This window comes from Sus scrofa, chromosome 13 (assembly GCF_000003025.6).
Source record: "Sus scrofa isolate TJ Tabasco breed Duroc chromosome 13, Sscrofa11.1, whole genome shotgun sequence".
NCBI lineage: Eukaryota > Metazoa > Chordata > Mammalia > Artiodactyla > Suidae > Sus > Sus scrofa.
The window spans coordinates 89,466,582-89,538,670 of record NC_010455.5 but is presented as its reverse complement, the minus strand read 5'-3'; the positions used below and the strand labels follow the sequence as shown (position 1 = coordinate 89,538,670).

The 72,089-nt window shown below is 39.8% G+C and overlaps 2 protein-coding genes across 2 annotated transcripts in view; both read left to right on the top strand.

Annotated features, from left to right (window-relative positions):
- TM4SF18 (transmembrane 4 L six family member 18) overlaps positions 1-10,836 on the top strand; it is a 21,681-nt gene extending 10,845 nt beyond the window's left edge. The window contains exons 4-6 of the mRNA XM_003132479.4: positions 5,142-5,284; positions 9,223-9,403; positions 10,437-10,836. Of these exons, the coding sequence (XP_003132527.1) occupies positions 5,142-5,284; positions 9,223-9,403; positions 10,437-10,451 (339 nt within the window). The 3' untranslated portion in view covers positions 10,452-10,836. The remainder of the gene's footprint in view (positions 1-5,141; positions 5,285-9,222; positions 9,404-10,436) is intronic.
- LOC100158001 (ceruloplasmin (ferroxidase)-like) lies at positions 25,320-58,411 on the top strand. The gene is given in 19 exon segments (NM_001244603.1): positions 25,320-25,483; positions 26,630-26,880; positions 28,450-28,662; positions 29,172-29,342; positions 30,297-30,539; positions 34,256-34,421; positions 36,393-36,523; positions 37,042-37,182; positions 37,464-37,675; positions 39,328-39,478; positions 40,083-40,295; positions 41,761-41,968; positions 42,855-42,994; positions 44,636-44,764; positions 47,179-47,285; positions 49,084-49,285; positions 51,203-51,342; positions 55,995-56,157; positions 58,252-58,411. Coding segments are annotated over 18 exon segments (3,132 nt in total). The 5' UTR covers positions 25,320-25,328; the 3' UTR covers positions 56,154-56,157; positions 58,252-58,411.

The following is a 72,089-nucleotide window of genomic DNA, read 5'->3' as shown; positions in this document are numbered from 1 at the left end:
AGTGGGTACCCCCAGACCAAATTTTAATAAGAGTCACAATCCAAGAACTAATACTCACAAATGTTTTTCTCCTGCCAATCTGAATCTGACAAGGAAAGGACCTTACCACCTTTGCCCAACTGGTCTCCCCGAGCAGAGATCTAAGAAACTAACTGGGCAAGAATGCTTTTGGCAACTTTAGTCAGAGGTCTAGGATCTCTGACTGCAGTTTCTGGATTGAACAAAAGTGATGGTGCCCCACGATGGGTGCCAGAAACTGTAGGGGAGAAAAATTTCCTCAACTTTTTAGGATCCCTGTCTGAAAATGAAACTGACAGAGACAGATTAACAAGAGAAAAGCATACAAATTTTATTGAATTTTTCCATGTACCTGAGAGCCTTCACAAAAGAACAAAGTCCCAAAGTTGTGATCAGAGCAGATCTATACCTTTCAGACAAAGAAACAACAATACATTTATAAAAAATCATCAGGTAAGAGGGGTTTGGGCTTCAAGTACTAAATGGTGAAGAAGTAACCAGGAAGGTAAAGTTTAGCTTAACAAGGTTTGTTTACATAGATTTCTTGGCCCCAAATTCCCAGTCTCTGGTGACTAGAGTGTCTTCCTTCCTCTTGATACAGGGACAGCACCTTTCACATGGAAATTTTATGATCCCTGCTTCAGGGTAGAAGGATGAGGGGGTGGGGGAAATCAGAATGGCTTTCCTACTTCTGTCGTTTCCTCAAACTCTTTCAGCCTAAGACATTAATATGCCAAGGTGCCATATTTTGGAACAGCATGACCTAAACCCCGTGAGTTTCTTGGTTGCTGTCCATTCCTCAGTGGAGTCTCATCTTTTACCAATGTCTTATGGGTTGCTATCCCTGGAATACAAACATTGGCCAAAAAAGGGCACTTGAAATAATGGAGGGTTTTGGTTTTTTTTTGGTTTTTTTTTTTTTGTCTTTTTGCCATTTCTTGGGCCGCTCTCGCGGCATATGGAGATTCCCAGGCTGGGGGTCTAATCAGAGCTGTAGCTGCCGGCCTTCGCCAGAGCCATAGCAACACAGCATCCGAGCTGCGTCTGCGATCTATACCACAGCTCATGGCAACACCGAATCCTTAACCCACTGAGCAAGGCCAGGGATCAAACCCGCAACCTCATGGTTCCCAGTCAGATTCGTTTCCATTGCGCCACGATGGGAACTCCTGAAAAAATGGAGATTTTGATTATACTTTCCACTTTGCAAATAATTTATAAATCCATTGTGCCCTTTAATTTTTGAAACAGCCCTATTTTGTAGGTGCTGTCACCATCTGCAGCATCAACATTTTATAGAAATTGAAACTGTGACTCACAGAGATTCTTATTCCCATTTAATTTTGAGGCATACCTTGATTGTGCAATTGTATCTACTCTTTATGTTGTAATTTGTTTGTGTGAACGTACATACATACATAGTATGCCATGGTTGGCAACTTCCCCAAATGAAGACTTTCTTCACTAATCTTCTCAGCAAACTGCTTTGGAGTACATTTGGTAAACAAGGGACTCAATCTTTTGAAAACATCCTTCTTCCTTTTCTAAAGATGACATTGGTGAATAGGTAAATATTTCTTACAAAGTATAACAAACAAATTTATAGTAAAAAAATAGCTCTGGTTATTATATGATGAGGCAAAACTCTATTACAAGCACTATGAGAAATATAATTTGAAAGAACTTTTAATCATATGTGAAGTTGCCAATGAGGTCACCAATATCAAATAGGAAAAGGCACAAGTGTTCTTTCCTTCTTTGTGTTTTTAAAACACTTTTTTTCTGATTTTCTATAAAGATGACATATTAATATTACATTCATAAAGTGATTCTAAACAAAGAACTATAATACAATGTTTGTTCCAAAAATCACAGGTGTTTTGTCCTCACTTTTTCTGGTCTCAGCTTTTGAATTTATCATCATCTGGCTATTGCATGTTTCTCTTTGGCCATCCCACTCTCACTTGCAATTAACATTTCTTTTTTTTTTTTCTTCTTCTTTCAATCTCTTTTTATTATTATTATTATTTTTAATAGTTATTTCCCAAACACAATTTTTTATACTGTACAGCACAGTGACCCAGTTACTCATACATGTACACATTCTATTTTCTCACAATATCATGCTCCATCATAAATGACTAGACATAGTTCCCAGTGCTACGCAGTAGAATCTCATTGCTAATCCATTCCAGAAACTAACATTTCTAAAACTAAATTAAATTGTCTCTGAAGCCAGACTGCCTTTTTTGGCATCTCTATTTGTATCTGTTTTTTATTCAAATTACAAACTCTGGATTTTTTTTTAGTCCATCTCCAGCTACTCATTTCCTCCTCGATGTCTTTTCATCCAATACATGTCTTTGTTGTCATAACTTGCATTTTTTCCATATTCTTTTTTAAAATGTATTTTTATTAAAGTATAGCTGATTTTAAATGTGTCAACTTCTGCTTTACAGCATAGTGACCCTATATATTTTTTTTCTCATACTATCTTCCATCATGTTCTATCCCAAGATATAGTTCCCTGTGCTATACAGTAGGACCTCATTGCTTACCCATTCTAAATGTAATAGTTTACATCTACTAACCCTAAACTCCCAGTCCACTCCACTCCCTTCTCCTCCCTGTAGGCAACCACAATTCTGTTCTCTATGTCTGTGAGTCTGTTTCTGTTTTGTAGAAGGTTCATCGATGCCATATTTTAGAGTCAACATATAAGTGATATCATATAGTATTTGTCTTTCTCTTTGTTTTTTGTTTGTTTGTTTGTTTTTTGTCTTTTTAGGGCCGCACCTGTGGCATATGGAGGTTCCCAGGCTAGGGGTCAAATCAGAGCTACAGCTGCCAGCCTATGACAGAGCCACAGCAACGCCAGATCCGAGCCACATCTGTGACCTACACCACAGCTCATGGCAATGCCAGATCCTTAACCCACTGAGCAAGGCCAGGGATCCAACCCCCAACCTCATGGTTCCTAGTCGGATTCGTTTCCGCTGCGCCACAACGATGGGAACTCCCTGTCTTTCTCTTTCTGACTTACTTCGCTTAGTATGAGAATCTCTAGTTGCATCTATGTTGCTGCAATTATTTCGTTCTTTGTTTAACGGCTGAGTAGTATTCCATTTGGAATTCTTATTTTGGGGCTAATTTCTGGTTGATGTGCCACTGCTGCCAGAGCAGTTTTCCAAAATCATGTCACTTCCTTGCTCAAAAACTAATTACATGGCTTGTTGGAAAAAGAGCTAATCCAGGTCTAGGGCAGCATAAATGTAAACTGAGCTTAGGACATCTTTTGCTAGGAAGCAAGGAAGTGTTCAAAGAATGATAAGGCTGTATCAGAGGGCACAGGAATTAACTTGAAGAATATTCCCACTGGCCACAGCTGGACCATTTGAGCATCTAAAAGAAGAATAACCATAATGAGTTGTAGCACATTGAATTAGAAAATCCCTGAGTCCACTATGATACAGAAAAAGAGAGGCAGAGGAGAGAAACAGGAAATAGAAGTTCTACGCAGGGAAGTGATAACTTACAAGTTGCAGGAGAAATGATAGAATTAGAAAAGCTGCACATTACAACCACTCACAGTGATAACTGGTGGTTATAAATATGAGGTTCAATAGATGCTAAATCCATCAGTTGAGATGTCTTTAGGGAACAAGATATGACAGTCTCAAAGTATTACCTCACAAGTTATTTTCTAATTGCAATATGGAAAATTTACATTTATAGAGCTGAAGGGCACCACCATAACCAAGAGAGCAAATTTAGCATCATCAGTAGCCAGGAGAGACCCATAATGTGCCCAACGCCAATCATGTATTCTTGCCAAAATGTTTTACCCAAGTCCAATTTTAAGGAAACAATCAGAAAAGCTCTGAATATAGGACATTTATAGGACAACTGGCTGGGATTCTTCAAAAACAATGTAATATTCTGAAAAAAAAAATAAGCAGCAAGACTAGTATAGTAAAAGTAACTAAAGAGATATAACCTTGTGCATAAACCTTCATTGAATCCCGTAGAAAAAAGTAAAAATTGCAGAATAATAGAATATCTTTCTTCTTGGGAGATACGTATTGGTGTGTTAACAGGTTGAGATATCACAATGTCTGCAACCTATTTCAAACAGTTAAGCAACAAAAATGTAAATAAAAATACATGTGTGTTGATGTATATAAACATACAGAAAGAGGGGGAGAGAGAGAGCAAGCAAATATGGTAAAACAGCCACAAAAGTGAGGCTGAGTTTAAGATTACTACACTTTCAAATTTTGTAGATTTGAAAAAATTTTAATAAAAGGTTGTGGCGGCTCGGGGGGCACTTGCCCTGAAGGATGAAGTCCAGCCTCCTTGTTCTAAGGCCATCTCTTGCCCAGATCTTTCAAGCTACACTCACTTTATATGTGATTTAAGGTTTGGATTGTGTTCTGTTCACCCTGTCTTCCCAGTATTAGCACCATGCCAATCTGGCTGTCGTCAGTTTCTCCCCTTTACTCCTCTGTAGGACACCCCTCTTAGATCAAAATAATCTACCTTCTCTCACTACTCAATTTGTGCCAATCTGTCTGTGAATGTTGCTCATTCTCTCTACTCAAATGAAAACACCCTCCCCTCATCAATCCCATCCTCACTAGAGTATAAATATGACCATCTGAACAAACACCTGATATTTTCAAGCATAGTCCTGTATGTGAAGATATTCATATATCATTTCATAAAAGAAAGGCAAGGACCATAGCTTATGATTCTTAGAAAACTTACCTTACCCAAAAAATAGTATCTCTTTAATAAATAAGTATAGATTATTGACCACATCCCGTCATTGCATTTATATGAGTTAGTCAGTTTTTTGATATCAAAACTGCAGAAAAAAAGGGGAAGAAATTTTGTAAATTCACTAATTTCCTCTATGGAATGTCAAAGGAAAAAAATCATTTAAAAACTGATTTTTAAAATCAGATGAGTTGGGATTAAATGCTTCCATGTTGATGTGGACATGATATTACATAGACTGCAGCAGGCTTGGATGAATTGGTGAAGGTACCTATCTGATCATTTATCCACAGTATCCCCTTGTCTCATTCTACAGCCCTAACTTCCTTCTATGTTTAATTTAGATACTGATGTCGATGATCTTTTCGGCCCTTGGAATTGCTTTCTCTGGATACTGCCTGGTCATATCTGCTTTGGGCCTTCTTCAGGGCCCATACTGCCGTACCCTCGATGGTTGGGAGTACGCCTTTGAAGGCACAGCAGGACGGTAAGGAATAATTCCCTGATTTGGGAGGAGGGCAGATATCAGAAACTGGCTGAGTATGAGCTGGCTTCAGGCTCATACTCATTTTCCATAATCATTTTGGGGTTCTATGTGGCTACCTTACTGCCAGATTTTTCTAACAGTTGACTAATATCCAGACCAGTTTTTTCCCACACAGACTTTTGTTTAGATGCTTTTTCTCCAGTCTTTTAATGCCACACGCATTCACTATTTTGAGGCTGTCACGGAGATATCCAAATGAGAGCATGTTTCTCCTGTACTGCAGGGCAGGGCTTCCTGGTTATTGTGGTCAGGCAATGGCCAGCTCTCGGGGCTCAAGTAGTTCCAGGAAGTCATGTTGAGCAAATAAGCTGAGCTATTCATATTTACAGTTAGTCAGAAAATAGTTTTTAAGCACCTACTAAGTTCAGGCCGTGGCCTAAGTGCTAGAGAATCAAAGGTAAATTACACAGGTCCACTTCCCTCTGGGAACTCACCCAGACCTGACAGAACATTCTGCTAAGATGGAAGCCTTAGAATGAGCATGGCCCTCAGAGCACAGGGCTTCAATGCTTAAAAATCTGGTTTCAAGGAGTTCCTGTTGTGGTTGAGCAGGTTAAGTACCTGACTAGTCCCAACAAGGATGAGGATTCCATCCCTGGCCTCTTTCAGTTAAAGATCTGGCTTTGCCACAAGCCGTAGGGTAGGCTGCAGATGTGACTCGAATCTGGTGTTGCTATGGCTGTGGTGTAGGCCAGCAGCTGCAGCTCCTATTTGACCCCTGGCCTGAGAACTTCCATATGCTGCAGGTACTGCCATAAAATAAAAATTCTAGGTTCAAGTTTCCCATCTCCTGCTTACAAACTCTATGGCCTTAGACGAATATCTGGATATCTCTGAGTCTCTGTAAACTGGAAATAAACATCACTTCTACCTCACAGAACTGAATGTTAAACAGAAATAAAGCACAAATTAGACTTAATGGATTCCTGACATGCCAAATTTTCTTATTAACATTATTACCTTGTATGACTTTCTATAGCACATGATGTCTTCCATCTGCCAGTGGTCAGTAAGTCCAGTCGTTGGCATAGTGACCAGTGAGGATCCAGTGAGTTTCCTTCAACAAGCATTTGCTGATCTTTGCAATGTGCCAGGCACTGCCTTGGGCCTTAGATGTGGCCCTTCAGAAAAGGATAAGTCACAGTAGTAGTGCCCTCAGAGAACGCAGCTGAGTGAGGAAATAGATGCATAGCTATGGCTATGCTTAGAATTATAACGCAATGAAGAAAATGCTGTGATAGAACTTGCACAGAGTTGCAGAGAAAATGAATATCAGGGTAAACATCTCTGTTCTTTCCAGACTCTGCTAGTGTACTTGTGATTCATTCTATTTATATAAGAAGAATAAATAATACCATAGCCTGGGAGAAAAATAGAAATCCTGCAAGTCATCTTGCTTTAAATTGTTGGATGATCTGTGCAAAGCATATTCTGGGAACAGTCTAGGCTATGAATCTGGAAGGGATTAGTTTCCTTGGAGGCTACGACTGAGTTAAGAGTGAGAGGGGGTCTGGGGTGGGTCCAGGGAAATGATAGCAAGAAATTACATCTGCATCGTGTCTTATAGGTTCCAAAGCATTTTTATATGCCTCCCGTTGAATATTCATGATGACCCTAGGATTAGATATTTTAAGCCATCATTCAGATAAGACTCTAGAAATTAGAGAGGTAAAATCCCTTACAGATCCAGGGGTTCTGTCTCCATATTCAGCCCTCATTACCACTTGAGATATTAGCAATATCAAGAAATCCTAAGTGTCTCTGAATGTCCCAGAGCATAGAGAGTAGGAAATTTAAAAAGAGAGGAAAGAGATTTAAAGTAAGAGAAGAGGAGAGAAATAGAGGGAGGAGAAAGAAATAAAAGAGAAGAAAGCAGTCATGGTGGTGGTGGTGGTGGTGGTGGTGATGGTCACCAAAATGCAGAGTTCACCCCTTTGCGCTACAAGCACCAATGCCCAGGGCCACTCGGCCAGTATCAAATTTGCCTAATTGTTGTTTTGAGAAAAAGCATCTGGCTAATGACAAGATATATATATATATATATATATATATATATATATATATATATACTTTTTTTTTTTTTTTGGTCTTTTCTAGGGCCACACCCATGGCATATGGCAGTTCCCAGGCTAGGGATCTAATCGGAGCTATAGCTGCTGGCCTACGCCACAGCCACTGCAACTCGGGACCCAAGCCGAATCTGCGACCTATACCACAACTCATGGCAATGCCGGATCCTTGACTCACTGAGCAAGACCAAGAATTGAACCCGAAACCTCATGGTTCCTAGTTGGATTCGTTAACCTCTGAGCCACCACAGGAACTCCCATGACAAGATATTTATAAACAACTTTATCTTGTAAATAGGTTTGATTGTTTTTGTTTGGGTTTCTTTTTTTCATTAGAGTTGATGTACATTATTTTATTGTGTACAATAGAATGATTCACAATTTTAAAGGTTATACTCCATTTACAGTTATTATAAAATATTGTCTGTATTCCCAGTGTTGTACAATATATCCTTGTATCTTATTTTATACATTAATAGCTTGTACCTCTTAATCCCCTAATCATATGTTGCCCCCTCCTCTGCCGGTAACCACTAGTTTGTTCTCTATGTCTGTGAGTCTGCTTCTTTTTTGTTATAGTCACTTGTTTGTTATATTTTTTAGATTCCACATATAAATTATGTCATAGTACTTGTCTTTCTCTGTCAGACTTATTTCACTTAGCATAATACCTTCCCAGTCCATCCATGGTGTTGCAGATGGCAAGAATGCATGTTCATTCTTTTTTATGCCTAAGTAGTATTCCTCTGTGTGTGTGTGTGTGTGTGTGTGTGTGTGTGTGTGTGTGTGTGTACATATATACCACATCTTCTTTATTCATTCATCTGTTGATGGACACTTAGATTGATTCCATATCTTGGCAATTGTAAATAATGCTGTGTTGAGGAGACTAGATTTTCATTTTAACTTAGTTGAACAGAGAATATCACCCTTAGGGAAATGCTAATGGCCATGCAGATCCAGAAGTGAGTGAAAGTCATTAGGTTGATTCAGTGTGGTTTTATGTTGTAAGCCACATGGGAAGTCCAATGCAGTGTGGTTTTAAAATTATCTTGGAAGTGGTTTAATTCTCACAATCCTGTAATAAACTAAACTAATCAAAACTTTTGGCCTTTTGTGTTTCTAGCTCTTAATCTAAATCTTAAGAGCTGTAGAACAGCAGTTGTCTAAAGCAGTACTCCTCACACTGTGGACTCTGGACCATCAGCATCACGTGGGAACTTAAAAATGCAAAGTCTCCAGCTCCATCCAAACATTCTAAATCTGAAACCCCGGGTTGGGGCCCAGCACTTTGCATTTTCACAAGCCTTCTGGAAAATCTTGATGTATGCTCAAATTTGAGAACTTTTCTAAAGGGCTTCGGGGCAGAACCTGAGAATAACTAACATCATTTCTCTTTGTTAATTTACCACCTGTGTGATTTTATATACAAAGCTAGCTTAGCCTTGTTCCTGACAACCCAGACTAACCTCTGGACTCTTAGGAAATAGGCAGCCTCTGCCTCTACGGATATTGACATGTGCTGCCTTGCCTATTAAACTCTTCAATATGCATCTTGCTTCCTAAGTGAATTAGAATCATTTGAGGCAGCCACTGTGTTCATAATAAGCTTAGCCCAGTGCTATTACATACCCTATGTTCAGTATATGCATCTGAATAATTTCATGTGTTCATGTTTAATAATATCATGTATTTTAACCATATATATATTAATTTCCCAAATGTATGAAGACTTGTATGTAGCCTTCTTCCTTGGATTGAGTCTGCAGGCTTGGCGATGCATCATGTTGACCATTTCTTCCCTTTCAGTTTCCTTACAGATTCCAGCACATGGAGTCAGTGCCTAGAACCTGCACATGTAGTAGAGTGGAACATCATTTTATTTTCCATTCTCATAGCTCTCAGTGGGCTTCAGGTGATTGTCTGCCTCATCAGAGTAGTCATTCAGTTATTCAAGATACTGTGTGGGACCTATTCAGTCATCATCCAGGTAAACAGACTCCCACTAGCACCTGTACCTCCTCCATTTTACCCCCACTATCCAGGATTCAGTGAGTCTCCTTGGAAGATCCTTAGAGTTCCATCATTTACTTTCCATTCTTAGTGTCCTTATCTTTACTTAGCCTTGAATATCTCAATTTTCCTAATATCCAATGTGTCTATTGGCTTGTCTCTATGGGTTGAATCAATGGAATAACTGTAAAATCACATTCCATGTTGTATGATGAAAATGTAAGTGTTTTGGGCGTTCCCATGTTGGCGCAGCAGAAACGAATCTGACTAGGAACCATGAGGTTGCAGGTTTGATCCCTGGCCTCACTCAGTGGGTTAAGGATCTGGCGTTGCCGTGAGCTGTGGTGTGGGTTGCAGACATGGCTCGAATCCCGCATTGCTGTGGCTGTGGCGTAGGCCAGCAGCTATAGCTCTGATTAGATCCCTAGCCTGGGAAACTCTATATGCTGCGAGTGAGGCCCTAAAAAGACAAAAAAAAAAAAAAAGAAAGAAAAAAGAAAACATAAGTGTTTTGAATAAGCAATATTTCAACATTTCTCTACAGAAATAATGCAAAGCTCAAAGAAGTCTTACTATTTATTGAAAACTTCCCTGTTCATAAATTAGTTGAAGGCTCACAACCCAATCCCACTGAAACAATTTCTATTTTGAATGTTGCTACATTCAATTAATAATCTTCTTTATACTGAGTGGTTTTGAAGAAGAGAAATATGTCTCCATCCTATTGAAACTACCTCTGCTTCATTTATTAAAATATTAATGTTAATTTAATTATGGTTGAAACTGCTAACCTTATCCAGCAAGTCCAGATGAAGAGAAATCATGAATGAGACATTTTGTGTCCTGCTTGGCAACATATAGTGTATAATACCTTTCCTAGCAGCTTCAAATAGATATTTTCCTATTCTACCATGTTTTGAAGATGAACTATAAGTCTGAGTTGCTACCTAGATTATGGGTCATTGATCATGTCAAGTTTACTCACTTTGAGTTTTGTTTTTTTTTTATAGCCTGGAATCATTTGAATAAGGACAAGACTGTTTTTCTTTATCAAGATATGGCCATCTACCTACATCTACTTGAGAGCAATAAACTTGAGGGCAATATTCAAATGACAGTATTTTCTCCAGTTGGTGTTTATTGTCCTCACTGGAAGTGCCAATTATGCTGTCCTTCCATTTAGAATTTTTCCTAAGATATATATTTCAAGGTCTTCAGAAATGTTAATTCCCTTTGATCAAATAAATTCAATTTTAGTAATCTATGGTATGAAAATAAATAAGAACGCAAGGTCAAACTTTATGCAAACATATACTTGAACATTATTTAATATTCCAGAAAATTAGAAGTACCCCCGAAGCCTAACTGTTTATGGGAAGGATTCAATAAAGAGTGGTACATTAGTTGTAATATTATGTAAAATGATATTTTAAAGATTATGAGTAGTACTATGTAAAAAAGCAGATTACAAATTTATGTTTATAGTATAAGAAAAACTAAAACAAAAGTTAATAAATTAAAATATAGGATAATATCTAAATCTTGATGGATTTACACAAAAATGTTTGCTGTGGTTGATTTGGATGATAAATTACCCTTCCTACTTTTGTATATATATATATATATATATATATTTTTTTTTTTTTGTCTTTTTGTTGTTGTTGTTGTTGTTGTTGTTGTTGTTGTTGTTGCTATTTCTTGGGCCGCTCCCTCAGCATATGGAGGTTCCCAGGCTAGGGGTTGAATCGGAGCTGTAGCCACCGGCCTACGCCAGAGCCACAGCAACACGGGATCCGAGCCGCGTCTGCAACCTACACCACAGCTCACAGCAACGCCGGATCGTTAACCCACTGAGCAAGGGCAGGGACCGAACCCGCAACCTCATGGTTCCTAGTCAGATTCGTTAACCACTGCGCCATGACGGGAACTCCCTTGTATATTTTCTTTATTATGTTTTACTATTAAAATACTTTTTAAAAAAGAACACATATTTTTACTATTAAAAATTATCCTGTTTTTGCAATCTTAAAAGGCACATGATTTTTCCAAATGTTTCCCAACCTTGACTATCTATATACATTACACAATAACGCTTCAACCAATGTTCAATGAGGAAAATAGTGAGATAGATAAGCCAAAAAGTTCTATATAAACTTATATAATTTAACAAGTTCTTGACATTATTTTCTCACTGCAGTGGGCTACAAGAGGTAAACTTGAAATAAATGAGCTGTGGAGGGCATGACCATTAAACAGTTGATACTTGTGTCATGGGAAGTTACCACCACCTTATTTATTAAAAAAAACAAGTAAAACATTTATAAACTTTCTACCTATTCTTAGCATGACCCCCTGGAGTAGAGCATCCTTGTCTTATATTTTCCCATCATCCATAGGGCCTAGCACAAAGTGGGCATGGGAGATCTTCAATGTTGGACATTAGTGCCAGGCCCTTCTACTCTCCGTGGCTACTTGCCAAGCACCTGTCTCCATCATGGGCCCACTGGGCCCTAACACTTCTGCCACTTCCCATTGCCCTCCTCCATGGACACTGTCAACAATGCTCTACCTACCAATGCCTGTGCTGTGCCAAAGCTGGGAAGTGGTAGCCAGTAGTCTGGAGAATGCCTCTCTCCTTGATGCCTGGTCAACCTATAGCCTCCTTTAAGGGACGCTGCCCAATACACAGCCTTTGCTGAATCTAGCATCTTGAAAGGAAGCCATGTTGGGTACCACATGACCCCTGTGCCTGGTACCCAGCTGACAGAACTTTAGCTGACAAGCCTAAAGGGAAACACTGTCCAAATGAGATTGGTGGCCTTTCTTACTTGAAAATTTGAATTATAAAGCCAAAAATAAAGCAATTCAGACATTGCTGTCAGGAAAATAATTATGAGGAAGGATGCTAATATAAAAAGAGTATCTGGGAGTCCCCATCGTGGCTCAACAGAAAACTAATCTGATTAGTATCCATGAGGACACAGGTTTGATCCCTGGCCTTGCTCAGTGTGTGAAGGATCAGTGTTGCCGTGGACTGTGGTGTAGGTTGCAGATATGGCTCAGATCTGGCATTGCTGTGGCTATAATGCAGGCCCGCAGCTGCAACTCCAATTCTACCCCTGGCCTGGGAACCTCCATATGCCATGGGTGCAGCCCTAAAAAGACAAAAAAGAGTATCAGATTACTCTAGCAAGCCCAAAAGCTGGCTATATCCAGCATCCTCTTTTCTTCAGTTCTCCCAAAGACTCCACAGTCCTCTTGTAAATGAACTTACAGTCCAGTCCCATCCATTTGTCATTAAGACTGCCTCAATCATCTGAGATTCAATATTTTTTTAATTTTATTTTTAATTTTTTATTAAAGTATAGTTGATTTAAAATGTTGTGCCAACTTCTGCTGTACAGCAAAGTGATTCAGTCATGAATAGACATACATTCTTTTTCTCATACTATTTTGCCATCACGTTCTATCCCAAGAGACGATATAGTTCTTTGTTCTGTACAGTAGGACTTCACTGCTTATCCATTCTAAATTCAGTATAGTTTTGTACATTGAGTGGACCATGAATAGATGTCAGCTGAATGACTGCACTATAGAAACATTGTCTGACAACAGGGGCACAGTCAAATTCAGTACAATATCTATCAGTAAATCAAATATTAACACTGCCACACAAATATTTGTATTTAAAGAGTATATGCTGATGAGGCAATTTTAAGTAAAATAGCTGTATACAAATCTTTGTGTGCACTTTGAACCCAAGTTTTTAAAATAACATATAATTACATGTAGATGAGTACGAACGTTTAGATACATAGAAAAAAGCCTGGAAAATAGCTAAATGTTAATAGTTAATAATTACCATCTAATGATGAATACTTGAGTTACATCTCTTTTCTTTACATTGTTCTATATTTCCAAATTTTCTTTTGAAAATGTATTACTTGAAGAATTAGAAAAAATAAGTATCATTTAAAAAGCAAGTATCCTCCCACACTTTCTATAAAATCCATATAAGGAGCTTAAAATAGGAAAGAACTAGACATGAAACTATGTGTGTGAAAACCCCTTTTCTCACCCTTTTTAGGAGGTACTCTTCCCATTTTTTAATTCTCAGAGAAATTGAGAATTAAATTTGCCAACTAATCCAGTTGCGGATTTCTATTTTTTCATTCATGCTCTTATATTCATTATTACTCTCTTATTTTCCTTGCTTCTTTCTCAATGTACCTTTCCCGACTTCTTAAATTGAATACTTAGCTTATTAATTTTCAACTTTTCTTCTTTTCTTAAAATAAGCATTTAAATATAGTGGTCCCCTTTTGTCTGCAGGAGATAGACTGCATCCAAGACTCCCACTGGATGCTTGAAACCATGGTTGTACTGAACCCTATACATGCTATGTTTTTTTTCCAAACACATAAACCTATGATAAAGCTTAATTTATAAATTAGGCACACTAAGAGATTAACAACAATACCTAATAATAAAATAGAACAATTACAACAATATATTGTAATAAAAGCTATGTCAATGTGATCTTTCTCTCAAAGTATCTTATGGCTGCTTATTCTGCTGCTTGTGATAATATGAAATAATAAAATGTCCACATCATGCCAGGAGGTGAATAATGAAGGAATTGTGACAAAGAGTTAGACTAATATTGACTTTCTTATCATAAATCAGAAGTAGGATCATCTACTTCCAGTTATCTTGACTCTTTGAGCCATGACAATATCCATGATGACTGTATGTCAAGAGCGGATGATGTCAGTGGTTGGGGATCTTGGGCAGGATGGTGTATATTTCATCACAGTGCTCAGAAGGTGTTCAATTTAAAATTTATGTAATTGATACCATATGATCTAGCAATCGCACTCCTGGGCATATATACGGACAAAACTTTCACTGAAAAAGATACATCACCCCTATGTTCATTGCAGCACTATTCACAATAGCCAAGACATGGAAACCTCTTAAATGTCCAACAAAAGATGAATGGATTAAGAAGATGTGGTACATATACACAATGGAATACTGCTTAGCCATAAAAAAAGAACAAAATAATGCCATTTTCAGCAACATGGATAGAACTAGAGAGTCTCATACTAAATGAAGTCAGAAAGAGAAAGACAACTACCATATGATATCACTGATATCTGGGATGTAATATATGGCACAAAATGAACCTATCTGCAGAAAAGAGAAAGAACTCATGGGCATGGAGAACAGACTTATGATTGACAAATATTGGGTGTAGGATTCTATATGTGTCCATTAGGTCAAACTGTTAATTTTGTTGTTCAGATCTTTAATATCTTTCCTTCTTGGTTGCTTGCTTGATCTAGAGTTTTCATGAGGATTAAATGATTGTATATCTGTACACTAACTTATATCTGTCTATTATAAATGCAAGTTTGTGTTATAGATTATATATTTATATATAAATTTATATTATATATATAAAACACTGCTTGGCACATGGATGAGATTTAAAAGTGACCCAAACATGGTTTAAATATGTACTCTAGAGTCAGATGGTTCAGATACAAATCTGAACTCTGCCCTATTAGCTGAGTAACCCTGGTCAAGTTTACTTAATCTATCTGTGTCTTAGTTTCTCTCTCTCTTTCTTTCTTTTTTCTTTTTTGGCCGCATCCATGGCACTTGGAACTCCCTGGGCCAGGGCTGGAACCAGCACCGCAGCAGTGACCAGAGATGCTGCAGTGACAATGCCAGATTCTTAACCTGCTGAGCCACAAAAGAACCCTTATGCCTCAGTTTCTGAATCTGTAAAACAGGAATAACAGAGTTATTGTGGAAATTGAGTTACTACATTTAAAGCTCTTAGAACAATGGCAACTTAAATATAAATCCAGGTGCAATAAAAGCATATTTGAAATGGCTGGACTTGGAAAGTGCCACAAATACAGCAGAAGAGGATATGGATGGGAGAAAGTCACAGAGTCACAGGGACAGCTGGGGTCAGGAATCTGGGGAGAGAACACAGGCAAAGGAAAGAGGTAGACATTGCTGGGATAGAGTACAGGAGAGGCCAGCACCTCCTTTCATCGCATGCTAGGAGACTGAGCATTTCAGTCATTATACTCAGATTCTAAAACCTCAGCCTCTGGCCGAAACACTTCCACCCCATGAAAACTACAAGGAATAAGGGCAATTCAAGGTTACTATTATGAAAAACACTGCTTATTTAAAAAAAAAAGAATCCTGCCAGTTCCGCTTCCTGCTTTGTGAGATGAGCTGGGAATTAGGGACAAGATTCCAATCCTGGAACCAGAGCAATGAGTGAAGCTTCTAAGTGAGGATGTGTAATTGGACAAGTGGGGTGGTTATGCAAGCCATAACCAGGTCAGAGCCAATCCATGCCTGACCCAAGTAACATAAGCAATTCAAATTAAATGGTTTTTCTGGATTAATATGAAAACATACACATGCATACAAGTGCACACATATCTAATTTCCACACCTGCCTAAAATCACATTAAATTTTCAATAAAGTGTTTTTGAAAGGGCATAAACCAACAAATAATAGGAAATTAGAGGAGGAGACAATAGCAATAAAATTTTGGAAGCTACAAAGCATACTGATGAGAGGTAACTGACAAAAACAACCCAAGAAACATGAAAATCCCAAGCTGTCACTGGGGGAAGAGAGAAAACCAGATTTACCCTTCAGAATCCTCAAAATACTCCCAAGTAGATAGCACCAGATACCTCACAAACTGGGGGTAAAGGAAGCGGTCTAAGACAAGAAGGATTGGTTATGTCCCTATATCCCTTCTCCTCTCCATACCACTGGGAAGAGCCAGACATCTGATAGTTTAATCTCTGGAAAGGGTAAAAGAGAGAGTCTCTGAAATGGAAAGAACCAGGTTTACCAAAGATAAGGCTCCTGCACCAAAACCTGAGAGATTAAATGACCAATACATCCTGAATGATGAACGCCAAGGTATGCCCACTCCCAAGCCCTCCTAACCTACTCAGATCTCAGAATGCTGGCAGCCAGAATCTTACTTTCCAAGCTGAAGCCTCTTTCTAGGGAGTATGGCCAGTTCTAGAGGAAAAACATAGACACTTACTATGGTAAGCTGAATAATAACCCCCCCTCCAATGCTCATGTCCGAATCCCTGATACCCCCATGTTACCCCGAAATAGACTTTGCAGGTGTGATTAAATTAAGGGTTTTGTTTTTTTTTTTTTTTGGGTCATTTTGCCATTTCTTGGGCTGCTCCCACGGCATATGGAGGTTCCCAGGCTAGGGGTCGAATCGGAGCTATCGCCACCGGCCTACACCAGAGCCACAGCAACTCCAGATCTGGGCCGAGTCTGCAACCTACACCACAGCTCACAGCAATGCCGAATCCTTAACCCACTGAGCAAGGCCAGGGATCACACCTGCAACTGCATGGTTCCTAGTCGGATTCGTTAACCACTGAGCCACAACGGGAACTCCTAAATTAAGGATCTTAAAATGGGGAGATTATCCTGGCTATGCAGGAGAGTCCAATGTCATTACAAGGGAGGCAAGGGTATCAGATTCAGAAGGACGATGTAAGAATAGAAATGGGAATCAGAAAGGAGAGAAGCAGGTACAGTGCTGGCCTTGAGGATGGAGGAAAGGGATCAATCAAGGATGCAGGCAGCCTATAGAAGCTGGAGAAGTCAAGGAAATGGATTCTTGCCCAGAGCTTCCAGAAAGAACCCAGGCCTGTCAAAATCTTGATTTTAGTCCAGTGAAACTGATTTCACGACTTTCGCTCTCCAGAACTAACTGTAAGATAATAAATGTGTGCTTTATGTCACTAAGTTTGTATTTATTTATCATAGTAGCAATAGGAAACTATTACTGTGATATTTCAAGTTCCTCAATAAATGGCTCACTGTTCACTGTTCACCCAGCAGTGAAGTTCAGAGCCAATAAGCCCTGCACGTGTGTGTGTGCGCGTACACACACACACACTCAGTTCTAATTCTGATCAGCTCTTTCTTCCATTTGCAATCAGCAGGTAAACAAAGATCCCCAGACATCTGACGAAAGCCTCCTCTGTGAAATATAGAGACCAAGACAAATTTTTTTTTTCTTCTTTTTTGCCATTTCTTGGGCTGCTTCTGAGGCAAATGGAGGTTCCCAGGCTAGGGGTTGAATCGGAGCTGTAGCCACCAGCCTACACCAGAGCCACAGCAATGCAGGATCCGAGCCACATCTGCAACCTACGTCACAGCTCACGGCAATGCCGGATCCTTAACCCACTGAGCAAGGCCAGGGATCGAACCCAAAACCTCATGATTCCTAGTCGGATTCGTTAACCACTGAGCCATGACGGGAACTCCAAGACAAATTTAAATAAAGACCAATTTAGAGGACAACAACTTGGAGAAAGTATACCTTAAAAAAATCGTTCGTATCTAAATCACTCATTTTTAGAAATATAAAAGAATGATGTATGTTCATGAAAAAAGACGAGAATGCTATTATTTTTTAAAAAAGGAACATTCATAGAACAAAAAAAGAACTCTTGGGAATTAAAAATAAGATTGCATAAACAATAAATTCAGTAGAAGATTTGGAAAATGAAGTCAAGCTATCAATCAGACACTATGCCGCTACTGGATGAACATTCCTGGGAGAAGATTACCTGAAAGTGTTTGGCTCCCATGGCCCAGTTCTCAGGAGCAAAGTGAGTGCCAGAAACAGATCCAAACAGTGGAGAATAGAGGGATAGCAGAAAGGAAATCAGCACCCAGTTAAGCCAGACCAAATACAGATAAAAATCTCCACCAGGCTTGCTATCCTGACCTTAAGAGGATAGTACATTGGCAGCAGAGTTCCTGATGATCACCCTCAGGTCACCCTGTTGGCTGCTCTGCACCTGGCAAACAGGTGTTACTCTGGAACAGTGTCCCTTCTTTCTGGGGGTTCCCCAACCTCTCTCCTGTGTTCTATCTCCTGTTTGCTGAATCCTAGTTCTTCCTCTTCTTGGAGGAAGAATTCTTGAGTTTTGCTGGAGTGCATTCTCCAGCAGCTTCTTGAAAGAGGGATTTTTTTTAGAACTGACTCACAGGACAGTCTTCTATATCGTGGAAATAATTTCTTTCAAAATTTAAAAGGCGTTGCTCCACAGTTTTTGTCCATTTTAGCTGTTCAGAAGCTTAAAGCCAGTATGATTCCTTATATTTTCTGTGTGACCTATTCTTTTTTATTTCCAGAAGCATATAAAATATCCTTTTTCAGTAGGGGGTTTTAAATTTTCATTTGGTATATTCTTTCTGTCTGGCTATTCACGCTCTTCAGTTTCAAGAAATTTTCTTGAACTGTAAAGATTTCTGCCTTCCATTTTCTCTGTTCTCTTTTCTAGAAATTCCTATTACTTAGTATTAGACTTCTCAGACTGACTGGTTCTCTATTTTCTTTTCTTTTCTTTTTTTTTTTTTTTTTTTTTTTTGTCTTTTTGCCTTTTCTAGGGCCGCTCCCACGGCATATGGAGGTTCCCAGGCTAGGGGTCTGATCAGAGCTGTAGCTGCCAGCCTACACCACAGCCACAGCAATGCAGGATCTGAGCCACGTCTGTGACCTACACCACAGCTCATGGCAACACCGGATCCTCAGCCCACTGAGCAAGGTCAGGGATCGAACTTGCAACCTCATGGTTCCTAGTTGGATTCGTTAACCACTGAGCCACGACGAGAACTCCTGGTTCTCGATTTTTTTTAGTTTTTGTTCCATTAAAAAATATATCTTATTCTAGGTATACAACATTTTTGTTTGTTTGTTTAGTTGGTTATTTTCACTCTTTTTTTCTCTTAGCATTTCAGTTTTGGAAGTTCCTACTGACTAATCTTTAAGCTTATTCTGTCCTTGGCTGTGTCCAGTCTAATGCAGCATCAAAAGCATTCTTCATTTCTGCTACAATATTTTTGATTTCTAGCATTTTCTTTTGATTTTTAGATTTTTTATTTTATTTATTTATTTATTTATTTATTTTTGCCGCATGTGGAGTTCCCAGGCCAGGGATCAGATCCTAGCTGCAGTTGTAACCTGCCTGCAGCAATCCTGGACTCTTTACCCACTGTGCAGGGCTGGGTGGGATCAAACCTGCATCCCAGCACTCCAGAGATGCTGCCAATCCATTATGCCACAGCTGGAACTCTTTTCTTAGAATTTTTCTCTCTTTACTTTACTAATCTGCTTTTGCATGTTGTCTTTTTCATTATAGCCTTGACACATTAATCATCGTTATCTTAAATTCCCTAACAATTCCAACACTTGTGTCATTTTCTAGCCTGCTCTATATCTTCAGACTCTTTTTCCTTGTTTTTTGGCATGCCTTGCCATTTTTTGTTTAAAGAGGGTGGTATTGAGATAAATAAGCCTTCTGTATAAAGATTTATGATAATCCAGTTAGGTGTTGGGCTTTATTTAATGTTTGCTATAGTTCTAGGGGCCAGAGGCTTTTGAACTTTCCTAGTGTCCTCCTTTTTTTTCTTTTTCTTTTTCTCTTTTTTTTTTTTTTTTGTCTGCCCTCTTGACTTTGAGCTGCCTTAAGTATACCTTCTGGGGAGCAGGCTATGTCTTGTAGTTCTTTCAGTTGTAATCCTTTTTTTTTTTTTTTTTTAAGGGCGGCACCGGAGGCATATGGGGGTTTCCACGCAAGGGGTTGAATCAGAGCTGCAGCTGCCGGGCTACACCACAGCCACAGCAACACAGGAGCCACTTCTGTGACCTGCACTGCAGCTCATGGCAACACAAGATGCCTGACCCAGGGATCAAGGCAAGGGATTGAACTGCATCCTCATAGACACAAGTTGGATTCATTTCCACTGCACCATAACAAGAACTCCATTTATTTTTAATACTGGAGCCCTGTTAGTACAGTGATAAAGTGTGGAAGAGGAAGAACATTCTATAATCTCCCAATAAATCTCAGTCTTTTAATCAGCCTCTGTTTTTGGCCTCTGACCTTCACAAGTATTTCTTCTGTGATAGCAGTCCTCATCCCTTAGATGAATAGGAATGCTATAGGGTCTAGAATGAGGGCCAAACCCTTCTCTTACACCTCTGGAACAAGCCTCTGATCAAGTTTTCTTTCTGGAGAACAAGCCTTTGTTATAGAGAAGTATCTGGGCCTATTTCACAGGGTTTATTTTTCTCTTTCCCCTGTCAAAGCCATGTAGGGATCTTTCTGAGATTTTCACCTTGAGAACCTGGTGGGGTTCCTGGAGATAAAGCCCATGAAAGGGTGGCAGGCTCCCCACTGAGGCTGTGGCCTCCTGGAGTTTCCCACTCTCATACTAGTCTGTACTCAGCCTCCATCAAGTCTTTAAAATTTACCTTTCAAGGGCTAACCATTTATACAGGAACTTCCCCTCCAGGTAAGCAGGCATCTTCTAGAATCAGATGACTCTACAAAATCCATTCTCCAAGAGGTTCAGAATAAGTTGTTAATTTCCAATTTGTCTAGCATTTCTTGTTATAAGTATGGCAGTGATGACCTCTAAACTCTTCATAAGCTGGAGTTAAAACTAAAATTCTTAGCAGTTCTTCTTTGGGTGTGTTGAGTTTGAGGGATCTGTTAGATTCTTGCTACTTCAGGCATGGTTCATGAACCTGAAGAATTGTCATTATCAAGAGCCACTGCAGAGATGCAGAATTTCAGTCTCCACCCCAGAATTTGCAAAGTCAGAATCTGATTTTTGAAATATCTGCAGATCTTTCAGAGAACTCACCCGCACATAAATATTTGAGAAGCACTGTGTTAAACAGTGAAGTGGAGACGTTGAGTAGATCACCATATACACTGGAGTCTCAAGTTAGGCAGAGGGGTCCAGGATAGAGACCATACAGTTTTGAATTTTTGTCATTTTATTAGTATTTTAAGCCATACAATAGGTTTCCTGAGCCATGGTGGGACTTTTTCTAGGGAAAATAACTGTCAGCACACCTGTCATTGAATAAATTGTGTTTATTGCTTGTTGCAATGTGAGAGAACCCATATCGAGGAGAATCATGGATATCTAAGAAGAAAAGGTGCTAGAAAGGATTTGTTATAGGGCCAGGGCTTACTTAAAGTGATTTAAGGGCATGTGTAAGGAAGGAGCACTTTGCTTTGGATGGAATTCAGAGAGGAAGTAGGGATAACTCTATGATTGGGTGTCATCAAAAATCTTGTCTATGATGCAGGAAGGTTAAAGCTAAAGGTTTAATTGGTAAAGAAGCAGAAGTCAGTTATGACCAGGAGAAGGGAATGTTTGGTTATTTTAAAGGTTTAGACAATGTCCATGTTCCTCATGCATGTTCAGACATTAGTATGAAGCGGTCCTGTTTTTGTCTTGATCCATCCTGGTCACAGTTGTGTTGTCTGATGTTGGTGTTCTTGACATCGTTTATGTCCAACAGGCCAGCTCTGGATGTCAGGGCTTGCTTTTCTCTTTCTTATCAGTCCCCACTATCTTCCCTCCTTGCCTTCCTATGCCTTATTTTGTGGTTCTTCAATGAAGTCTACCCATATTGTGAAGAATTGCAACTGACATAGTCTTAACCTGAAAGGGACACAGGGCTTTATGCCAAGTGTATCCCTCTGTCCCAGCCACTAGCTGCTCTATTTATTTAAACTCTTCTAACCTGGTTGATAGTTTTCCACAGAGTAACCTAGATTATAAGGCAGAGCGTTTAGTAGAAAGAGTATCCACCAGCCCTTAAGGTATGCATTTAAATTCTAGCAATGATGCCTCCTTGCTGTGGTGAGTTGTTTAAAGCCCCCGTGTTCCAGTTTCCTCATCTAGAAAAAAGAGCTTACTAAACTTCCCTTTCAGGATCTGCTGACATCATTAGAGCTAATGTGTAGAAAGTGGCTAAGGAAGACTGACTTTCAATGAATGGCAGTTACTGGTAGAAGTAATAGAAAGAGTAGAAATGGGTGTGAAAGTTGCTGATATATTCCCTCCTCTTTAATACCCCTTCTTGCCCCCATATCATTTATATCCCATTGGACTGCCTTATTGGAAGACTCAGTCAGAATTACTCATCAATAGTCATAAAATATAACATTACTTTAGAAAAAGTAGAAGCCAAATAGAAACCCATCTTAGTCGTTTGTTGAGAAGAAAACAAATGAACAATGAATATTTACTAACACTGTTTTTGTTGTCTGAGGGGTAGGATGCTAACCTTCTTTGAATGCCTACACTGTGCCAGGCTGGAAGTGGTCCTCACAGAAGCTCTGAGGTTTAGTTACTATTACCTTCATGTTACAGACAGGAAGGGACTGGAATTCAATGTGATTATGCCACTCACCCCAAATAACAGCTAATAAATGGTGGAGTGGGCACGGGAGATAGATCTCTCTGATGTGAGTACATTAGACTTTGAATGTATTACGGTACTTACTGAGGGGAAAAAAATGCCCGTTGAATGGCTCTTCTATTATCTACATTCCAGGGTAAAATGAATGTTCCTAACAGGAGGATGAAGGAAGTCACAGAATTTGGGGATAAAGAGACATTTGAAAAGCCCATTTAAGACACCCCTCCCCCTGCTATTCCCCCCACAAGCCTCCATTCTTCCCCTCCATCTCTTATTTGGATCTTTCTACAGCAGCTGGTCTAAGCCAGTGACAGGGAAGTTTATAAAGTTCTTGCATACACGGAGTGAACTCTGTGAGCCTGTAGCATTCAACTGGCTCCAATCCAACTGGCAGTCCTCCCTGAAGCCAAAGAGCCCATCCCTAACTGCTCTATCAAGAGACCCATCGTGTCTGACCTGGGGTCTTTACTCCACCCCTTTGAACAGTTTCCCACTGTTTGCTGTTATGTAAATCCCTTCCTCAGGACTCGCCTAGGGACAATTTCTCCACCCACTATTGTCCCTCCAGGTCTAGCTTTTCTGAATTTCTTCTAACATCTTCTGGTGACATAACAATCTGCCAAAGCAGAGGGCTGTTTTCCCAACATCCTCTTAAAACTCACCCAAGGATTCACAAATGTGATAAACTTTGTGATATGACAGCCTGAATGTTTTGACCTGTGTAGAATTTAGCAACTGTTGCTTATAAGAAAGATTTATATCATTATTTTTAATGCAAAAAAGAAAAAAATGCAGTGTTGATTTTTTTTAAATCAAGTAATATGGAAGTGCATTTTCCTTATAATTTTTTTTTTTTAAATATAATGATCCTTTCTCCTCAGAGCTGTATGTACTTTGTTATGTGCCCTTTGGGGCATTCCTTAAATATGCATATTTATCTGTATGAACAGCCAGAAAAAAATATACTTTTATTTTGTGTTCTACAAAATAGATGAAGTACACTTATAACAGGAAAAAAAATGCTACAATTAAAATTAAAGACGTAGCCTTTTAGGTAGTGATATATAAAGTTCTCTAAGATGTGTAGTTGAGGAGTAAAAGTCAAGCTAAAGAACATTACATGTCATATTTGCGCTGCCTTAATGTTTTTAACGGTGGGTTTCTCAAACTAAATCAGAGTGTCACCCTGACTGTTGAAACCACTGTGGCTTTCAAACTGTAAACTCTCAAATAATATCTAACAATAGAAACCTCAATATATGACGGTACAGGAATCATTGGCAAATAAAGACTTCTACTCCTTTCCTCACTTTTGCAACCCTGCCCAAGGCATTCTATTTATTTGTTCCAAAAAAGAAAAAAATTAACATTATTTCTTGATATTTCTGAGAGATACATAGAACAAAAATAAGTAGTCCCTAATTTATTGCAGCTATAATCTAGGAGAGGCAGAGAACATACTATATAGAAATTTTAAAATGCAAAATAGTGTATGGTTAATTGCCAGGCTTTGATACAGCTGATTGAAACTGAGGATAGTTATTAGTTAGACCCATTAGATAAAAACTAGCTTGTCTAGTTGTTAGAAAATTGTAATCTGCCTTCACTTTGTTCTTACAAAATTGCATACCCTTCAAGCTTCACATAGTTTAGACAATGTATCACATGACTCTCTTCACTGCCCCCCCCCCCCCCCCCCCCCCCCGCCGTGGATAGTATCTCTGACATACACAAGCCTTAAGATGTTAAGATGTGTGCTTGACCTGTTTTTTCAGGAACTCAGAGTCAGCTCTCATCAAGTCCAAATGGACTGAGACCATGGACCCCTCAACTGGGCCTGCTCAAGGGTCTGATAAGTCATCTTAGACAACAGAAGGCCAAAAACTCCACCTTAAGGACATGCCAATGCACCGTTTTCTGAACATGTGTCCCACAAAGAGGCATGTTGCTCATTTGCGCCTGCAAGAGAACAAAATGACAATTGCTTGATCTTTATCTTACCTCCAATTACCTTCCCCCACCTCTTAGACAACCCTGCTTGTTTATCTCATAAATATCCCAAGCCCCTCACTTTCAGGGAGGCAAATTTGAGACTTGTTTTCTCTCTCTCTCTCAGTTGCTTTTTGAATAAAACTCTGCTGCAAGCCTTGGTGTCAGCTTTTGACTTCCTGCCATCGGGCAAACAAACCTGATTCGTTAACAGTGATTTGAGAAAGAACAGGATGTCTGTAGACTAGACTGGAGATGATTCCTATAACCTAGAAATAGATAATAATCGTTAGAAGATGTTGCAAAATCTGGGTAGGTCATCTACCTAGTAACTTAAGCACGCTCTTAATTGGAAGTGTACACTGAGTCAAGAACCAGTATTCTCTGTGGATTATGCAATATTTCACCTGGCCTGACTAATGAAAATTAAATGCATAAGGAATGGAAGTGACATGTATGTAGATGAAGCATTTGATAAATTCTTATGCAAATCAGATTTACATAAATAGATACATATAAAGGAAGAAAGTCTGGATTATAAAAGAAAGGCAAACATCATTCAGTCACCCTCTCCAGGCTCATGGTTGGAAAATGAAGATCCTTTTACCAGTGACCTTTCTGGTTTTTATTAGTTCTCCAGGTTGGACAAGAGATAGGCACTATAACTTAGGCATTAAAGAAACTACTTGGAACTATGCTCCTACTGGTAAAAATATGCTCAACGGAAAGCCCATTTCAGAAGATCAGTAAGTAACACCTTTGCATTGAAAAAGTTCCCATTGTGGCTCAATGGTAATGAACTTGACTGGTATCCATGAAGATGAGGGTTCGATCCCTGGCCTTGCTCAGTGGGTTAAGGATCCGGCATTGCCATGAGCTGTGGTAAAGGTCGCAGACATGGCTTGGATCTGGCCTGGCTATGGCTGTGGCATAGGCCGGCGGCTACGGCTCCAATTCAACCCCTGGCCTGGGAACCTCCATATGCCACAGGTGCAGCCCTTTAAAAAAAAGAAAAAAGAAAGAATAGAAATTGCTTCTCCCTGGGATTATTGCCTCTCTTGCCCTCATGACATATATTTGAGGAATCATCTCTTAATTCATCAATTTTGTTTGAGTGGTACTCAAGACGTAAAACAAGACTTTTCCTTCTGGTATGGAGTCTACGGCAGAGACTCTAAAATTGCAGGTCTCTTCTTAATTTCTTTGTTCGGATATTTGTGACCAGGAAATCTAAAGGTTATGAGTTGTGTTCTTTTCTTTTTATTGAAGACAGTTGACTTACACTGTATGTATGTATGTTATATATATTTATTATATTTTATTATATTTTTATATTTTATTATATTTTTTCCATTGTGGTTTATCATAGGGAATTAAATATAATTCCCTGTGCTATGCAATAGGACCTGTTGTTTACCCTCTCCATGTGTAATAGCTTACATCTGCTCATTCCAACCTCCCATACGAGTGGGATTCTGATTTACTATGTTTGTCCTCCAATGTGCCCCCAATTCCACCAACAAATCCACGAATCATTTAAATGTGTAAACAGTTCTAATTTGTAGGAATTGATCTAATGGTTGAGAACTAAAGTAACCTCAATGCAGAGTTAAAAACTTTTCATGCTTCAGTACAAGGAAGTTGGGAAGTCTTTTAAACCCAAATGCCACATCTATTACTTGCTACGTTGGCATTTGATTTCTTCACCAGACCCTCCAACTTTCTCCTTACCTCCTACATGATTTTTGACCCCTTTCAGATTTTCTCCAGTGTCTGAGTTTTCTCTATAAAGTTATGTTGTAAAGCTTCTTACTTCCAGTTTCATTGGATTTAACATTGTTTTCTCTCCAGTCAAAATGTGCTAAAGTTCTTGTTTGTTTGTTTTTTCACAGAGAGTTTGAGTCCCAAACATACCTACAACAAAGCCAAGATAGGATAGGATCTATTTATAAAAAGGCTATGTATTTTGCCTATACGGATGATACATTTCAAACAATCATTGAAAAACCATCCTGGTTGGGATTTTTAGGTCCGATCATTAAAGCAGAAACTGGAGACTTCATTTATGTACATGTGAAAAATTTTGCTTCAAGAAGGTACAGTTTCCATCCTCATGGACTCACATACACTAAGGAAAATGAAGGTAAGTGGGTTCCCTTCTTTTTTTTTTTTTTTTTTTTGGTCTTTTTGCTATTTCTTTGGGCCGCTCCTGTGGCTTATGGAGGTTCCCAGGCTAGGGGTCGAATCGGAGCTGTAGCCACCGGCCTACGCCAGAGCCACAGCAACGCGGGATCCGAGCCGCGTCTGCAACCTATACCACAGCTCACGGCAACGCTGGATCGTTAACCCACTGAGCAAGGGCAGGGACCGAACCCGAAACCTCAGGGTTCCTAGTCGGATTCGTTAACCACTGCGCCACAAAGGGAACTCCCCCTTTTCTTATATTCCTGCACTTTTGCTTATGAAGACTTGAAGCCCCAAACCTTAGGAAAAGCAAGGTAATTGTGAACTCGTCATTATGAACTAGGGGTAGTTTGGAGTGCATGCAGACTCTTATGTACGTGTCTTTAATTTTTTTATCCAAGATAGTTCTTTTTCAATTTCTCATCTGAAATGAGTGACCACCTTTGTGCAATTTTGGGAAAAGAAAACGCACTTTTCTCTCACACAAATAAATAAATAATGAATGAATGAATGAATGTAGGTTTTTTGGTAGGAGAAACTCATGAGTGAAATGTTAGGTTGGCAGAAATATTGTTCAGCCTTCATCTCATTTTCAGTTTCCTAGTGGATGAGGACTAGCCCCTTGGAAAACATCAGTGTCCAGGTGAAGCCATACCTTCCATACAGTATCTTCTTTCCTAAACATCTACACTCACAGCTGCCTGAGGGTGGTTGGAAAAAAGAAGAGAAGAGAAAACTAATAAATAAGATTTTGTGTTCAACATGGTCATGTTTTAAAGCCTTCTGTTGAATGAAGGAATTTATCCATAGTTATCAGACTCCAGCCCCAAGAGATGGAGATCTGAGGTGAAATTCCAGGAGAAGAAGAAAAAAAGGAGAGCAAAACCCCAGATTCAGAACTAAGGTGGTAGCTCAGGGTAATGACAGCTAGGCAGAAGGTCACTTTCGGACTTCAGTGGATGGCTCGTAGGTAACTCGGATACCTCATGGTGCCCTGGGTTCCAAGTCTGAATTTGCAGTTAAGAAACATGGAGGAGGAGTTCCCACTGTGTCTCAGCAGGTTAAGAACCCAACATAGTATCCATGAGGATGAACGTGTCATAAACCTACAGCTGCGGCTTCAATTTGACCCCTAGCTTGGTAACTTCTATATGCTGTAGGTGTAGCCAGAAAAAAAGAAAATATGGAGGGCAAATCAGGAGCCTGGATCTCTTGTGTTTAAGATTCAGGCACATAGTAGGTGCACAATAAATATTTGTGGAATCCATTTATAAAGGTGATGATCTGTTAATCTACTGCCTTATTCCAATTTAGTCTAGAAGCTGGCCAAGCTGGGCACTTAGGTGGAAACCAATTAAGGGGGAATCTAGGGAAACAGGAGGCAAGAGAGAGGAGAGGAAAAATGCACATTTTATTCTAAAAATACAGATTAAAAAACATTCATTGCTTAATGGAAAAAACATGAATCCCAGCCAAAGTAGTGTTGTCCAGTAGTTACTGTAACCACAGTGCAGGTTATGTTTTCTAGGTGCTCTATACCCTGATAATACTACAGGCCTGCAAAAAGAAGATGACCACTTGGAGCCAGGGGCAGTGTATACTTACAAATGGTTTGTGGAAGAAAAACAGGGGCCTGGTCCCAATGACAGTAACTGCGTGACAAGGATGTACCACTCCCACGTAGACACTCCAAAAGATGTAACTTCGGGACTTATTGGACCGATTATCACTTGTAAAAGAGGTAACACTTTAAAAATCTCATTGTAGCAATAGAGCCATCCAGGATAGGTGGAGTCTCTCTCACCCCCACCGCCAATGGAATTCTACTCTTAAATGAGTGAGTGCTTTTTTCTGCCTTGACCTTGATTCAACCAGTTAAGAAAGTAATGCTGCCACTTGAACTCTGAGCTCTAGATGGCGATCTTGAGTCAAATGCCTCCCTTCAAATCTAATAATGCAGGTTGGACACTAGATGGTAGTCCAATATAATAATCTTCGCTTTAGCCTTTTTTACCTCAAATTCTGCCACCTTTTCTCTATCCTACAATGGAAGTGTTGAATCTGCATGCTGGGAGGAAATAGGAAGACAAGAGGCTATTTCCCTTCCTTGCATAATCAATTCCTTAGGGTTTTGTCTGTGACACTGCAAGATTTTACTTGTGTATTTTGAGTGAAATCAGAATCATCAGTTCATTTTATAGCAAAGTGAATTATTGCAAAGAGGAAGTTTTACTGTTCATTTTGTTTCAGGAACCCTTGATGGAGACATGGAAAAAAATATCAATGAGTCTTATGTTTTGCTGTTCTCTACAACTGATGAAAACAAGAGCTGGTATATCAATGAGAATATCAATACATATACTGAACCTGGCCAAGTTAATGCTAGCGACCCTGGCTTCCAGGAAAGCAATCGCATGCGCTGTAAGATCGTAAAGAACTTCCTCATTCATTATATCCTATAATTCTAAGTTCTGTGATTCTGTTTAGTTATTTCCATTTGCTCAAGTTTGTTTAGATGAGTTTCTGTGTCCCAGTTTTTCACTCAGAGATGCTGGTTTATATGCAAGTCATCTAATAAATCCTGCTGGTTTCCAAAGTTTCATAGCAAGTAGAGTTAGGTAACTGCATTTGTTTTCTGGTCTGATATTGATCAAAGGTAGATGGCAACAACATAGCGAAGATTTAATTTGAATGTAATAAAATATTATGGAATAACAAAAGCATAACTGACTGTATATCTTTTATGAAAATGTGTTTCTACATAGGACTTTTCAGAAAAGATGCTCTTGTTATCTCAGTCACCTTTCTCCTTGCTCTCTTCTTCCACAGACTTAACTTCTTTCTATTCTTTTCCCCTTCTTCACTACTTTCTGTCTTTCAGCCTACTTTTCCTCTACTTGCCTCTAAATTTCTATGCTCCTCACTTTTAATCATAAACAATGCTTATGACTTTCTTTTGGGGGGAAAAAACAAATCAATCCTGTTGTAGATTATGCATGAGAACAATGTTGACACAGCCAAGTTTTTGTTTTTGTTTTCGTTTTAGGGCTGCATCTGCGGCATATGGAAGTTCCCAGGCTAGGGGTCCAATCGGAGCTGCAGCTGCCGGCCTATGCCACAGCCACAGCAACGCCAAATCCGAGCCGCGTCTGCGACCTACACCACAGGTCATGGCGACGCCGGATCCTTAACCCACTGAGCAAGGCCAGGGGTGGAACCCACATCCTCATGAATACTAGTCAGGTTCATTACTGCTGAGCCATGATGGGAACTCCCACGGCCAAGTTTATGTAATGAGGAAATGCATGGGATTTATACCATATGGCCTGATCTAACATGCTTGATAGGTTAATATTAATACACATTTGTTTTCAGCAATAAATGGATACATGTATGGAAATCTGCCCAATCTCACCATGTGTGCACAGGACAGGGTCAAGTGGCATTTTATCGGCATGGGTGGTGTGGTGGACACACACCCCATCTATCTCCACGGACAAACTCTGATCTCTCGGAATCATAGAAAAGACACCATTACTGTCTTCCCTGCCTCAATGGAAGATGCCTTCATGGTGGCCCAGGGTGCTGGGGAGTGGATGCTGAACTGTCAGATACATGGTAAGGATTTATTTCTTTCACATTATTTAGGGTCAAATGACTTCCAAGGTTACAACCCATTACAAATCCCTCATTCTCCAAATGGGAAAACTGCCCATCAGGGAGGTGATAGGATTGCCTTTTGGAAAGTCAGTGACAAGGTCAGGGATAGACCCTCGGTCTCTGATTCTGTGTAATAATAAACCGTTTTAAGTATGTAGGAAGTTTTCTGTTGGTGTTGTTTTTATTTAAAAAAAAATTTATACTTGTTATCCAGTGAGTCTTGTAAGAGTGTCAGAATGAGGACATAATTATTATACTTTTTCCTTTTTTTTTATTAAAGTATAGTTGATTTACAATGTTGTGCAAATTTATGCTATACAGCAAAGTGACCTAGTCGTATATACCTATGCATTCCCTTTCTTATATTGTCTTCCATCATGTTCTATCTGAAGAGACTAGATATAGTTCCCTGTGCTATATGGTAGGACCTCATCACTTATCTATTACATTTTTTTAAATTGAGAAAACAAGTTCCAAGAGGTTAAAACACTTGCTCAAAACTGTATAAAAGGAAAGGCAGGAATTATGTAGGATGAAATAATTCTAAGCTAGTACCCAGTAAACCTCCTTGTTTTAGTTTATTTCCCTCTTCAATCACACTTCTCATTAATAATAGGAAGGCCTGTTATGAAGTTATTGAGCTCTTCCATTCCTAAATATGACTAAACTCTACATATAATCATAAAAATGTTTTATTTTTCAATAAGAAATTGTGACTGTTATTAGAACTGAAGAATTTAAGTTTTTTTATACAAAAATGGGATTTACCTCTCTGATCAAACTTATTTTTTTAAGTCCCATACTTTGGTTAGCATCATGCTTCAATTAATTATTTAAACAACTAAACAACAAATATCTATTGAGATTTCCTATGTGCTGTGTCCCTCCCATGGCTGTCCCCACACAGAGAACCGCACACTGCTACTGTAACTCAAGGACAGAATTAATGATAAAAAGGTTCTCACAGAGTTCCCGTCATGGCTCAGTGGTTAGCGAATCCGACTAGGAACCATGAGGTTGCAGGTTCGATCCCTGGCCTTGCTCAGTGGGTTAAGGATCAGGAGTTGCCATGAGCTGTGGTGTAGGTTGCAGACTCGGCTCAGATCCTGCATTGCTGTGGCTCTGGTGTAGGCCGGTGACTACAGCTCCGACTCGACCCCTAGCCTGGAAACCTCCATATGCCAAGGGAGCAGCCCAAGAAATGACAAAAAGACAAAAATAAAATAAAATAAAATAAAAAAATAAAATTAATAAAATTAAATTTAAAAAAATAAAAAATAAAAAGGTTCTCACTTGGCAAGAAGTATTGTTCTCAGATTAAAATGTACACTCAGCCATACTTCCTCTATTTACCTTGTTTGCAGATGGTGCCTTTAAGCCAGGTCTTTCCTCCTCAGCTCTGAAGAAAGAATAGGTTCAACGCTAGACACAATCAAGAAAGCTTCTGAAAGTTCCAGTTCTTTGGCCAATGAACCCCATTTTTTAAAAATGCACTTCCAGTCTTTTTTTTTCTTTTTTTTCCAGCAATTACGAGAATACATGAACAGAATTGCTAAAAAGAAAGGAAAGGAGGGGGAAAAAAGGGAGTTCCCATTGTCGCACAGCAGAAATGCATCCGACTAGGAATCATGAGGTTGCAGTTTCGATCCCTGGCCTCGCACAGTGCGTTAAGGATCTGGCGTTACCATGAGCTGTGGTGTAGGTCTCAGATGTGGCTCCAATCCTGCGTTGCTGTGGCTGTGGCTTAGGCTAGCAGCTATAGCTTCAATTTGACCTCTCGTCTGGGAACCTCCATATGCCACAGGTGTGACCCTAAAAAGCAAAAAAAAAAAAAAAAAAGGGGGAGGGAAGAGGAAGGGGTCTGGAAGGGAGTGAAGGAGAGAGAGAGAGAATTAGTTGGGGGGAGCACCAGGCAACAAAAGTGAAAGTCTAATATGATGTGTGAGAGCCACCTCATAGGAGCTCTCCAGAGCTGAGTTAAATAAGCCAGCTGGTAAATTGTTAGTAATTTCAAATTTGGCCACAGGAGGAATGTTGACACCACCAAAATTAGTGCATGCTCACACACACACATACACACAAATCTGATTTTGTGTTTGTCTTTGGAGAAAAGGTTTAAGAATATACTCTCAGTCCTACCCTACCCCACCATCATTCCAGCTCCTTCCCTAGAGAATAATCCCTGTATTCAGTTTGGTGTGAATACATGAACCTCTGTTTACTAGCATTTTCACACAATATATATGAACATGTAGAAATAAAAATGCACAACTATGTTTTTTAATCTGATTTAAAAAAATTTTTTTTTGTACCACACCTGTGGCATGTGGAAGCTCCCAGGCTAGGGGTCAAATAAGAGCTGTAGCTGTAGGTCTGCACCACAGCCTCAGCAACACTGGATCCAAGCTGCATATGCAACCTATGCTTCAGTTTTCAGCAACACCACATCAGAAATAGAACTCACCTCTTCACAGACACTATGTGGGGTTCTTAACACAATAAACCACAATGGGAACCCTTGCATGGCTATGTTTTGTCTTTTGTTCTGCATATGTAGATTACACTGCATATGTGTTTATTTAATTATATAACTTTTATAATTGTTTATTATTTTTATATACTGGGTTTTTATTCTGCTGCTTGCTTTCTTCACTGATCAATATGTCTTGAAATCTTTTCCATGACATTTCCTATACCTCTAACTTACTCTTTTAAACCGTTGTGTAGTTTTTCATATTTAAGATATATCCTAATTTATTTAACAATTTGTCTACTGATGTTTAAATTGCTTCTTCCTTTTTGGTTCACTAACCGTGTTATACCTCATACCCTTTTATTTGTATCTTTTTATGTATGTTCAACTGTTTGTTTTTCCTAACTATGAAGTGACTTTTTTTTTTCTTTTTGCTTTTTGCTTTTTAGGTCCAAACCTGGGGCATATGGAGGTTCCTAGGCTAGAGGTCCAATTGGAGCTGTAGCCGCCAGCCTACACCACAGCCACAGCTACTCCAGATCCGAGTACTGCGACCTACACCATAGCTCATGGCAACCCCGATCCTTAACCCACTGAGCGAGGCCAGAGATCGAACCTGCAACCCCATGGTTCCCAGTCAGATTCATTTCTACTGCGCCACCGTGGGAACCCCTGAAGTGAAAATTTTAATGGAAGTGTTTTTAATTTTAACAAACGCTGCCAAATTGGCTTCCAAAAAATCTGTATTAATTTATACTTTCACCAACAGCGCTCTGAAATTAAAACACAGGACTGATGCCTTCGTGGAAATGTACCTGCCTTGATTTTCTTCCTGCCAAGTAGTTAAACTAATAAACCAACTAACTCATTAGTAATTATTAGTAACATACATGTAAGGGAAAAGCAAACTCTCAAATTTCTTTTGGTAGGCAGGTGCCATATTCATGTAGGAGTTGGACCAATGCTGGTTATTATTCTCCAGTAATATATATTCCTCTAACATTCGTCTTTGCATCCTGAGTTTTGTACTCACTTTCTACATTTCAACTTTTTACATAGATTCTATAAATAAAATGCCTCATGTTTCTCAAAGAAAAGGAAAGTTGCAATGTTGTTGGCTAAAATTTTAAAAATGTGTATGGACTAAGAAAATATTTTAATGTTTTAATAACATTCTCTACTTGGGTTTACTGTTTTTCAGAGGGTATGGAGGCCTTCTTCAATGTAAGGAATTGCCAAAAACCTTCAACAGATGCTAATGGGACACAAGTTGTACACTATTATATTGCTGCTGAAGAAATTTCTTGGAATTATGCTCCCTCTGGTATAGATTTCTTCTCTAAAAAAAATTTAACAGCAGCTGGAAGGTAATGATTTTAATAAAGATTAAAATATTTATGGCTAAATAAAGATAATTGAACTTATTTGAAACCTAGCTACTCCTAAAAAGAATTTAATCATCTTATTATAAAGAATATACTGATTAAAATAAAGGTAGGAAAATAATGGGAAAATACTGAGCCATTGGCCTAAGGACCATTGCTACATGAAATTTTTCTCTAAATGCCTTGGCAGCCAATGCAAAGGAAAACATATTGCTCATCTTTTTCCTAGCACAAAATTTTAAAATGGATTTATTTTATAATTATGAAACATTTAACAACACAGTGGATAGTGTTATCAAAAGCATTTTACAAAAATCCAGAATTAGTCCTCATTAGTAATTTATACTTTCCTACTAAGATCTGGGCGTATAATTAATCATTTCTTGTGACATCCTTAAATCATATAAATATTTTTTACTCAATAACCCCTTAATAATATATTACCAATTGCTTCTTCAATAACAAAAAACATTGACTAAAATACATTATTGTGGCATCAGCATTTAAAAGTACACACAAAGTGTTTCTGATAGTCTAACTGCTAAGTATATTTACCAATTTGCAGATTACAGGAGTTTTAATTCATTTGGTCTATTGAATGAAAAATTTTATGTCAGAAAATATCAAGTTTATAAACACCAAAAATAATGTTTTCCATAGTATTTATTATTTTCCAATTCACTCACAGAAAATTTAAGAAAGCTAAGGATGTTATATCGTGATTTTCTGTACTTACATTTCAAGCTTATCAACAAATTCTTCAATCTGTGTAGTGGAAGTTTTGTATTAATTGTGTAATGGCTATCTAAGCTTAGAGCAAAAATTAGATTCAACTCTCATTTTATTTTATTTGTCTTTTTTGCCATTTCTTGGGCTGCTCATGTGGCATATGGAGGTTCCTAGGCTGGGTGTCTAATCGGAGCTGTAGCCACCGGCCTATGCCAGAGCCATAGCAACTCAGGATCCGAGCCGCACCACAACCCACGGCAACGCCAGATCGTCAACCCACTGAGCAAGGCCAGGGACTGAACCCGCAACCTCATGGTTCCTAGTTGGATTCGTTAACCACTGAGCCACTATGGGAACTCCTCAACTCTCATTTTCTATTGACTAAAAGTAAGTATGAAATAAGAGATTCTTTCAGCTTGCATGGTTCTCCTGGCTGTGAAATTGGGTGATGTCTCAGCATTGCAAGTCATTGCTTCCTCTAAGGAACACTTTTTCTCAGGGCACTGCATTTTATCTTGTTAAAATAGAATTAAAAAGTTAAGAATGATACCTCTCAGGTCTATATTCTAGCGTCTCTGCACAGTTGTTTTAAAAGCAATGCTTGTTACTACCTGCCTAAGGAAAAAAAATCAGACATAACACTTTAAAAATATTTATTCCAAAAGAAAACATGTAGGTTAACTACTAAGTGGACAGACAGGTACACATAGATAGACAAAAGACTGAAAAGGTATCTGTGGAAAATGTTGACAGTGGTTTTATATATTGATTGTGGGATTATTAATACTTTAATTTTCTTTGTTATACTTTATTTTTCAAATTTTCTGCAATAAGCATGGATTGTTTTTATAAATAAAAATTACAGGGAATTCCCGTCGTGGCGCAGTGGTTAACGAATCCGACTAGGAACCATGAGGTTGCAAGTTCGATCCCTGACCTTGCTCAGTGGGTTAACGTTGCAGTGAGCTGTGGCGTAGGCCGCAGACGCAGCTTGGATCCCGCGTTGCTATGGCTCTGACATAGGCTGGCAGCTACAGCTCCAATTAGACCCCTACCCTGGGAACCTCCATATGCTGCGGGAGCAGCCCAAGAAATGGCAAAAAGACAAAAAAGACAAAAAAAAAATTACAAGGACTTTAAAAGAAAGATGCATATAGGTTCTTGCTTTCTTGACACATGATCACTGTAAATTGAAAAGCTCTTTGTGTATCTTTCTCCACACAGTGAATCCCGGCTCTATTTTGAACAAAGCCCAACCAGAATTGGAGGAACTTATAAAAAACTTGTTTACCGTGAATACACAGATGCTTCTTTCCAAACACAGAAGGCAAGAGCAGTGCACCTTGGAATCCTTGGTAAGATTAGTTCATGGCTTGTAGGATTATAAACACCATTTATACATAGTCTATGAAATCAAGAGTATTCACCAACTCATAGTTTTAGAGATTTTAGCTGTCATTTGGTAGCCTTATGAACATAGTACATGCCTATTCACACAATTTTACTTTTGTCTGTGCCTGTGGCACATGAATGTTCCCAGGGCGAGGGAGCAAACCTGCACCACAGTAGCAACCCAAGCTGCAGCAGTGAGAGCACCTGATCCTTAACCTACTGTGCCACAAGAGAACTCCACACCTGATTTTAAACTACATTTTTTGTTCTTATAAATCCAATAAGATGAATATACCCATGTTCTTCAAAGGAACTTTCCAAGACCCTGAATCATCTAGACCTCTTGTAGCTGGACACATTTCTGGTTCACGATATCATCCTTTTAATTTGCTCCTAAAAGAATCTTACCCAAGCAAGCAATACCACCTGACAATGACATTTATAAAAACCAAGGACAACTCCTAACTCTGTTCGTTTCTAGGTCCTGTTCTTAGGGCAGAGGTAGGACAGACCATCCAGGTCACTTTCTATAACAATGCCTCCCTGCCACTCAGCATTCACCCCCACGGACTGCGTTACAACAAGAGCAACGAGGGCTCCTTCTACAAAACACCCATGGGGAGTAAGTACCAGAGCTGAGCCGGGGGAGGGGGGGGTGCAAGCCAGACTGCAATATAATGTCAGCAGGAAAGTCAGACTCCCCCTAAAATCGCTGTGAAGCCCACTTCTACATCCTCACAGCTCTGTGTACTTACTGTGACAGACTCCTTCAGTCCCTTTCAACTGTCACCCAGGGAGCTATAAGGTGAGCAAGACACTGTCCTTGCTCTCAGAGATCTCATGGTCTAGACAAGGGTACTTTGGGTCCCAAGTCCTATTTTACAAATGTTTATTTCCTTCTAGGTCTCCCTTCATCCTCCTCACATATAAATCCTGGCGCAACATTTGTCTATACCTGGGACATTCCTAGAGATGTGGGTCCCACAGCCACAGACCCCAACTGCCTGACCTGGTTCTACTACTCCTCAGTGAACCCTCCAAAGGACACCAACAGTGGCCTTGTGGGACCCCTCCTCGTCTGCAGAAATGGAAGTCTGGGTGAGGATGGCAAACAGGTGAGTCGGGGGACCTACGTGCCATTACGCCTTGCTGAGAGGTGGCTTGAGACAGAGCTGTGGGGGAAGGGCAAGTGGCAAAAGGCAGCTTCACCTTTTGTATGTGGTGTCTTCCAATTCCATTCTCTCCTTTGCTCTGTAACTGTGTCTCCCTCTGCCCCTTGAGCATCCACCCTGGCACATTCCATCCACACATCTAATTCCACTGCACTATTTTAACTCTTCATCTCCCTCTGGACAGCACCACCTGTCCACTTCTCTAAGTCAGCCCCCTTTTCTCTATTCTGTGTCTTAGATAAAGACACCACCAAGCCTGGGACTCCAAAAACAACTCCTCCTTTCTTACCTCCAACATTAGTCATCAACTCTCCAATGCCACTGCTTTATTTTAGGTTCCATCATCTCTTTCTAAATTTCTTTCACCTCCTGACTGCTGTCTCCACTTTCATCTGGCTTCACTGTAGCTCCACACCCCTCCCTTTCAATTATGGTTAGAGCACTCTCCACCCTAAAAGTCATCCCACAAGTTGTTGGCTTAGAAGGCAACACATTGGGTCCTGTGGATGCCTGCAGATGTATGTTCCCTTCCTCTTCATCCTGCACAGGCCATTCTGGGCTTATTGAATTAGCTTGTTAGTCCCTGAGTAAGGACAGCTAATTTACATCTCTTTGACTTTGACTTTCTTTTCTCTCAGTTTGGAATGGCCCTTCCTCACTGTGTTACTGGCTAAAAAGAGAGACTTTTAAGAACTCAATCTGAAGATTCTTTCTTTAGCTTCAAATATTCCCTAAGCAAAGTTAGTTGAAATTCCTGCAGGTTACCGTAGTTCCTTGAGAATATTTCTGTAAGAGCACTTATCCATGCAGTTATTTTCAGTGGCCTGTTACTAGACTATATGTTCCTTGAGACCATATTCTAGGTTTTATTAATTTTTGTAGTTACCACAGCCTCCTCTCTGTCATGTAATAGGTGTTCAATAATTTACTCAGTGAATATCCAAGTTCTTTTATGCATTTGCAATGCATGTGTAGTAAAACATTATAACCTCTCCACTATAAATATATATAATTGAATGTATATTTTATTTTCAAATGTGGTTATATATTTATATTCATCTATATAATGAAAGTCATGTAAATAGTCTCATAATTTTCATGTTATCCAAAAATATAAATATACATACATATTTAATTTATTCATAAATTCTAAAAATGCAGACTTTTTTATAATTGAAAACATTTTATTTCACTTGTTACAAAGCATCCTATGAAAAGACAGTATTAACTTCTATGATTTTACAGTTTAGTTTTACAGCGTTAAGATGTAAAGTCCTTAAAGTAAGAGCTTTATATGAAAACAGTTGTAGAAGTTTCTGCTAACTTCTTAGTTGTGTGATAAATCCACTCACTGGGATTCTTGCCTTTATATAAAACATATATATATATATATATATACACACACACACACACACACACACACACGTGTGTGTATAATGTTCATAAGCAGGGAAGTCAACTGATCAGATTTTCCAGCAGTCTACAAACCCCTTGTCTGGGAAATCCGGTATGCAAGTCAACCATCTGACTAAACTTTAAATGCAGACCATCTATATGTACTTTATGTCTACTTCTTTTTCTGTTCTCATCCATAGAAAGGAATAGACAAAGAATTTTACCTGCTTGCCACTATATTTGATGAAAATAAAAGTTACCTCTTGGATGAAAATATCAGGACATTTACCACAGAGCCTGAAAATGTGGATAAAGAGGATCCAGACTTCCAAGACTCTAACTACATGTTCTGTAAGAGAACATTTAGTTTACCAGATGAGTGTATTAAGCAGTTGTTTAATTTCATTATGCCTAAAGAATTACAGCTTGTTTAAGAGAGAATTACATTTTCCCCTCAATGGTTTTCATGTTTTCTTTAAATATGATTTCACAATGAAAAATATTGCCTAGGAGGCTGATTATGTTACATTAAATTTACTAACTATTTACCAGTGCCTTTTTGGTGCCATACATCATTTTAGTGACTGATAAATGTGATCTATAAAAGTCATATATTTCTCTATTTCTAAATTATTGGGGTGGATGGGTGAGATGTTTGTTGGGTTGGTTGGTTGATTGGTTGGTTGGTTTTTGAAGATTGTAAAGTGTGATGGGAAAAGGATTGGTCTAGAATCTGGAAACTTGAACTCTGCTCTAGAAGTTCCATTCTGAGCTTAATGACACTGAACAAGTCTCTCTGGCCTTAATTTCCTGAAATCTAAAAGGACGGGGCTGACTTGGATAATCTTAAGATCTTACATGGACGAACTGCTTCATGATTTATCCTTTGTTCAGTTTCAAGAGATGTCAAGTACCAATAAGTTAAATAGTCTTCTTTGTCACAAATGTCTTGCAGCCATAAATGGATACATGTATGGAAATCTGCCTGGACTGGATATGTGCTTAGGAGACAACGTTTCGTGGCACGTTCTTAGTGTGGGATCAGACCAGGACTTACACGGGATATATTTTTCAGGAAATACCTTCACTTCCTTAGGAGCAAGGGGCGACACAATAGCTCTGTTTCCCCACATCTCTCAAACACTTTTGATGACACCCGATTCCCTAGGTAAGTTGTGGATCTTCTCTATTAGCCTGAACACGTCCAGAATATGAAAAAACAATGTCTTCATATGCTCTGAATATTCTGTTTGTACAGGGTTTGTTTTTGTTTGTTTGTTTGTTTGTCTTTTTGCCATTTCTTGGGCTGCTCTTGTGAAGTATGGAAGTTCCCAGGCTAGGGGTCTAATCAGAGCTGTAGCCACTGGCCTACATCAGAGCCACAGCAATGGGGGATCCGAGCTGCGTCTGTGACCTACACCACAGCTCATGGCAACGCCGGATCCTTAACCCACGGAGCAAGGCCAGGGATCCAACCCACAACCTCATGGTTCCTAGTTGGATTCTTTAACCACTGTGCCATGATGGGAACTCCTGCTTTTTTTTTTTTTTTTTTTTTTTAAGGGGGTTATCCAAATAGCATTTTAAAAACCTTTGCCCAGCTCCATTTAATTTATTGGAACATTAGTATATCATTTTGCTGTACACAAAAATCCCCTCGGCCTTTCCCAGTTTTCTCTTAACAGCCTCTAGGCTCTGAATCAACCCATACTTTTCAAAAGCAGTGAAGATGCTTTGAAGCATTTTAACTTGTTTTTATTTATTATGTGCTGCCTTTATTTCTCTTCTGCCCATTCATTTCCCAGGTCTTCCTCCTGTTCTACCCTACCGCAGTCTCTTCTGTCTGCTTCTCTCTATGCCTCTCCTTGTTAGCTTTGCTCTCTAGGGAAATGTTTTGACTTCAAGAAGACTGATTATTGCTGACAAGAAAAAAGTTTTTAAAGGTACTTTGTGGAGTTCCCATTGTAAATCAGCAGGTTAAGAATCCAACTAGTATCCATGAGAATGCAGGTTCTATCCCTGGCCTCGCTTGTTGGATTAAGGATCCAACGTGGCCATAAACTGCAGCATAGGTCACAGATGCAGCTCAGATCTGGCATTGCTGTGGCTGTGGTGTAAGCCTACAACTGCAGATCAGATTGGACTCCTAGCCTGGAAACTTCCATATGCTTAGATGCAGCCACAAAAAGAATAAGCAAACAAATAAGTAAAGGTACCTTGTATCAGGGAATTGTTATAGGGATCAGAGGCACCTCCCCTTCCCTCTGAACCTAATATCCTCATTTGTAAATAGGGGTTGTAATTATTTGCAATCCATAAAAGGAAATAGACACAATCATATGAGAGAGATGTCATGTACTTACTATGTTTATTGTTATTGGTCCACAATACCTTGCAATACAAACTCTAAGGGCAAGAATTTTTGACTATTTTGTTCATTGATGTTTCCCAGAAATCCCTAGAAATATGCCTGGCATAAAGAAGATACTCAATAAATATTTCTCAAATTAGTGAAAGAATGAATCAACTATTTTACAACGTTTCTTTGGGGGGAATTATATCTTATAGATGACTTCACAGAAAGAAGACATTTGACTCAAAGCCTTAAACATTTTTTTCTTACTCACTTCTAGGAGTTTTTGATGTGGTTTGTATAACCTCAGAGCATTACCAAGGAGGCATGAAACATAAATACCGAGTGAGGCAGTGTTCAAAGTCGAACCCGGATCAAACTCAGTACCAGGAGGAGAAGATTATTTATATTGCAGCTGAGGAAATTGTGTGGGATTATTCTCCAAGCAGAAAGTGGGAGAAAGAACTGAAGAGCCTTCAAAGAAAGAAGTATGGCGGTGACTTGAGTCTCTACTTGGGCAGGCTTTATTCTGTAGTCCTCAATGCTTTCCTCCCTCCCCCTCCTCTCTGTCTCTGTCTCCCTGTCTCTGTCTCTCCTGTTTTCATCTCTGTCTCGTGTGTGTGTGTGTGTGTGTGTGTGTGTGTGTGTGTGTGTGTGTGTGTATTTATTTGTGCATAGTATGGTATGTGTATGTGGTATGCCTGTGTGTGATGGGCTTGCATATGTGATGTGTGTGACATGTATTTAGGATACATTCAATTACAAATAATTTCAAAATGTGTGTGTGTGTTGTCTTCAATGACAAATGACTGCAGTTCTTTCCAAATATCTATATAACTTACTTCTTCTGTGCTGTTTCCTCCTGTGTCTTTTTTTTACTTCTTGTATCTTATCTTTCTCATGTGTTTTACCATCTAGTCTCATCACTTTGATGTATAATTAACCTAAGTTCAGCTACATTTAACATTTGGGATTAGTCAGAATTTTTTCATCTTCATTTGTTTCTGTCTATTGCTACTCTTCTGAGAACCTCACATTGAAGACACTGATTTTTCTCCTTGTATAAAATTTGATCTCTTTCTCTGATTTACTCTTATGATTTATTTGTCTATCAAAACTAAAATTTCACCCCAAAACCATGTTTTAAAGTACAGAATGAATATCCAAAAATCCTAGCAAAATGAACATATTTTTAAAAGTGGAATTATTTTTCAAGGTAAACTAACCTCTAAAATAACCTCTAATAATAAATTGCATTATTCCAATGAGAAGTCCTTCCATATAAAAATCTGTCTAATTTAATTGTTAAATTAACTAACTTTGTGGGTTATTTGTTTATTTGTTTGTTTTGCTTTTGATTCCATTTTCTCAAAGTGAAACAGACATATATTTGGATAGAATTGGGACATTTCTTGGGTCCAAATACAAGAAAGTTGTCTACCGTCAATATGATGATATCACATTCACGCATCAAACAGAAAGAAATGAAGATGAAAAACATCTGGATATACTAGGTATTGATGCAATAACCGATTGATTTTGGGGTTTATCATCTTGTCTTCAGCCGCTAGAGATAATTGCCTATATTAAGGATATTTTCAACTTCCACGTTGACAGAGGAAGGTGCCTATAATTCTACCTTTAATTTGTTTGCTGATAGGCACTTTTACTGGGAAAGGAAAAGTGACTCAAATATTGTTTAATGGAACATAAGAAGACCATGGACGATTAATATGATCAGTTTCAGATTACCTGGCTTCTTGCACTCAGAATCCCAAAATTCTGGATCTGGGAGGGACCCTAGAAAGAGCATTTAGTTAATTTCTTTGAAATTAAAACAAATCCCAGAAACCCTAGTAGATTGAGATGGGACCTTTGTTTAAATCTACTTTAATTTAAACACTTGAGTGTTAAGATTTAATTTCGTCCTCGGTCCAGGAGTGAAGAAAATGACAGCCCTTTCCTCCACTCTGGACACATCAGCCAGGAAAGCCACAAGTTACTCCCAAGCACCCACATGTAACATATCCATAAGTCACAAGGTACCTCTGTAGGTCACACGGTATTTTCGCACATCAAATGGCATTTCCACACCTTGGTTAGTATTTCCAGAAGTTACGTGGCATTTCCATAAGCCCAAATCTTATTTCAGTCCCAATATCTGGGTCTACTGCAGGCCATTTTCTGGCATGATGCCCTAAAAAGATGGATTAACAAGCGGATGAGGAGGAACTTTTCTTGGCTTCTCATTGGTCTCTCCGGCTTTGCAAGCCCTGGAGGGAGAGCTGTACTCCCTAATCCCTGCTGCTTTGGGACAGGCCTTCGTTTTCAATAGCAGCAGGATATTTGTTTTCTCTAGGATTCTGGTCAAATGTTCTAAGACAAATAACACAATATGACCCTGTAGACTCCATTGTTATTTATACAAAAAGCCCCACTTCGGAGAAAAGGAAAAACAAGGACCGTGTTTGAGAAGGTAGAATTGCCGCAGGAGGCAGAGGTGCTGTCCTTCACTAGCATCTAGCGTCCACCAGGTGTTTTCAGGCTTCGATTTTAGTAATTATAGCACAGGCTTAAGGAGAGTTCTCACTGCTTAGTTCATCTCAGAATGTTCTCTGTTTCAGAATTTTTAGAGCCACAGATTCATTATGCTTCCAAATAGAAAGCAGATTTATAACGTATTCTATCCCTCCCAGCGTTCTTAGCCCGGGATGGAAGGGAGAGAGAACGAAATGAAAGGTCTTCAGTTTGGGAGAGAAATAATCGCTCTGGGTCAGTAAAATGGCCTTACAGATCCTCCAAAAAGAATGAGAGGCTTAAATGATGAGGCTGGCCAAGAAAGAAAATAAAGTTAGAAAATAAAGTTTTGAAACTAAAAATAGCATTTCTAAATAACGTGTTTTCATAGGCATTAACTGATGCTCATCGAAGTAAATTTTCTGGAGCTGGAGCTTATAAAAATTCTAGATGATTTAAATTCTCAAAAAAAAAAATAAGTTTCACAAACAAGCAAAGGTCCATTCGTTAAATGTGCTTGTCTTTCTTTTGGCTACATGTTAAGGAAAAGAATAAGTCACTGTGTAAATACTTAAAGAGGACAGGTGACTCATAATTAAAAATAAATAGCAACTAACCACACATTTTCTATTTTCTAGGTCCTTTAATATTTCTCAGCCCAGGTCAGAAACTCCATATTGTCTTTAAAAATAACGCCTCAAGACCATATTCTATTCATGCTCATGGAGTAAAAACTAACTATTCCACTGTTGTTTCAACACAGCCAGGTAACTGCCTTGGGAGAAAGAAAAGTCCCAAAGCTTTTATGCAAGACCATAGGGCTAATCTTTGCTCTCTTTTTGTTTTGTTTTATTTTGTGGAATACCTACTATATGCTATTCTATGTTTTTTTTTTACTAAGATATTATTGATTTACAATCTTATATTTGTTTCAAGTATACAACATAGTGATTCAAAATTTTTATAGATTATACCCCATTTGTAGTTATTATAAAATGCTAGCTTTATTCCCTGTGCTGTACAGTATATCCTTATAGCTTATTTTATATATAGTAGTTTGTATCTCTTAATTCCTTACCCCTGTCTTTTCCCTTCCCACTTACCCCTCCCCACTGATAACCACTGGTTTGTTCTCTGTATCTATAAGTTGGTTTCTTTTCTGTTATACTCACTAGTGTGTTTTATTTTTTAGATTCCACATATGTGATATCATACAGTATTTCTTTCTCTGTCTGACTTATTTCACTAAGTGAACTACCCTCCTGGTCCATCCATGTAGTCACAAATGGCAAAATTTCATTCTTTGTTATGGCTGAGTAGTATCTCATTATATACATAGTGAAATTATATATTCAACATATATGTGTGTGTATATATATGTGTGTGTATATACATAAAAGACATCTTTTTTACTTTTTTATTTTTTAAAGCTTTCCCCATCTTTTTTTATTTTTATTTTTTATTTATTTTTATTTTCGACTGCCTCGTGGCATATGGGGTTCCCAGGCCAGGGATCAGATCTGAACTGCAGGCAAGACCTAAGCTGCAGCTGCAGGAATACCAGATCATTAACCCACTGAGCCAGGCTAGATTGAACCTGAATCCCTGAGCTCCCAAGTCACCACCAATCCTGTTGCACCACAGCAAGAACTCCTATAACACATCTTCTTTATCCATTCATCTGTAAAAGGACACTGAGGTTGCTTCCATATCTTGGCTATTGTAAATAATGCTGCTGTGAAAACATTGAGGTCCATGTATCTTTTTGAATTAGTCTTTTATTTTTTGGATATATATCCAGGATTGTATTTGCTGGATCATATGGTAGTTTGTGTGCAGGTAGTGAGCGCTCTTGGGATCAACAGCTATGGGGGGGACAAAAGAAAGAAGCAGAAATGGGTAGGGGAAAGCTTTAACAGAGATGCAGCCTCAATAGAAGTCACAGCCAGCCCTTTGAGAACTTCTGAAGCTTGAGTGGCCCTTAGCTGTCCTGAGTTGGGGTAAAAGAGATGTACCTTTTTGTCTCTGCTTCAGTCTTTGGATGGAGGATTGGGGTCAGTGGTTCTCTTCAGCCGCGGCTGTCGGTGAGAGGGTTGATACCTGGTGAACGTTTGTCAAAGGGGACCTGAAAAGAACATATAGAATGTCCTCCATAGTTGCTCACCAAAATAAGTAGGTCTGGAGACTAAGGGTATCAAGGAAAGAGCCAAATTCAGAAAGGAAATATTTGTGCAGCAGAGAGACTAAAGATAGACTTTAATGGTATGAGGAATACTCCCTTTTGATTTTAAAAAAGGCAGTCCTATGGGGGGAGTTTCTATCCAGCGAGTTTGCTAGTCAGCATTCTGTTCTGATTAGTCAGGAAAGGATCACATTAAGGGCACTTCACAAACATTTCTGAGTACCTGCTGTGCCTCTGGCACTGTGTGGTATGCCAGAAGTCAGGTGGTTAGTACTAAGATGATTGTTAAAGATTTAGAAGTGGGGAGGCTGAGGATGGGGGTGCTTAGTGGAGAAGGAATACTGTGTGACCGGTGCCTGGGGAAATTAACTTCAGCCTCTGGGAGGGGGAGAGGTAGTATGATACAGTGAGGGGGTGAGGGTGGGATCAAAAGAACTTTCCTGCAAAAGTCAAGAGGGTTCAAATTAAGTAGGGTTAATGCAAACAATTTTGGGGCCAGGGAGGAGGCATATGTGATCCACAAATTGGAAGGTTCAGAGTTGTGATTCAAGGCAATTCTGTCACATTTCAAAGCCTGACTTCTCTTCGCTACGATACATATTCGTTGAGCAAGTGAGTGAGTTACGTAACGATTGACATTTTTTCAATGGCAGAATCACTCTAAAATTTTGATCCAATAATTCTGAGAATATAATAGCCAACATTGATAATGACATCAACCTTGCCCCATGAGCCGGGTCATGCAACATCAGGGGCTTCCTTTGCACCATGTTATCTAATCCCTAAATCCCTGTTTTATGCACATGAAGAAACAGAAGCCCAGAAACTGTAAACACATTGACTAAGATCACAAAGCAAGGAGCAGTAGAGCCAGAAATGAAAATGAGGACTGTGCTGCCTAATATATGTATGGCTTTAGTATTTGGTCTTTATCTGGTTCTCCATAAAGAAGCGTGATTTAAAAGACTCTATTTTAATACACTGTATTTGCCTATTTAGGAGAGATCCAAACATATGTTTGGCAGATTCCTGAAAGAAGTGGTCCCACTTCAAAGGACTTTGAGTGCATACCTTGGTTTTATTATTCAACTGTGGATGTGGTTAAGGTAAACTTTAAATCACTGTTTTTATCCTGTCTCCTCTTAGAAATAATAATGAAAGAAAGGAGTTTATTTTTCTTTAAAAAAATCTTAGTTTCATGTAAACTTCTAAATACTGTTTAGCTTTTAATCCTATACAGGTTTGCATTTTTCAAGAGCAAAGTGAACTATTACATTATGATTACTTAGATTTAGGATATCTTCCAAAATGATTTTATATATATATGTATATATAGAATATATATATTCTTCTTCTTTGTCTCACTGAGTAAGATTTGGGATCCAGAAAATAAAGTATGGGGTTCTTAAATTCTATGATTAATAAGAAATAAATATGTACATAGTATATATCTTTTTTTTTTTTTTTTTGTCTTTTTGCGATTTCTTGGGCTGCTCTCATGGCATATGGAGGTTCCCAGCTGGGGGTCTAATTGGAACTGTAGCCACCGGCCTACACCACAGCCACAGCAATGCGGGATTCGAGCCACTTCTGCGACCTACACCACACCTCACAGCAACACCGGATCCTTAACCCACTGAGCAAGGCCAGGGATTGAACCGGCAACCTCATGGTTCCTAGTTGGATTTGTTAACCACTGCACCATGACGGGAACTCCAGTACATAGTATATATCTTTTAAAAACTCTCAACTCTGGAGTTTCAGTTTATTTTCATTACCAAAAAACAACAACAACAACAACAAAAAAAAAAACCAGTTCCCTCTTTGGCCTTTTAGTTATTTTTGGCCTACTCTCTGCCAAAAACAAGAACAGACACAGACATTCAACCCAAAAACAAAATGAATATAAACAAATCAAGGCTCCCAGCTGAAAGAGCCTGCAGGGGCAGAGGCATTGCAGGGGAGAGAATCTGAGGCCTTTAGACATGTCTGTCAACCAACTCCAATGCCAGGGAATTGTAATTAAACCGAAGTTCTGCTTTGTAATTGAAATTTCAAAAATAGAGCTAAATCCGCTGAGGAATGTGTCTAAAATCCTTTTCAGGAGTTTCTTATTTTCTTTAGACTTCAATGCTCATGACCAAGATGACAATTTTTTACTTTGCTTTGTTTTGCTTTCATTTATTTTATTTTTAATTGAAGTATTGTTGATTTACTAAACTGTGTTAGTTTTGGGTACACAGCAGAGTGAATCAGTTATACATAGATACATATCCTTTTTCAGATTCTTTTCCTTTATAGGTTGTTACAAAATATTGAGTATAGTTCTTTGAGCTATACAGTAGGTCCTTGTTGTTTACCTATTTAACATATAGTAGTATGTGTGTATGTTAATCCCCAGATCCTAATTTATCCCTCCCCCATCTTTCCCCTTTAATAACTGTAAGTTTGCTTTCTATGAGGTGAGAGTTTTTCTTCAATCAAGAATTTAGCATGTTGAAATTCCTGTTGTGGCTCAGTGGACTATGATCCATGAGGATTTGGGTTCTATCCCTGGCCTTGCTCAGTGGGTTAAGGATCTGGCGTTGCCGTGAGCTGTAGTGTAAGTCACAGATGTGGCTCGGATCCCACATTGCTGTGGCTGTGGACTGCTACAGCTCCAATTTGACCCCTAGCCTGGGAACTTCGATATGCTAAAAGTGCAGCCATGAAAAGCAAAGAAAAAAAAAATCAAAGAATTTAGCATGTCAAACATTTTGCTCCTTAGGCTCAGACTTAGAATTCTAATTATTAAACACTCAGGATCTGACCTTATTCAAACTAAAACTTGTTTCCACTCTTTTCCTTGACTGGAGAACATTTTTAGTTGTGGGTCTAGTTCATAAACTTGCTTTGCCTCTTTAGGACCTTAACAGCGGACTGGTAGGTCCTTTGATCATATGTCGAAAAGGCATCAAACCCAGCATAGTACACCGTGTTCTCCACTTCATGATTTTTAATGAGAACTTATCCTGGTACTTTGAAGAAAACATCAATACCTATTCTCGGGAACCAAACCAAGTAGACAGGAATGATCCTGTTTTTGACCTCAGCAACCAAATGCACGGTAATGTTCATTCATTGACTCACCAACTTTATTCTACAGGTTATTCTGCCCAAAGGGAGCAGATGAAGGTTTTTAAAAGATATATACTATGTATATATTTACTTCTTATTAATCATGGAATTTAAGAACCCCATACTTTATTTTCTGGATCCCAAATCTTACTCAGTGAGACAAAGAAGAAGGTTATATATATATACAATATGGGCCCTAAGAAGAAACACAGCAGTAATATGAGGCCAGTTCCTTCAAGTTGTTCAGTATGTTGCTACAATACAAGGCTAACTAGGGGGGGATGTTGTGACAGAAATATAAACACAGTGCTGTGTTTTTTTTTGTTTGTTTGTTTGTTTTTGTATTTTTAGGGCCGCACCTGTAGCATATGGAAGTTCCCAAGCTAGGGGTTGAATCAGAGCTACAGCTGCCTGTCTACACCACAGCCACAGCAATGCAGGATGTGAGCTGTGTCTACAACCTACATCACAGCTCACAGCAACGCTGGATCCCCAACCCACAGATTGAGACCAGTGATAGAACCCCCATCCTCATAGATGGTAGTCAGGTTTGTTAGTGCTGAGCCATGACAGGAACTCCCATAGTGCTGTGTTTTAGAGTCTTACTTAGGACACCAGGAAAGTTTTCACAAAGGGAAGGAGACCTCTGAGTTGAGTATTTAAGGACATCTAGGAGTCTGTCTTGTGGAGAAGGAAGGGAATGACATTCCAGAGAGATGGAATGTGAGCTAAGTCACACAGCACCTGGAAAGAAAAAATCAACAGAGTAGGGAAGACCTTGAATACATTTTTAAGAATTTGGACTTGATCTAAACCAAAGATTCTCAAGTTTGCCCTACTGACATTTTGGATCTGATAACTCTTTGCAGTAGGGGCTGGCCTGTATGTTATAGGATATTTAACAGCATCCATACCCTTAACCCCTTAGATGCCAGTAGCACCTCCCCCCAAGTTGTGACAACTAAAAAATGTCTTCAGGCATTACCAGATGTCCCCTGGAGGACAAAATCCTATTAAGAGAATCACTGTACTAAAGGCTTCAAGAGCACTGAGCTAGGGATTATAGGAATGGTTATGTGTATTAGGAACAACTCTGGTAGTTGTGCTCCAAGTGTGGTCCATGGTCCAGCAGGAGCATCATCACTTGGGAGCTTTTTGGAAATGCAGTTTCCGCTTTAGAGATCTAGTGAATCACAATCCGCATTTTAACAAGATTCCCGGCCACGTGCACATTAAAGTTTGAGAAGCACTCATCTAAAGCAGAGTCTCCTAGTTTTGTCCCATTATACCCCTCCATCAGCTAAAAGTGTTAGAGCCCAACCTCCATAGCTATATGGTTATTAATTATATATTTTTGCCACTGTATAACATATTTTATCTATTTCCAAAGATGCACACGAAATAGAAAAGTCAAAAGTAGAACATATGAACATTTTTTTAATATTTTCTTGCTCTTACCTGTGGGAAGCCACAGCTGGAGGGAATTAGAGGTGGGGACTTCAGGCGAATGGCCATTCCAGTCATACTCATTATAGATCATGAAGGTCTGACTTAAGGCGGTTAAATGGGAACACACTCCTGATAGTCTAAGCCTCTTATGATACTGTTAAGATACTTTAAATATATAGACATATTTAAATATCCTTGGTCATAAAATATTCCATAACAACCCAATTATGTTAAAGCAAAGTCAGGGCCTCTTTTCCTTGGGCAGGGAAAATGCTCTAGCAGTAGACATAGCCATGAATGAATGGCTTGGTCATATTTAAGAGCTTCTTAGGCTGGCTTTAAAATCCACATAGCCTCTGGAAATACCCATGAGGCTTTCTAATAAGACGTTTTAAAAATACTTACTATTTCAAATCCTTGTTGAAAATAATAAACTGTGTCCACTTCCCCCCCACAGCAATTAATGGAAGAATGTTTGGAACTAACCAAGGCCTAACATTTCACGTTGGGGATGAAGTGAATTGGTATCTGATTGGCATGGGGGGTGAGTTTGACCTCCATACAGTTCACTTTCACGGCCACAGCTTTGAATTCACGGTAAGAGCCCTGGGGCTGCTCCACTGAATCATTATGATACCTTGCAATCCAGTTATTGAGGCAGCATGGCAAGATAACAGGACAGGAAAGGACATGGCCAAGCCAGAACTGAGATTGAACACAATTTGCAAAATATCTGATGCAAGCTAATAGTTATACATTTACCTCTTTGTATCCAACAGACATTTTATAAATGCTTGTGAATACATAAATCGAGTTTCTTACTCTAGTCCGATGTTACTCAAGAAGTGAATAAGACATCCATAATTTCTTCAGTTTCACTCTTTCTATTCCAACTTATTTTTTAACTTTTAAATTCTCAGTAACATAAAAGAAAAATACTTTAGTGCTCATACATTTTGCTACATTTGCTTTCTCTGTTTTTTTTCACCCATTTAAAAGTAAATTGCAAATATTATGACTCTTCACCCCTAAATACTAAAGCATGTACATCCTAAGAATAAAGACGATCTCTGCCTCAGTAACAATATTATCACACCCCTCATTAATTCAGTAATATAATCTAACACACAATCCATTCAAATATCACCAGTTGTCCCCAAACACGCTTTGTAGCTGTTTTTTTTTTTTTTTTTTTAAATCCAAGATCTAATCATTTATGCTTAGCATTTGGTTGTCATTGTCCTATCTCTCCTAAAATCAGGAGACCCTCTGCCTTTTTTTCTTGATCTCTCATATTTCATGTTTGAAGGATCCAGGCCAATTTTGTAGAATGTTCCATATTCTGTATTATTCTGATAGTTTTCTCATGAATGGATCCGTGTCAATTACCTTTGACAAGAACACTGCATAGTGACACAGTGTACTCCAAATACATCACTTGAAGAGGCACACGATGTCAATAAGCCCTAATATTATTAAGGCTAAGTCTGATAACTTTGCAAAGGCGATGCATACCATTCTCCTATTTTAAAGAGTATGATCTTCCTGGGAGTTCCCTGGTGGCCTAGTGGTTAATGATATAGCATTGTTACTACTGTGGCACACGTTTGATCCATGGCCTGAGAATTTCTATATGCTGCAGGCTCAGTCAAGAAAAGAAAAGTATCATCTTCCTATGGTAATTAATAAGCAATTTCTGAAGTGACATTTTTATGTATTTTATTCTACAACAACTTTTCATCTTGTGGTTACAAGAGTATCCTTACTTGACTCCAGTTTCATAATGGGTTACAAATGTTGGCTCTCCAATTCTATCATTTCTTTAACATTTGTTATAAAATTAAAATATGGAACCAGTTTTATGGTACCATTATTATTATGACTATTATTACTACCAACTGTTTGTATTTTATGAGCTCTTGTCTTTTTATATTTTCTGTCTGAATTGCTTTCTGTTACTTAACCAGTCATATGTCTTTACAATTGTTTTTTTACTGACCACTTTTGATGACTCTTCTCTAATTTGTTATAAATATTTTTAATTTTATCCCTCCTCTTTCTATTTCCAAGTTACTATCATTTACTTAAAGACCTTTCTCTTTATTTTCTGATTATAATCCCTTATATAAACATTCATGTACAATTAAGGACCAACTATATTTTATGCATTTGACATCGTAATCTTTTAATCCAACCATTTGGCATGATACGTCTATCTTTTACACACAGCGATAGCTTTACATAAAGCTTTCCTGAATTCTAGATGTATTCAGTTCATAGTTTCCTTAATGCTCCGGATCTATCATAGAAATAAATTAGATGAGTGTGCATGGTGATTTATACAAAGCTTTATTCGTGTGTTGCTTTCTCCCTTGAATAAACAAATCTATTCCTAGACCTATTTTTTTTTTTTTTTGCTTAAAAACTATTTTTATTCAGGGAATTTTCTATAATAAACTAAACAGAATAATATAATGAACCCCTTTACCCATTGCCCAGTTCCAACAGTCATGACTTTTCTATGCTTCCATCTATGCCCCCAATATTTTTTTTTAAGGAAAGCTGAGATAATAAGATTGTTATTAAGTTCATAACTATTTATATTAAACTTTAAAAATTAGAGTGAAAGACATTCAATCTGATTATAATTTTCTACAGTGTATTTATTCAGTTCAGACAGCTCAGTTCAGCAAATGCCTGTGATATTTCTAGAACCATGCCAAGTATTGTGTGGAAATGAAAGGAAATCAGAGTTATCTTTCAGGGGCTACATCAACATAAATAATCATATCATGAGGTGTCAGATTAAGTGGGATTTATGGCAACATTGCTCTAGTGATCATTATAGCTCATCTTGAAGTCCTTATGTGCCAGATGCTATGCTTAGTGCTTTGCATGGATTTCTCATTAAACTCTTACAACTTTCTTACGAAATAGGTACTCTTTTTTCACCATTGTATAGGGAAATGAAATGAAGGATTAACAAGATAAAGAACTTTCCTCCAGAGGGAGTTTCCATCGTGGCTCAGTGGTTAGCAAACCCGAATAGCATCCCTGAGGACGCGGGTTCGTGGGTTCAATCCCTGGTCTTCCTCATTGGGTTAAGGATCGGGTATTGCCATGACCTGTGGTGTAGGTTACAGACATGGCTCAGATCCCTCGTTATTGTGGCTATGGTGTAGGCTAGAGGCTACAGCTCCGATTCAATCCCTATTCTGGGAACCTCCATATGCCAAAGGTGCGGCCATAAAAAGACAAAAAAAAAAAAAAATTCCTTCAATCAGAAAAGTGTTAAACATAGGATTTGAACCCCTGGCTCTCACTCCAGGGCCCCTCACTCTTAACCTCTTCACAACATGGCCTCCCTTAAGGATGATCCTATTCATATCACAGAGCCTAGTACCACCAGCTGTCAACTCTAGCCACTCACTATAAACCCATCACAAATGGGCACACCTTCCCTTGAGGTGGAATTTAATCACTCCAGTAATGATGTAGACACTGGGCTTTACCCTCTGGAACATCTAGGGACTGCAGAACAGCCCTCTGGGGGCACTAACTGGATCTTGGGACAAGCCAGCCAGTCACCTCCTATTCCCCAAAGTTATGGTTTCCCTCAGTGCTAGAGCTCTAGGTACATTTACTGGTTCCTTGGACATTGTCAATGCTCAGAATTGTTGCATATTGTTCTCTAAATTTTCTGACACGTTAGAAATGCATCTGTGTCATCCGTATTAGAGGCAAAATTAATTTCCCCAAACAGCAATGACTCAAGCCCCCTCTCTGGCTCCAATGGGAGACAGCTCAGCCTTCCACCTCTCCACTTTCCAATGTCTCTGGGAAGTCTTAGCCTAAACTTCTTCTAGCCATCTCCAATTCTTATTTCCTGCTGCCGCTCAGCTTTCTTGCCTCTCACCTCCCATGGCTGGTGTTTTCTCAGCTCTCTGTGCAGCTCCAAATTGGAACACACCCCCTTTTCCTATGATTCACCTAAGTGAGCACAAAATCAAGGCCCCTGTGGGTCATAGACTTCAAGTGAAATTTTGGGGGTAAATGAGAGGGTTTTTTTTTCCTATATTGCACCTTGAAAACATTACCATTCATTGTTACCATTTGACATTAAATGCTCCTGTCTTCAGTTATCTCTCCGTTATGCACTGCTGAGAACCTCTGGCACTCCTACTTTTTACTCTCACCCTCAAGACTTCTTTCTCTGCTTTCTTCCTCTCCAGACTCTCTTGACTTCTCTTCTCTCTTCAAATTATCCTGGCCCCCTCCTGCGCTGCACTCTCCAACACATCCCTCATCCTCCAAATACCTCCCATTTTAGTATGCAGAGAAATTCATCTCCCTCTTACTCTCTTCCTAATCCACCTGAGCCAGGTCCCAGGCTTAATTTATCAAAAGCAAAGTAGCTTACAGACAAGGTGATCTCCTAAACATCAGGTTCACTGCTTAGGAGAGAGATTAGCCATTAAGCCCCCAGCCCTCAGGCCCAACACCAGAAGGCAGACGTGGCCCCTCTCCTTCCAGTAACCATGAGTTTTCCTGATTAGCTACATCTCGAGAAATGATCATCTTCACATCACCAACATACCCAGTTGGAAATATTTCAGTTAAAACTATTGGGATTTGTGAAACCGACTTTCTCTGAAATCTAGAGAGCTCTATATGAGACCCTGACAAGGTATCGAACACGGTTACCGACACAGGCATCCTTTTAAAGTGAGATGTTTTCTTTTTTTTTTTTTTTTTTTTTTTTTTTTTTTTTTTTTTTTGTCTTTTTGCCTTTTCTAGGGCCGCTTCCGCGGCATATGGAGGGTCCCAGGCTAGGGATTGAATCGGAGCTGCAGCCACCAGCCTACACAACAGCCACAGCAATGTGGGATCTGAGCCGAGTCTGTGACCTACACCACAGCTCACGGCAACGCCAGATCCTTAACCCACTGAGCAAGGGCAGGGATCGAATCCGCAACCTCATGGTTGCTAGTCAGATTCGTTAATCACTGCGCCACAAAGGGAACTCCTAGAATGAGATGTTTTCATGTGGCCTGTCTCACCAAAATGTTCTGGGGCTTGCTCCTCCTCTAAACTCTCAGTTGCACTCAAAGAAGTGCCATGGTAGTGAATGCTTTCTAATCGTCATCTGGCAAAGTATGTAGAAATGAGGAATTCTAGCAAATGGTGAGGTGCATAAATGACGGATTCATTTCATAAGCTATTTGTTTGCCTTTTGTCTTTTCGTTGAGGATATGGGACTGTATCACTCTGATGTTTACGATCTTCCTCCTGGGGTCTATAAAACTGTGAAAATGTATCCAAGAGATGTTGGAACCTGGTTATTTCATTGCCATGTCAATGTACACATTACAGCTGGAATGGAAAGCACTTACACTGTAATTGAGTAAAAAGGTAAGGCAAATTAATTAGAAGTGATGGTATTTAAATAAATTCAGTGTTTATATAAGGATATCTGATCCACTGGACATCTACATGATGTGACACACCACTTATTCATTCAGAAATTACTGTATTGATATGACCAAGATATTCTAGTTTTATTTTCTTTTTCAAATATAGGTAATAGCATCTGATCTGATAAAAGATACTCTAGAGTCAAATGTGATTTCTAGATTCACATACTATATGCATAAGGATTTAAACAGATAATTCATAGAACATGAAATATAAATGACATTGAATCCGTAAAGATATCTAAACTTGATCATAATCAAATCACTTAAAAATTCAGTTTGGAGTTCCTGCTATGGAGCAGTGGGATAAGAATCCCGACTGCAGCGGCTGGGCTTGGGTCACCATGAAGATGCAGGTTTGATCCCTACCCCGGTGAAGTGGGTTAAAGGATCCGATGTGGCGTAGGTCACAGCTGTGGCTCAGATTCAATCCCTGGCCCAAGAACTTCCATATGCCATGGGTGTGGCTGTAAAATAAAAAAAAAAATAAAAAAAGACACTTTTTGAATGAGGAAGCCATCAATTTGGCAAACATTTATTTTTTCAATGATTGTGTCAATAACAATGTGGCAAGATAGTGCATGGCACTTAATTTGGTGGAACTATAAACTGTTCCCACAATTCTAGAAAGAAATGAAATAACAATTCTACTAATTTGATTTTCACATTCAAGTGACTTTTTATTTCTTCTCATTCCATCTCCTCTTTCTCCAAAACAGTGTATTAACAATTTCACTATGAGAGATATTCTTCAGTTCCTTAGTTACTTAGACTATTCATGAAGTTATTATCTTTTGATTTTGTGACAGAATGATTCTAATATTTTGACTCGGTAATTTTACCTGACAGTTGATCACAGAAAATTACCAACAATGCTGAAAAATATTTATCACCATGTTGTTCTGTGCTAGTGGAAAACTGAAAACAAGGAAATGGTCTACAAGTTTTGCTACATTTATCATCTAAAGTATTAGCCAACTTTAAAAATCATGCCCTAAAATTTTAATGGAAAAATGCTTATAGTACAATAATAAGTGATAAAGAGCAGTCTGCAAAAGAGTATTTGAAATATAATCTAGATTTCACACACACACACACACACACACACACAAAACAAAAATTTACTGAAATGTTATTAGTGACTCTTGCTAGGCAGTGAAATTATGAGTAGGGTTTATTTTCTTCTTGTACATTTCTGTTTCTACTGAGGTTACTGTAAAGTTTAAATTACTTTTAAAATCAGGAAAAATTGAGTTCCTATTGTGGCTCAGTGGTAACAAACCCAACTAGTATCCATGAGGATGTGGGTTCAATCCCTGGCCCTGCTCAGTGGGTTAAGAATCTGGCATTGCTGTGAGCTTCTGTGTAGGTCGCAGACATAGCTCAGCTCTAGGGTCACAGCAGCTGCAGCTCCATTTCAACCCCTAGCCTGAGAACTACCATATGCTGCAGGTGTAGCCCTAAAAAGAATTTTTTTTAAAGATAAAATCAGGAAAAATATGGAACATATATATCATACACTAATTAAAATATGCTGTGCTGCTCTGGAGTCTGTGGATAATTTGTCTGTGGGGTCCTCTCTGAATATAAGGACTGCATTTCTCACAAAGCCAAAAATTCATATAATTTTTACCTACAACACCATATTAATACTAATATTAGTAATAACACAGTTATAGTGATTATTACTCTTATTTCTATAATCTTTCATTTTCATTCTTAATAAAAGAGATTTGGGGGTGCTGTACAAGAAATAAATTTCCCATTTATACTTTTCCTTTGAGAAGCTAGAATTTGTGTTACAAATACTATAAAGCTAAACTTGGCTGGGTCTTCAGGTCTTATGTCCACGTAGCAGAGTGACCATGATGTTGCTATCAATTTAGTAAGTAAACTTTTTCTTGTAAAAGCAATGGTAATCATTTTAAGGAAGTTCTTAAGATTTAGATAAACTTTTTATTTTTCCTTAAAGGGTGTATTCATTTAGTTTAAAATTCAAACTTAAAACTTCACGAAACTTTCTTTTCTACAGCACAAATATCTGCCTGCTATGAATGTTAAGTCCAGTAGCAGAGGTAAAGTTGCTGAAGAAGAAAAACATCAGGAGTGTAGAAGAGGCTGTCTAAGGACTTTCACGGCAATATACCAGGAAAGCTAGCTTGAAATAAAAATTTTCTTGGTAAATTTCATGATGACCTGCTTCCTCTTTCTGTGACTGTGTCCATGGAGTAGAGTCTAAAGGGGTATAACAAATGCAGTGGATTTGGGCCAGAGGGACAAATAGAGCAAGTACAAATGGAAGTCTAGCTTGGTTAGAAAAAAGATATACCATCTAAGACGTTACCCTAAACTGGAGTTCCTATTGTGGCTCTGTGGGTTAAGAACCCAACACAGTGTCCACGAGGAAATGGGTTCAATCCCGGGCCTCGCTCAGAGGTCCAGTGTTGCCGCAAGCTGCTGCTTAGGTCACAGATGCAGCTTGGATCCTGCATTGCCATGGCTTAGGCCTCACCTGCAGCTCCGATTCAACCCCTAGCCTGGGAACTTCCGTATGCCACAGTGTGGCTGTAAAAAGAAGGGGAAAAAATGCATTACCCTAAACTGTGACATTTGCAAACATTTAAAAAATGAAATTCTCATAACATGAGTAAGCATTTGAATCAGTCTTTAAAATGCAAATCCATATACTACCATGCCTTGGGCTTGGAAGACTACAGTTTTCAGAATACAGAAGCTATAGCTTTCCAGAACCAAAAATAAGGACTCATGCTCTGACCTTGTATCTAGCAATATTAACAGCTGGGATGTCTTCCACTACAAATAACAGAAAACCCAGCTAAGAGGGGATTATCAATGGTGTTTGTCTCAAATATTTTAAAAAGTAAAGACAAAGGTGGCCACTAGAGTTGGACTAGCAACTTGATGATATGACAGCCTGTGTCTTTAATGCCCTTCTCCTTTCCCCCATGACTGCTGCCTCATGGTTGCAAGATGGTTGCTGTAACTCCAAATACTATTTCTAGGTGGAAGGCAGAGAAGAAAAAAAGAGCAGCATGAACTATGTCTTTTTTTTTTTTTTTTAATCAAGAAAGCCAAAAATCTTCCAAGGAACCCCAGCCAACTTCTGCCTATCTCTCATTGGTTAAACCCCTATTATCTGACTACTCTTAAATGCAAGGAAAGTTGGAAATAAGTTTTTGTTGCCCCTATAGCAGAAATAAAAGGGAGAAGGGATTAGAAGTGTCTCGTGGGTTGGCTAATAAACCTCTGCGGTAGACAATAAGTAGGAATATTTTAAAGCAGGAATTGATTAAACAAAAAGGTTCAGCATGAAATTGAAACTAAAGGTTAGACTTTTCGTTCTTTTAACTTTTTAACCTCTTAATTTCATAAGTAGCACATGAGTACCTGGAATATTATCAAGAAAATCTTTGACCTTGTATCTTTTCACCCAAAAATACTCCAGGGTGTGCCTCCAGAAGAGGCACTTTTAAAAATCAATATATTAATAATGCTATTGCATCATGGAACAAAATTAATAATACTACTTCACTCTTCCATATTGAAACAAATAAGAACCTATTAAGTATGCATGCAATTAGCACCCCTTCCCCGCCAAGAAACATCCAAATCAGAGAGTTTTAAAAGTTTTACTGATAAAACCAGAATATTCTTTAATAAACTGCAAGAGATGGTGCCCAAATCTCACCAAGAATAATGCCTAATTCATCCACTCATTGTTTTATTTAAGAACACAATCTTAGATTTTGGGATTCAGAGATGAACAGGAGTCATGGTCTACTAAAATTAACCATAACTGGAGTTCCCGTCGTGGCGCAGCGGAAATGAATCTGACCGGGGACCACAAGGTTGCAGGTTTGATCCCCGGCCTCGATCAGTGGGTTAAGCATCTGGCATTGCCATGAGCTGTGGTGTAGGTTGAAGACATGGCTCAGATCTGGCATTGCTGTTGCTGTGGTGTAGGCCGGTGGCTACAGCTCTGATTAGACCCCAAGTCTGGGAACTTCCATACGCTGCGGGTGCAGCCCTCAAAAATACAAAATAAAATAAAATAAAATAATATCCATGATTTAATGGTTAGATGAAGTGTGGTTTAGTAAATGGAGTTGAGTGGAAGTGTAGCCATCTGTATGCACTCTTAACAGGGAAGAGTCAAGGACTAAGAATGTGTCAGTGGGATGTGTCTCCTGTACAACTATTGGAAGATGCTCTTATTCTAATGATGAGTATCCATTGTTTAGACATAAATACTTTAGAGCAAAAAAAAAAAAAAAAGAAAAAAACCTAAAGGAATATGCTTTAAGCATATACATTCTTACGCTCAAATTCTATACTTAGCAAGAAAACTTTATTCCAAAACATTTTCTGAGTAGATCTAACAAACAAAATTTTTTAAAGACCAATAATATAGACCCATCTTCCTTTACTTTTTGGATAAATGAATTATCATATTGTTTTATTCCCCAAGTTTGTTTGTAATCAAACAGCTCTGAACCTGGTCATTTTTTATGTAAGCCAACAGAATGAAGATTCTGATTCTGTCCACCAAACCCTGGACAGAATCCTTGCAATGGGCAGAGAGATTTGGAGGCCCAGCCTAAGACGGTCTGGGGCCATGCTCTAATGTTCTCAGACTCACAGTGCATCTCTGGGAGGCAGGTCTGCAATTGAATTCCAGCTACTTCAGTCACTAGCTATGGAGTCCTGGACAAGGTGTACAATCTTTCTCATCCATAGTTTCTTTATCTGTAAAATAAGACACTGATACTTATTTTATTGTTTAAAAAGAGAAAGAGAGAGAAAATAGGCCCAAATTGACTTATGTATGCTAAGTCCCACATCACCAAATTGAGATTTAATACTTAAAATTATAGTTTTGTCTTCTCCAAGGAATGGAATTTTAAACCAGTCAATCTGGAATTACCTGGTTAGTGCTAGTGAGGTACTCTGCTTGAATAGACCCCTGCCAGCCCCTAAAGGAAGATGACCTTGCCTCAACCATCTTTTCTTGGCTGGTAGAACGTTTTTATTTATTTATTTATTTATTTATTTATTTATTTATTTATTTATTTTGCTTTTTAGCCTCACTTGCAACATATGGAAGTTCCCAGGCTAGGGGTTGAATCAGAGTTGTAGCTGCCAGCCACAGCCACAGCAATGCAGGATCTGAGCCACGTCTATGACCTACACCACAGCTCATAGCAACCCCAGATCCCCAACCCACTGGGCAAGGCCAGGGATTGAACCCACATCCTCATGGATACTGGTCAGATTTGTTTCCGCTGCACCACAATGGGAACTCCCTGGTATAACTTCTTTGTCCCATTCCCTTCTGCCTATGAAAATCTTTTATTTTGTACAGCTCCTTAGAGCTCCTTTCTCTTTGCTAGACGGAATGCTGCCCTACTTATGAAACACTAAACAAAGTCAATAAGATCTTCAAATTTTACCCAGTTGAATTTTGTTTCCCTAATAGTGGTATTCCATTGGCAAAATAATGCCCCCCAAAGATGACCACATCCAAATCCCCAGAACCTGTGAGTATGTTATCTAATATGGCAAAGGTGAAGTAAGGTGGCAGATGAAATTAAGGTTGCTAATCAACTAAACCTGAGATACAGAGATTATCCAGGATTATTGGAGTGGATCTTTAACGTAGAAGAGAAGGCAAAAGAGGTCAGAGTGATACAATGTAAGAACAACTCAATATGCCATTGATGGCTTTTAAGATGGGAGGGGGTCTCTCACCAAGAACAGTGGGCAGCTCTAAACTCTTCACTGTGCCCTGCCCTGCATTTTTCACGGAAACCCCAGTAAAGTCTGTGGTCTATGCTTCCTCCTGGGTCCTGCTTCTGAACAACTGTAGTGCCTCCCAAGTGGCCCCACGTGACAAGTGTTTCTCATTTCTAAGGGACTGTGAGTCACAGTAAACTTTTCTTCTATGGCATTGGGCCCTTCGTGTCATCACTCAGTCACCTTTTATAAAGTAAGACCCGGATACAAATCAAAGTGTTAAGTGCTACACAGAGTGTATTATCCCAGCACAAAACTGAAACCAGCAGGAATGAAGTCAAGCAAAGGCAAAGGAGGAAGATGTTTCAAGAAAGTCACACATTGAAGTTCTCTGTAATCAAACCTTATGAATGAATTACTCTTTAATCTTTTCTAAAAATAATTCTAGTGTTGTGGTTCTCTTTCATTGCTTATTTGTTTTTTGGTTGGTTGGTTGGTTCGTTGGTTGGTTTGGGGAGTTTTTTGGCTGTGCAGGGGGCATGTGGAAATTCCTGGGCCAGGGATTGAACCCACACCACAGCGGCAACCCAAAGCCGCTGCAGTGACAATGCCAGATCCTTAATCCACTCACCACAAGAAAATTCCTCTTTTTCATTGTTAATAAATCCTATGCTTTGATTTCTACATCATTCAAGGGAGTGAGAGAACACAAATAAAGGAATAATTGAAATCTTATGCCGTTAAAAAAAATTCCCCTTTCCCGTAATACATCAATACCATCAAGGCTCTTGCTAGATTACAGTTTTGGCTTTCACTCTTCCCCTGCCTATTACCCCTTTACCTGCCGGAAGGTGAAGAGCAGGGCCTTGACCCACTAATGGGCAGCCAAAGAGGATGGAGCAACCAATGACCTATCTGTGTGATCACTCCTTAGACCGTCCTAACTGACCAATAGAGAAGAGGCCCAGCCAGGATCATACGACACTAGGTCAAGTCAATAACAAAGTTCTGTATGCAATCACACTCACTGATGAAATTCCAGAGTTACACAACTTCCTGTGAAAAAACTATCATCAGAGTGGTCTGGACATGGCCGGAATAACCTGCTATTTTGTACTCAGAGTCTCCTGCTGTAACAAAGTGAAGCACTGTCCTAGGTGGAGATGATTTTTTAAAAATTCTCATCACGGAGAAGAGCCAGTTCTCAAGGGTCAAAAAGAAATATAAGTAGAGAGTGTGAACAGGAACAGTGGAGGTGATGAGAGACTGTATCTTGCCAGAGAGAAATAAAGCTGAAGCAATAGTCTGTAAAGAAGACTGCTTCCTTTTTTTTTCTTTTTTGGCCACCCCACAGTATATGGTGTTCCTAGGCCAGGGATCAGATCAGAGCCACAGACCCACCGTGCCAGCGCTCCAGAGACGCCTGCTGCCGATGCTGTTGCACCACAGCAGGAACCCCATGAGAAGACTGCTTCCTAGACGTTAGCCATTATCAGCCCCAGGATCTTGATTGCTAAGTGCAGACAAGATTCATCCAGTCCAGAAATCTTTAGGTCAACAAGAAATAAATTGTAGAGAGTTCCTGTCATGGCACAGCAGAAATTAATCCAACTAGGAACCATGAGGCTTCGGGTTCCACCCCTGACCTTACCCAGTGGGTTAAGGATATGGCATTGCTGTGGCTGTGGTGTAGGCCAGCAGCTGTAGTTCCAATTAGACCCCTAGCCTGGGAACCTCCATATGCTGTTGGTGCAGCCCTCAAAAGCAAAAATAAATAAATAAATAAGTAAATTGTGGAAAATGATTAAAACTTGTGTTATGTTACTCGGGTTACTAAACAGGAATACAGTAATTACTTAAGAGAAACTATGAAACTATACCCTGGGGTTCTGAGGTAAAAATCTTCTGACAGACACAGCTAAGAAAACAGGTTATTTGGCCTAGTTTAGATTTCCTTCTTCTCCTTCTTGAAATGCTCTGCTGAGTCTCTCCCCGTGGCCCCTTTGCCTTCTCGTCTCACCTCTGTCTGTGCTAAATGCAGAAATTATCAATTGCAACATCTTTCCAAGTTCACTTTTAAGTACCAACTCTAGAACTGAAACTGAGCAGGACTTCCTTTTGTCTGTAGAAAAGGTTTAGCCAAGAAAATAAGTTTAATCAGAAAAATGAAAAAACACAGAAGCAAAGGAAAACAGTCAAACAGGACAGAACACTAACAGTTCAGTCAGTAAGCAAAATCAAGGACTTTTAGTTCCTTCTCAAGAGCTGCAGCTAATATTCTGAGCCATATCCTATGGGCTGTCTTGTAGATGCCGAAACCCTCACAATGCAGAAGACGTTAACCACATGATGACCAGACTGCAGCCATGACATAAACAGCCACGATGCTGGGAATTAGACTCAAGGAAATGGGAATGAACCGACCCTAGAACTGAAGATTAACTGTACTTAAGCCAATCAAGATGATGTTGTTCGGACCACTGCGTGACCAGTTTCAAGATGACTGTCAGAGTAGACTGTGATGTTTCTGACTGTAGCCCCCTCCCTCTACCTGTATATCCCTGAAACGCCCCTTTAAAAGGTCTTGCCCACTGGTTGTCAGGGGTGTGGGGGAGTCAGCCTTTGGACATGAGTCTATCCTATCACCTCAGCCCTCTGGCCGCAGCTGCTGGCCTCTGAAATAAAGCAGTTTCCTTTCCACCAACCTTGCCTCTTTATTGGCTTTAGAGCCGCAAGCAGCCAGGCCTCACTTTCAGAAACAGAATCACTGTAAGGAGGTTTGCAATAAACAACTCTGTCTATGGCTGATTTTTTATTAGCCCCCAGTGGCCTCTCCCTCTTATTCAGACAGTCCCGAGGCTGAGAGCCATCTCCCTACTTCCTGCCACACAGCAGCTACATGCCTTTTAACAGAAAGGGCGACTGTCTCAAAATAGGACAGAAATATGACTTCATGACTCTTCCTGCATTACACCATAAAATATTTATTTGCACTGGTCAGGGGTGTTACTGTTTAACCGTTTCATTTCACCGCAAATATAAGGGATACTATGAGTATATATTCTGAAGCCCTCAGCTCAGTAACTGTCCCAGCATTTTGGGGGTAGAATTTTCTAGAAGAAGGGACTTTGGGGATTGCTGCTGTGCTCTGATCACCAACCTTCCACCCCATGGGGCTGAGTCTGAATGTGGAATGGAAATGAGAAAGAAGAAAATGCCTGGAAACTTGCTGGCTATTGGAGGACAGAGGAAATGAAAAGTACCCACCTAACTTGAGACTAAAAAAACAAGGCAAGCAGCTCCATGTAATCAATAGATCCATAAATATAGGATAATTTATTCTCTGGGTAGGATTATGCAGACAACAATCCAGACACATTCGTAGCTGCACACTGCACCACCAAGGGGCCATTGGGACAATTTTATAATTAACCTATGGTGTGAGGGTAGGTACTTAGAAACAGGAAGTGCATTCCTAAGTCAAGTTTTATGAATGGGTCACTAGTCTCATGGATGCTGGGAACATATTAAGGAAGATCTTCATTATCAGAGGCTAACAGCACAGAGGCCACTTGGACCTAAAGGCCATTAAAAAAAATCTATTAACTACAAAGCCTTGATGACAGAGAAGTGATTTCCCACAGATTACAGTCCTGAATAGGGTTAGTGGAAGAACAAGAGGATCTGTATGGGCTCAAGATGGGGTGAAATATGCCAATAGCCATTCACTGCACTTCAGACCTCTTTTTTTTTTTTTTTGGAGGCAGGGGACCAGTAGCATATGGAAGTTCCTGGGCCAGGGGTAGAATCCCAAGCCAGAACTGTGACCTATACCACAGCTGCAACAACGCCTAATCCTTAACCCACTGTGCCAGCCTGGGGATCAAACCCTCACCACCACAGAGATAACACTGGATCCCTAACCCAATGTGCTACAGCGGGAACTCCCACCTCTGACTTTTTTTTTTTTTTTTTTTTTTTTGCTATTTCTTGGGCCACTCCCGCAGCATATGGAGGTTCCCAGGCTAGGGGTCCAATCGGAGCTGTAGCCACCGGCCTACACCACAGCCACAGCAACGCGGGATCCGAGCTGCGTCTGTGACCTACACCACAGCTCATGGCAACGCCAGATCGTTAATCCACTGAGCAAGGGCAGGGATCGAACCCGCAACCTCATGGTTCCTAGTCGGATTCATTAACCACTGCACCACGACGGGAACTCCGCACCTCTGACATCTTGATGGTCCCATAATTTTATCCATCATTCTCCCACATAGACCCTGACCAGATATCCAGAAGTGACTTGCATTCCTAGCCTGAAGAAACAGTATAAGCAGCAGCGAGAACAAGAGATTCCTACTAAGCATAAAAGAATATTAAGTTCCCCATTTACCAGGGAAGGAAGTAAACCAGCAGTAAAAGCATCAGAAAAGTGAACTTTCTATTGGATCACTGACTGTTTTCATACAAGAGAGTAAATCAGTTATGTTGGATTCGAATGATGGTAAATATGCACAGCATTCCTGTCTCATTAAGGTACACGTTCTTCCCTGTGCAGCTGTCAAAATGTCTGAAGTGTACGGGTTTGAGGCACCACCTTTCTCATTTGAGCAGTTTCTTGGTTTATCAGAGAGATGTTCAAAGTGGTGGGAGTCATTCACGCTGTAAACTGGATTTCTAGTTTAGCGCCTATTGTATTGGAATGTATTGGAGAAGGAAAATATATGTTTGCCATTCCCAGGACAACTACCATGGGCCTGCCACCTGGACTAATCAGTGAGGAATTCCCAGTAAGTAGGTATAAATATCTAAATGGCTCAGGAGGGAAGAAAAGTCTAAGGTGCATCAGCCCAGTCCACAGATAGGGCAGATAAGACCATAAACAAGCTCCACATATCCAGACCCCTTGTTTGGGAGACATAAAGGCACCTGCTGTCTAAAAAGCATCTTATTTTCCTGTCTAAATATTTAATATCTTGTGAGTTATTCAGCAGACTTGGTAGGAAAGCCACCCCATATGTCTGTGATTTGTTTGAGTGTGGTTAGTCCTTTCTGTGCAGATGGGGACTACCAACATCAAGACCCCATGTTCGGCTCCCAACCACCCCAAGCCATCCCAAATAGTAAGCCGTAGGAATCCAGGAAGCATTTGACTGGCTTCACACTAAGCAAAAAACATGTTGTTTAGAATCACTATAATCAGGGCTCCAATCAAGATGGAGGAGAAGTATGCGGAACTCACCTCCTCCTAAAAATGGATCAAAAATACATCCACACATGGAACAGTTCTCACAGAACACCTGCTGAACACTAGTAAATAGCCTCAAACACCTGAAAGGACAAGAAAGTGCGCAATATAATCGAACCAGCTAGGACCAAAGGGGAAAAAGAAGAAGAAGGTGGAGGAGGGGGGAGAAGGAGGGGGAAGAAGAAGCTGGACAGAACCTGCATCCCTGGGAGGGAGATGTGAGAGAAGAAATATCTCTGCACCCTGGGAAGCCCCCTCACCCACAGGGAGAGAGCCAGGATGGAAAGGGAGCTTCAGGAATCCCCTGGTGGCACAGTGGGTTGAAGATCCAGTATTGTCACAGCTGTGATTTGGGTCACTGCTGTGGCACAGGTTTGATCTCTGGCCCAGGAATGTGCCATGGCCATGACCACAACCAGTTTGTGGCAGGCAGAATAGAGAGGGACCTGCACAGACAGTCTGTGCCATGGCCCTATACATCACAGCCTGAGACGCCTGCTGGTACAGGTGGGGGCTGGATGCTGGAACGTAGGGTTTAGAGGAGAGATCCAGGGAGAAAACTACTGTTGGCTGCATAGAGAGAGCCTGAAGTGTTGGGACTCTGAGAGTGTAGAGTGCCAAAACCAGGAATGTTTGAGAAAGAAGCTAGGGCTGCCATAGAAGGCAAGCCCCACTGTTAAGTGGTGAGAAGAGAGGGCCTGGAATGCTGTAACAGCTTCTTTTCCACAAGCCAGCCCCCTCCCTTCACAGGCCCCTGGAGCAGATGCTGGTGGATTGCCCCAGGCAGCGTGGGGTAGGTGCATGGCGGGTGTTGAGCAGGGTTGCTGAAAGCATAGATAGCTCTTCTTCACTTTAGGATAAAAAGCAGGGCTGAAATCTCTGAAACTTCAACCCAGCCATAGATTTACAGCTCCACAGCCAGCTGTGTCAATTCAGCTTCTGCAGGACATCCAAGTGGGCCACAGGTGCCCCTACAGACAGGATGAGTCTGGCCTTGGCAGCTTTGGGCTTTATGAGAGCATGCACTTGGGGGCTGAGCTGGCCCAGGGGCTGAGCTCCCTCCATAAGCTCCCACAGCAGGTCCAGGTGTGCAACTACTGCATCCTGGGACCTGACTTCAGTGGATCTACACTGGTGGCCTTGGGAAGACCATTGGCCCTGGTGTCCCTCAGGCATTGTTTTCCTGCTCCTAGTGGGAGCGCTCCAATCCCACATACCTCACACCTTAGCTCAGAAACAGATCTGGGGGCTTCTACTCCAACAACTAGGGAACAGACTCAGCCCCTGATAGGGCTGTGATAACCACAGAGCAAAGAGGAGGCCCTGCTCAATACCCAGTGCAGGCCCTGGTCACCACAACACCAGTCATACCTCCTATCAAGGGGACAATGGCCAGCTTACACTGAGGAAAGAGGAGGTAGACATCCATACTAAAAACAGCTCTTGTACCAAAAAATATCAAACCAACACAGCCTGCACAGGGATGCTCCCACATAAAAATAATTCTCCAAGACCACAGTAGGTAACTGTTTCTCCTAAACTCTTAGAGCAAAAGAAGTATAAGTAAAATGAGGAGGCAGAGGAGCCACTCCCAGTTAAAAAATCAAGAGAGTTCCCCTGAAAGAACAAAAAATGAAACAGCCCTCTTCGTTCTAATAGACACTGAGTTCAAAAATGAGATAATGAAAATACTGAAGGACTTAAGAAAGACTATAATCAAACATAGAACTTTCATCAATAGGAATCATGTCACCAAGAAGATTTTTGGTCACCACTCAAGCCATTACTATCATTTGTGTGGTTGAACAAGTGAATTGCTCACGGCATCCCCTCGGCACCAGAGACAGGCCGCAGATCCAGCAGCCAGAATGACTGTGAATCTCTGCATACATTGAGGCCTGCTTACACTGAAGGCTAACGTATCCATGAGACAAACACTATGAGAAATAAGACCAATGTTTTTGTTTTGTCTTTTTGCCTTTTTCTAGGGCCGCTCCCGAGGCACGTGGAGGTTCCCAGGCTAGGGGTCAAATCGATACTGTAGCCACCGGCTATGCCAGAGCCACAGCAACGCAGGACCCGAGCTGCATCTGCGACCACAGCTCACGGCAATGCCGGATCCTTAACCCAGTGAGCAAGGCCAGGGATAAAACCCGCAACCTCATGGTTCCTAGTCGGATTTGTAAACCACTGCACCACGACGGGAACTCCCCAAGACCAATGTCTTAGGAAGTAAATGGTAAGGTAAATCCTCATTCATAAGTAACACTGCAAACTTGGGATCACCACTGGCCACTACCAGCTTCCACCCCATTTTGGCATTTATCTCAGTGGGTGATAGCATACTTTTTGTCCCTTAATATTTTCATTAGGTAAACTAAAATTACATACAGGGGCCTCGGTGGGAACTCACATGAGCAAACACATTTCATTTCCTTGTGCTGATGCTTCTGGAGAGGTGATTTGAGTCTGTGAGCAGCCCATTCCCATATAAAAGACCAGAGTGGAGGGAATACCCAAGGTCTCCCAAAGGATTCCGATTCCAAGCCACCTGGGAGGGGCAGCCTAATTTAAATGCCAATGAATTACAGTAACACCAAGTAGGAGGTCTTGTGGCCACTGGAAAAATGAGACCTTCACCCACTAATAAACCTGAAACCTCCTTTTGTCCAGAATCCATCCACCCAACAGGCAGGGAAATTCATGCGCTGATGGGTGGTCAGCCTCTCACTTTGTTGTGAGGCTAGGTATACTGCTGCCAATTGTTTTTCCATAGGACCATATTGATTCTCTTCCCCTTTTCATAATTGAGACCAAAATCCTAGCAAGACTTGTTTCCCATTTTGTTGCCACCCCAACTGCCTTCCGGATATAATATACACTTGCATCCAATTCACAACTCGCATCTGGTATCAACACCACCAGTCCCTGAACTTGTTTGACAACCAACTTAGCCTTTTCAAAAGATTCTTATTGTGGGATACTCCAGTCCCAGACTGTTCCCTCTTTTACTAAGGCATGTAGGGGTCTCGACATCTGGGCAAGTTGGAAGATAAAAGACTGCCAGTACCCTAGCAAAACCTACTAAGGCTTGTTATTTGTTTACATTGAGGGGCCCTAAACACACCTCTATTTTATCAATAACAGCTTCAGGCATCACTTTAGTCTTACCAGAACACATAACTCCCAGGAACTCGACTGCTGTCCCAGTCCTTGCACCTTGATGGCATTTATTTCCCATCCCCACCTTTTTAAATGTTCCTGAAGAGACACGGCAGCTTGGGAGAGAGCAAGTCTTCACAGCTTAACAGGATTATCATCTATCATCAATGTAATGGTAGAGAGCTAAGGAGTGGGGAAGCCCATTTCTCCAAGTTGGGGCCACCATCCCATGACACATAGTAGGGCTGTGCAGATAACCTTGGGCAAAGAGGGTAAAGACCATTGCCTCTCTTCCCACATGAAGGCTAAACTGGTCCTGGTGTCCCTTATCTATGTGTATGCTGAAAAAGGCATTAGACAAATCTAAGACAGAGTGACGTGTCCTGAGAGAAGAGATCGTATCCACGAGTTGTGTTGTGTTTGGAACTGCTGCAAAGACAGAGGGTATTACCTTGTCTAATTCTCTAGAATCTACTATCAGGCATCGGGTGCTGTTTGGTGTTTTATTTTACTGACAACACAGAGCTATTAAAGCTTGGCACCCATCTTATAACCCCTACATTCTCTAATCCCCTGGTGGTAGTCGTTATTTCTTCTTATCCCCATGGCAGGTGATATTGTTGCCACCACTCTCCCAGGGATGGGTACTTTTGCAGGGGCCCATTTGGCATGATCTACCATCACAGGCACAGATTCACAAGCTGAACTCGCCTGTGGTGATTGTGAGGTCCAGGTCCTGTAGGACATTCACACCCAACATATGCTCAAGAATGGGTGAAATATCAGTCAGAAAAGAACAGAGAGGCTTCTTTCCAATTTTTGAGTATAAGCTTATTTGTTTCACACATGCCATTTGGCCTCCATAAACAACAATGGCTTATATTTCTCCTTAGAACCAGGAAAGATTCCCATGAATCAGGGTGCACTGGGCACCAGTGTCAACTAAAATCAGAACATTCTGTTTATTGGTGTGGGACACTCAGTTCCACATGGGGCCTCTGGTTGCCCCCTTTAGCCAGCACCAAGGAGCAACCTTGACCCCACTCTGAACCCCTAGGAGTCTGGGTATCCACCACTGTTTTTCACCTTCCTCGCAATGGAGCACAAGCTTATGCCCGTTCATTTTTTCTCTTGCTGTCAGGAGAGTGAACTCTTTTTCTTAGGGTAATGCTTTCTTTCTTCTTTGTTTTTTGTTTTTTTTTTAAATTTCGTTAATGGGTAATGCTGTAAGATTAAAAATACTCAATTAGGTTGTGTATCTATATGCTCTTTAGCGGTCTCAGCTAATAAAAGTTCTTGCCATAATTTCTTGAGGGAAATTTTAGTTGGGCCCCTTTCTTTAATTTCCTCACTTTCTGTTGTTTTCTCTCTGGCTTCAACTACCTGTCTATTTTCCCCTGCATCATACATTTTCAGTCTCAAATCAGCTGTCATGATGCCATTGTCTGCAGGGATTGATTCATTATGGGGGTGAAAATTGAAAGCAAGGTCCCTAACCAAAGTCCCTAACCATCTGGACTGCAGGACACATCCCTCACGCCTGCTGTAAATAACTCCTCATCAGGTCCTTGGAAACTAGGGGCTTTGATCATATTTTCATTCCTAATTACCTCACTATTTCTTGTAACTCTTCCATAGAGGCCATTTGAAGGGTGGGGACAACATGTCTCCCACATTTGGCCAAGCCAGGCTTATACCTACATGTA